Consider the following 72,089-nt stretch of genomic DNA (forward strand, 5'->3'; position numbering starts at 1 on the left):
GTTATATTGATTTTTGGTACCACCAAAATATCCTATTTTGATTTTCGATACCTATTTAAAATTTTATTTTTATTTTTACTACCACCAAAAATTATTAACTACAGATTTTTGTACCAATTAGTTGTATCTTGATTTGCGTGCCTAAAAATAATTCTGTAAGATATTGGGGGTCATTTTAGGTCTAAAGGGCTTAAATTGAGCTTGAATTGATAGAAAAACAAAATAAATGTCTCGTTTTGCGTATTTAAAAACAAGGACGGATCCAAAAAAAATTAAGAGCCCGGACTGAATTTATAAAGCATTTTAAATAATAAAGCTATAAAGAGATATGAGTTTAAGAAACCCACACTAAAAATAAAAAATTGTGCAAACAAGAGGAATTGAACCCTTGACCTTCCAAATCTATGGAACAAGTAACAAACCAACCAAGCCTACTATAAAACTCGAATATTTGTACAAGGTTTTTTATTTATATAATGCCAAAATCTGGGCATTGGGGGGTCCAAGGCCCGGGTAGGCCCCCCCTTGGATCCGTCTATGTTTAAAAATACATTGGTTTGTGTATCGTTAATTGCTTTAGCTATAAAAATTGTCCATTTAAGGTTTTGTGGGTCACTTGATTTCTTAAGGATCAAATTTGAGCTCGAAGTTGGCATGAAAAATCACTTAAATGCCATTTTACATATTGTAGACACCTATTTGTGTCTCCCCAAAACCAAACCCAGTGACGAGTATCTTTCACGTCGAATCATAATCGAATGAAGTGAAAGTGTGGAAAGTCTAGTGTTGCGGATTGTTTGTAATTTCTTTTCTCTTCTCTCTGTTTTTCAAAACTTATTTTAAGAAAACAGTCAATCCAGTTTGGTTGGTCCATGATATGGGTCCAATAGTAGTGTAGTTGGATGGGGTTTGACAAGAGCTTTCCAACGATATATTATAAGCCCAATTCCGATGAATATTGAGGAAGTTATGGCCAATTTACTAAATTGGGCCCGGTTTGAGCCTTATATGCGACCCAATGATCTTGGGGAGGGCCTAATATGATTTATCATTCCTAATTTAATTAGCATTGATAAATTGACTTTTGACTTTTCAGAGTTTTAATTAAAATCAAATAGCATTTTCTAGGAAATTATATGATTTTATCCTCCAGTACGACAAATTTATCTGATTTTCGAAAACGCGTTAAAACCAGGCTTGGCGCCTGACACCAGGCTTTGGCGCCTGGCGCCAGTGTTGGTGTCTAGCGCCAGTTAGCCAGGGTTTGCGCGAGCTCTGTTTTTTGTACGTTAGACTCTGTTTTGTTTATTTTATCTTTTTGGCTAATTTTCTCTATAAATATCGTATTAAAAACTCCGTTTTAATTCACCCAATCTACACCTATTCTCATCATTCACGAGTTCTCATCTACAATCAGTTTTAATTAGCATTCTATTAATCATTCATCTCTTTCTTTCTTTCTTTAAACTTTGTTTTTACATACAAAATTCCGCATTCACAAGATTTAGAAACACCTAACCATATTCGAAGTTGCTTTCGCCCTAGACGTGAAAGGTTTAATTTCTGAGGGTTTGGTCCCAAATCTCTCTTTCAATTATTTGATTTAATTGCTTTGATTATTAATTTCCTTGAAGTTACTAACGTGTGTATTTTGTTATTAGAAAGAGGTACGTGGCATCAAAGTAAGTACTTTAATTGATTAATTGATATTATGATGTAGAAATCATGTTTAGATTGTTATTATGATTCCTAGTATCATGTCTAGGGTAGCTTTAATATTAAATATGATTGTTATGATGCTTCCTATGTTCTTCCTAATATTTGTGATTGTTAGTATCATGTTAGGGTTAAAGATTTGATTTTTATTGCTTAGTGACATGTTAGGGTTTGTTATTAATCTTGTTAGTATCATGCCTAGGATCTTGCTATTATTATTATGCTTTAATATTAACATGAACATGGTTATGATTATAATTGTTATAATTTATGATGATTATGAATATATATTATTATTATTATTATTATTATTATTATTATTTTGATGATTATTATTATTATGATGATTATTGTTATGATTATTATAATTATTTTTCATGATATTTATTATGATTATTATGTTGCTTCCTTTTATGCATGTTTAAAGGGAATTTGTACTTGTAATCACGCTTAATAAGATATTTAATAATCTTGTTAGGGTGAATTATGATTATAATTCAAGTGATCGCCAATAATAGTTTGTTTGTGCATTATATTCAACCAACATAGATTAAATAGGTTTAGGGTTAATCCTATTGATTGCATGTTAATCAAAAAGCGCACGTGAATACGATTAGAATAAAGTAGAGGCCTATTATTAGGGCAGGTTGAATCTCTTTTAGGTTGGATTTGTACCATCATCCCCGAACCCTTATTTGGTTCTAGACCTTATGGAGTTGACGATCTCTTGGATCGTTAAGGGATGTAACCTTCACCTCGTGAACGGTTTACAAGTTCCTAAAAAAACTTGTTGGCGGCTCTTTTGCTCTATCTTCTTCCCTTTTGGACGCCACCGTACTTTAGGGCCTGTTCCGATTGACTGAACTCAGCTGAACTGAATTGAATTGAACTGAACTGAACTGAACTGAACCGAGCTGAACTGAACTGAACTGAACTGAACTGAACTAAACTGAACTGAACTGAACTGAACCGAGCTGAACTGAATTGAACTGAACTGAACTGAACTAAACTTATTAATTAGTGATTTTTAACTACGGATTAGTGATCTTTGATTATTTATTGATATTTATTACTATACATATGTGTATATACAAATGTACATATTAAAATATTTACGAAAAATATACTATATAATTATAATTATAAAATGTATGGAAAATATATTATAAAATGTATGGAAAATATATTAAAAACTTGAAACCGCTAAACATTTTAAACACATATACTATTTAATTTAAAAATAAAATAGTATTAGGACAAAAGAACACAAAACACTTACATGTATCTAACCCATTAAAACAAATTTTAAATAAAATATTATATATATAAAAAAAATAAAAAAAAATAAAAATAAAAAAACAACAAGAAAAGCTGAAATTAGCTAAAATTAGTTTAAGTTGTGTAGTACTCTAATTTTCTCAATGAGATTAACATTAGAAATATGTTTCAAAAAAATAGAACCATTTGAACAATGAATTGTATCAATATTATTATTGTTATTATTATTATTATTATTAATTATTGATAATTATTATTATTATTTATTGATTATTATTATTATTATTATTATTATTATTATTATTATTATTATTATTGTTGTTGTTGTTATTATTATTATTATTTATTGATGATTATTATTATTATTTATTGATTATTATTATTAGTATTATTATTATTTCAATTATTATTTTTATTATTATTATTATTGTTAATATTATTATTATTATTATTATTATTATTATTATTATTATTATTATTATTATTATTATTATTATTTTTGTTGTTGTTGTCGTTGTAATAAGAGCTTAAAAGAATGAAATTTGGCGTTATATCATTAGCAATATCATTAGACATAAATTAAGAGTTGAGCTGAACTGAACTGAACTGAACTGAATTAAAATGAACTGAACTGAACTGAACTGAACTGAACTGAGCTGAACTGAACTGAGCTGAACTGAACTGAATTTCAACGGAACAGAACAGACCCTTAGTGTATGATCACAGTGGAGTTCAAGCTAGTAGGATTAAAGCTTGAAATTATTCCCTACACATATTTACATCAAGTGGTACAAAAATCTATATTTTGGACTTTTGGGGTAGTAAAATAAATAAAATTTTAGATTGGTACCAAAAATCAAAGTAGGGTATTTTTATGGTACTAAAAGTCAAAATTCCTATTCTTTTGCAATGTTTTTGCCCAATACTTTTTATTGTTGTAATTAAGTTTCTTTTGCTATGTTTTTTGCCTAAGACTTTTTATTGTTGTAATTAAGTTTCTTTAGCTATGTTTTTGGGCCAATATACAGGCCTTGTATTAAGAATTCAATACGGATTTTTTTATTTTATTTTATTTTTGACAAGAAAATTTCAATATGGATTTTTTTCCCAAGACTTTTTGATAAAAGCTGTAGGATTTTCATTGTTTTTAAAAAATTTGATAAGGCCAAAATTTATTTTATTCGGATTCTAAAGAAAACAAAGAGATTAAGTCGGATTAATTCAAATTTAACTTTAATTTGATCCATGATATGAGCCCAATTAGTATATACAAAGTACATTTGAATGAATGACTTAGGGTTAACAAAATTAACTTCAAGGCATAGTGGTGATTCTCTAATAGTCATAATTAGAATTTGTAAAACCAATCCAATTCAAATGATAAAGTTGACCTACACTACACTGTGCTGTAGATAAGTATAATTGAGATTGATTAATTTACCAAAACAAGTCAATTAGCATTAGATGACCCATACGTGTTAGAAAAAAAATACTTAACTTGATCTAAACGTGTATCCAAACCAAACTTTCATAATTTTATTAATTAAATCTATTTTCTCATCACTTATTTTATCCCATCTTTATAAATCTACATTTCTCAATGGAAATTTGAACCTACATTTTCTGAAATAAATGGAAATGAAGTGAACTAATTGAAACTAGAACACAAAATAGACTAATTAATGCAATATATATAATGTTAGCATAATACGGAGTAACAATTAAAATTTAGTAACACAAATATCATAACCGACTTCTCCTAAAGCTTAATTAAGTACTTAACCACTTTAAGTTGCAAATATTTATATAGATAAGGATGACAATCTAGTCATATTATACAAAAAAAAAATAAAAAAAAATTACCCATAATTAAAAGTTCAATAAATTAATTAAAGAAAACATCTAAAATAAAAATCAAGAAAAGGGTATTATTCTTGATAACCGACTTTAATAACGGTCAGGCAACTAATTTTTGAATTACTCCTAACACCAATAACTAACCGACCCAAGAATATAAATACGTTTCTTAGATTACAACTAAACCTATAATAATTACCTCTATAAATATCAATCTACTGTTCATATTTCATTTATCAACAATTTCCCAGCTTTGGTTTTTCTCTTCATCTCGAGAGCATTCTACTAAACAATTTCCATCAATACAAACACAAATCTTACAAATTCTCTGTTGTTTTTCTACACAACTAGTTCCATCATCAAAAATAAAACAAAAATCTATTTGTGGTTGTTTCTTTGTTGATCAATAATGGCTTCGAGTTCACAAAAACGACAGTGAGATTGAGGTAATCGCAAACAATCCAGACAAATTGGAGAAAGATTCAATAGGGCAGTTCATAAGGTTCATTAAAGTGGTCGGAATCGAAACCTCGAAGAGAGTATATGAAGGGTTCGACAGTTAGTAAAGCGGGTTTAAAGAAGTTCTGTCAAGAATCTTAAGAGATCTGTCAACTCAAGTCTTCAGCATCCCTTTGATTTTTCCTACAAAACTAGTTTCATCAACAAAAATCGTTGTGGTTCTCTCTGTTTCAATCACAATGCAGGGTGGCGTGGCTGGTCGAGCAAACAAACCGGCAAGTCATGGATCTCGAAAGAACGCAAGCTGGCGTATATTTGGGCGAAACTCACTGTTGTTTTTCACATTGATCATTTTTACGTTACTCATAAGTATTTTGATTGCTATTGCTCTGTTAACGGTGAACCGCAATATGGAGTCGGTGATTATTAGTCCATTTGGTATCTCTATTAGGTGCAGTAATAGCAATTTCATGATGACACCGTCCTAGGCAATAGCAAGGATCGAGAAGTGTTGATGAGATTTTAGTCATACATGGTGCGTATTGGAGGGGTGGGGGTATGTTAATTCAGCTTTCTCGTGTGTTATTTGATTTTGTTAGTTTGATTTGAATAAAAGAACATTTTGTTGAGTTAGTTACCTAAAATATTGGTTGTAGTAGTACATAATTTTTAAACAAGATTATTGCCTTTGGTTAGTTAAATTAATTCAATCTCTATATATTTGAACAAACTGATGACATTGGAAATTCCTATACAATGCGCAACTTTTATAATTGAACAAACATTAAAATAAAGTAATCAGGTGACCAGGAAAAGAAGAGTCTAGGGAAAATCTTGAGGAATTATGTTCAGAAGCTGAACTATTGAAGTCGTTAGACCACGAAAATATAACCAAATGCTACCATTATCGGATTGATGATTGCCATTAAGTCGTGAACATTATTGTTGAGTATTGTTCTTCTGGAAATCTGACAGAGTGTAGCAAGAAACACATAGATGATCTTGTAGGAAATACGGCGATCAAGAATTGGTGTAGACAGATTCTAAGCGCGTTACATTATATTATTACTAGTGATCAGCCTGTTTGTCACCTTGATGTTAAGTGTGCTAACATATTCAGGGATTATTATAGTCTTATAGATGGCATTGATATGGTTAGAAACATAGAAAAATATATTCTGAGTTCTTACTTGGAGTTGATACAATTCCTGATATCGTGGAGAACATTCAAGGAGAATTGGACTCGTCTGCTGAAGTAGTCGCACAAAATAAATCTATTTGGATTACTTATAAACCATTTACAAGTATAAATAGCAATCCTTTATAAGTCATGTTCCAAGACTCTTGTTTATTCTACAAAATCATCCCTTTATACTTAAATTCAATAAATAAGCCATACAAAATTAAGCGAATCAATTATCTCGATTCAAACGCGAATCCAAACCAAACCATATAATTGTTTGAAACTTGTTTTCCAATTTCAACTACTGATGAGGGCGGTGAGCGAAGCCAAGACAACAGGCTAAGTTCAAGCCGGTTGGGGTCCTTAAGGAAGCTGTCATTAACTCGCAAGAGCAGACGACCATAGGCTCGATTCGATTCGATTCCATTCAATTCTTTAGTATGAAGTTAAGACTTTTCTTGGATTTTCTTTAGTACAAATAAGCCTTTAATTCAAGGTGTGTTAGGAAGTAGTGATAGTAGTTAATGTTTGAATAATAAAGTGTATGATTTAGTACATGGTGTGAGTAGGAGGGTGGGGGTTTGATTCAGCTTTCTCGTATGTAATTGGATCTAAGTGTTAGTTTGATTTGAATAAAAGAACATTGTTGGTTAGTTAGTTAACTGTGATATAGATTGTAGTACTACCTAGATTTTTAAACAAGATTATTGCCTTTGATTAATTAATATAATTCATTTCTACTTAGTTGAACTGAACAAACTGATTATATATATTGTACAATGTTTAAATAAGACAAGTCAAATAAAAATAAGACAAGTCAAATTGGAAATTCCTATACAATGCGCTACTTTTAATTGAACAAGCATTGAAATAGTTCGGAGTAATGTGAAGCTAAAACGAGGAAAAGAAGAATATAGGGAAGATCTTGAGGAATTATGTGCAGAAGCTAAACTGTAGAAGTCGTTAGAACACCAAAACCTAACGAAATGCTACCATTATTAAATGGGAAATTCCAAGTTTATCTTCATGATTGACAAACTTTGTCAATCTAGGGGTATATATGGTATTTCACCTTGGCTAGTTGAGGACGAAATTGTCAATTTCATTAGCTGACCGGATATAATTGCCTTGACTAAGCATCCACATGTACAAACCCTTGCCTTGTTGGACTTCAACGGCACATGCCCTATCTTTGTTGGATTTCACGGATGCAATCAATCATATTCTTCCGTTAGTCAAACTTTACATGCAAATTTGTTTCAATGTAATTGCCCCACAAATGGCAGAATACGGAAGAAGGAGGCATATTCCCTTTGTATATTTACTTTCTTTATTTTGTATATATCAACATGCAAATATTGCTTGACTTTCAGTAAAATAGATTTTGAATATTATAGTAGATTAATATTGTAATTCGGTTGATTTTGGAAGAATAAGGCATTTTTCCAAAGTATATTTACTTTCTTTATTTGTATAAATCAACATGTAAATTAATATTGTAATATATAAATCAACATCTATTGTAGTGAAATTTGTAAGGTGCTATGTTTATCTGATATTTTTTTTTGGTATTTTTATTATTTTCTAATATTATAGTTTAATGTAATTGTAGATATGACGAAATTGAAAATGAATTTTTTTTTTATTTTTGTTTTGAGATGGTGGGCATTTGGTAAGAGATAATTTAGCAAAGGAAGAAGCCCAAAGAGATAATCTAGGCCCAGGCTCACTGAAGACACCAATGTACAATAGCTGTGTTGGCATTTAAAGGTCCAATGACACATTGTAGAATAGCCGTGTTGGCATTTAAAGACCCAATCACACATAGTGCATGTTTATTTAAATTATGTTTTGTTAGCGAAATAATTATTGTGTGTCGAATCAAATGTAAGTCAATTGAACTCAACCACTCAACCAAGGTAATTGAATCAATTATTATTATTCAAAATAGGATTTCATTATTATTTTTATTATTATTATTAAAAATTAATAATTAGTATTATATTTCATTATTATTTTAAATAAAATGAAAGTCAAATGCATTTAACAAAGGCTAATTCAGTCAAAAGAAAGTCAAACACATTCTAAACAGGCGTATTTGAATCAAATGAAAGTCAAATGCATTTAATAACAAAATCTAATTGAGGAAAATGGAAGTCAATTGCAGTCAACAAAGCTAATTGAATCAAATTAAAGTCAAACACATTCAAACAATTCTTTTTGAATAAATTGAAAGTCAAATGCATTTAATAAAAGCTAATTAAGTCAAAAGCAAGTCAAACACATTCTAAGCAGACGTATTTGAATCAAATGAAAGTCAAATGCATTTAACAAAAGCTAATTGAGTAAAATGGAAGTCAATTCCACTTAACAAAGCTAATTGAATAAATTAAAGTCAAACACATTCAAACAATGCATTTTGAATAAAGTGAAAGTCAAATGCATTTAACAAAAGCTAATTAAGTCAAAAGAAAGTCAAACACATTCCAAACAAACGTATTTGAATCAAATGAAAGTCAAATGCATTTAACAAAAGCTAATTGAGGAAAAAGGAAGTCAATTGCAACAAAGCTAATTGAATCAAATTACAGTCAAACACATTCAAACAATTTTTTTTGAATAAAGTAAAGGTCAAATGCATTTAACAAAAGCTAATTAAGTCAAAAGAAAGTCAAAGACATTCTAAGCAAACGTATTTGAATCAAATGAAAGTCAAATGCATTTAACAAAAGCTAATTGAGTAAAATGGAAGTCAATTGCACTCAACAAAGCTAATTGAATCAAATAAAAGTCAAACACATGCAAACAATGATTTTAGAATAAAGTAAAAGTCAAATGCATGCATTTAATAAAAGTTAATTAAGTCAAAAGAAAGTCAAACACATTCTAAACAAACGTAATTGAGTCAAATTAAAGTCAAACACATTCTAACAAAGCTAATTGAATCAAATCAAAGTCAAATACATTCAATAAAGCAAATTGAACCAAATGAAAGTCAAACACATTTAAACAAAGGTTTTATAATCAAATGAATGTCAAACATATTCAAACAAAGCTAATTGAATCAAATCAAAGTCAAATACATTCAATAAAGCAAATTGACCATTGTGGGGTTGGGAGGAATCGTACCCTTGACCATTGTGATTAGTAAGTTAGTAGAATGTTGAGAGCTATGAAGTATATGGACCATTGGGACACGTACTCAAATATATTTTTAATAACTACGAGCATTTTTGCAAAAGTAATTACATTTATTTCAGATTTAGTAGTTATACTTCTTACTAAAGAACATATATTTTGGAAATAGGGACACGTACTCAAATATATGTTTAATACGTACAAGTATATTATCAAAAGTTATTACATATATTTTGACAACGGTATCAAATATATTTTTATTTTTGTATTTTTGAAATGGAAAAAAAATAATTTAAAACAAATAACATAATATAATCTACTTTCCTAACGTTTTCGGCTAAGACATCAACGATAAAGAAAAATTAAATCACACTTCTAAATTGATGAATTATATATAGCCAACATATATCAACAAAGACTCAAAATTCATTCATCTCACTTAAGCAAAGTATACCATAAATCAAACTTCATGCATTCCATATATAATTGTTGCAACCATATACAAAACTTAATTTAGCTAATAAGATTGCATAATTTCACTAGTAGAAAAATGCTCATTTGCATCGCCTTATTTGTGTCACTTGTAGATATAAATGACATAAATGAGATATTTTGGCTTCAGTTTAAGTTATTTGCGTCGGACATTAGCGTTGAAGCGAAGCAAAAGTTAGATATATTTTCGCCTACTTGTATTTGCGTCGCTTATATAAGTAGGAACGACGCATATAATTTTGTTATTTGCGTCACTCATTTATTGACAGCTGACGCAAATAACTTTGTGAACTAAATTGTGTCACTTCTTTTTGTAATGAGTGACGCAAATGTCTACTCAGTATACAAAAAAAATACAATATTAACTCACGCTGCCATTCGAAATTCAAAACACCTAGCAAATTCAACCCCCAAATCCCCATATATTCAACAGCAAAACCCTAGTGTAGACACCCATTTGTGTCTCCCCAAAACCAAACCCGGTGATGAGTACCTTTCACGTCGAATCGTAATCGAATGAAGTGAAAATGTGGAAAGTCTAGTGTTGCGGATAGTTTTAATTTTATTTCTCTTCTCTCTGTTTTTGAAAACCTATTTTATAAAAATAGTCAATCCAGTTTGGTTGGTCCATGATATGGGTCCAATAGTAGTGTAGTTGGATAGGGCTTGAAAAGAGCTTTTCAACGATATATTATAAGCCCAATTTCGATGAATATTGGGGAAGTTATGGCCAAATTACTAAAATGGGTCTGGTTTAAGCCTTATATGCGGCCCAATGATCTAGGACAGGGCCTAGTATGGATTTATCATTCCTAATGCAATTAGGAATGGTTTTAGTCTTCTAGATTCTTCTAGAAGGTTCTTTTCATTCCTAATTTAATTAGCATTGATAAATTGATTTTTGTTGACTTTTTAGAGTTTTAATCAGAATAAAAAAGTGTTTTTGAGGAAAATACGATTTTATCGTCATGTACGGTTAAATTCTATCTGATTTTAGAAAACGCGTCAAAAACGGGATTAGCGCCTAACGCCAGACATTAGCGCCTGACGCTAAGCCTGGCGCCTGGCGCTAGCGTTAGCGCCTAGCGCTAATTGGCAGGGTCGGCGCTAATCAAGTTTTATTTGCGTCAGAACTCTGATTTGTTTTTATTTATCTTTTTGGCTGATTTTCTCTATAAATAGTCTCCTAGAAATATTTGTAATTTACAGGTACATCAATTCAATATAATTTACAAGATGTCGCTTAAAGTTGGTCTTATATTGGTTAGATTGATAGTTATTGTATTATATAAAAGTTTATTAACAATAAATGGTCTTTACATTAAAAAAATATAAATGTAGTGTATGGTGGGTGGCAGTAGAGGAATTTGCTACTGCTACCATTTTATTTTATTTATAATGAAAACACAATTTGTAACTGGCGTTAGGCTATGCCAGTTACAAATAATACTTTATTTGTAACCAGCATAACTTAACGCCAGTTACAAATAGTATGCTTTCTATCTTGGAAAATAGCCTATTTGTAAGTGGCGTTAGCTTAAGCCAGTTACAAATAGTACATTATTTGTAACTAATATTAGCTGGTTACGAATAAATTTTACTAGTTGTAACGGTGGCATTCGCAACGAACAATGCCAGTTACAAAAAGTCAATTTCACCAGTTACAAATAGCATTTTTTCTACTAGTGATAATCACCTCCATTGGGTGATCTGTCCTCCTTGATAGCAATCAATATCTCCTTCATGGTCCAGACCTTCAGCCTGGGGAAAACACCCCATTGTACAGCCTCCCTATCAAGCCGATCCAAGTAATAAATCTGTCATAGACCCTAAATAAACCATTTCTTAATCACATTAAAACCAACTGCCAATACCTACAAAGAAAGACATATTACACTGAACGTACCACGACAAATAAAATGCATCCACCACATCCACCAACATGCTTATAAGAATAAAATCTATGAGCGAAGGACCGGACACTAGTAAGCAGTTTGGATAGCACCAGAAAGAACCAATCATATTGAACGGCTTCCATAGCACATGTCAAAGCAGGTACCAGGTGAGAAGACAATCTAGTGGACAACGTAGGACACAACAACATTTCTAAAGCAATCAATAAGAAGAGCGTCTTGAACTCTTCCTCCTCGTTCTCTTCCCAGTAACACTCAAGCCTCTCCATTAACTCAGGGTAGACCGGAATTCCTACTTTATCAAAGACGTCTGGTTGTCCATTATTTCGTGTTGCCCCGTATTTTGCAATTATTTTTTTCACCTTATCCCGTTGTGCACTCTTTAATGTTTTGCATGAGAGGGAAGTATCTTTGGTCCATTAGGGATGCCAATCTAATGAACTTGATTTTTAGACAACCTTAAACACCTTCCATCCGGGGTTAGTAACATCTTACTAGTCGGATCCGAATTCGGGTCACTAACCAGTACCCCAACTGCCTTGGAAGATGCATGTCACCAGATAAATACAACAGCCCTCCAAATCCCATTTCGGCAACCCACCGTCTCCTACGTGAGTCAAAGGATTGACAGATTCTGGCAAAACTCTCCACTCGACAATTCAAGTTTGGTGGCTGTTAAATTGGGGTAAGATACGTTAAATGGAAACAATAACAACAGCATAACATTTACCTGAACTTGGAGAACAACACACATTGTACAATACCTTAGACCTAGCCTTAAAAAACTCCTTTAAAACTTCACCTTTAGCCTTTATTTGTAGATTTCAACCCATCATAAAACGAAAGATAAACAACGAGAGAGTATCTTGGTGTGATTTAGAACTTACCTTGAACATTGCCTGGAAAACGTGTTTGCTATCTTGCATCATTTGGAACTTACCTTGAACATCAACCAATGAATTAATACACATTGCAAAGTTTGAGCACAAATAACCGTAAAAGGAAAAAAATAAAAAAAAATCCGGAAATTATTCTAATGCTGCATACTCAAATTCCAATTCATAACATTTCTTTGACGTTTATTGGACTGGTTTACAACAAAATTAGGCTCCACAACAAGTTCCAGAACACAGATGATGTTCACTAATACCCATGGGAAAAATTCAAAATGGATACACAACAAGTTAACATATTTGACTCGAAAGCTAAGCTATTTAATTCGCAAAATCTAAGCTATCTAATTAACAACAAATTTCCAGAAACATAAAGCCATAGCAAGAGATAAACAAGAATTTCACTTACAATTGATCCTGACGACAGAGTGTATTCCGACAACCGCATAACCCTCAAGAACCTCAATTTCACTTACAATTGATTCCCGACGACAGAGTGTTAGAGTTCTAGACACAGAAGCAACAATCGGTGAGAATGTCGCCCTAGGTTTTCAGAGATTTGGGAAAGTATCCAGAAACGTTACAACAATTTGCTCAGAGACGGACGTTAAAAAAAACCTAGTCAAGCGTTAGTTGGACTATGAAGAACGTCTGCAATGTCATTTAGACGTTTTCCCAATTAATGACCGTGGCGACCAAAATGCCCCCCACCCTTTGTAAGGAAATGACATATTTGCCCCTTAAATTATTGATTTCGCAATCCAGGCTGATGAACTTGAATTTCCCCTAAATTAAATTAATCATAAAACCCTAAATTGTCAGATTGATATTAAAAAATCCAAACCCCAATTAAATTAAATTTAATAAAATTATCGTAAAACCCTAGATTACCAAATTGATATTGAACATAAAGGAACAACATCTTACCTCAAAAGCGGTTTCTTTGGAGGATGGAAATACCAGATGACGTAAATTGCGCTTCGAGAAATTGAAACAGAGAGAAAGGAGGACAAATTTGAGGGTTTATTATTTTGTGAATAATTTAGGTTATGTTTGGATAACAAAAAATGGAAGGAAGGGAAGGGAAGGGAAAGGGAGGGAGACAAAGTTCCTTGTTTGGATAATATGTTGGGGGAGGTAAGGGAATGGGGAGGGAGGGATCCATTTTTCCTCCTCCTTTAATAAAGACCATCCCTTCAAAATTGGAGAGATTTGGAGGGAAAATGGAGCTCATCATTTCCTCCACTTTCCCTTCCTTCCCCTTCCTCCTATTTCCCTCCCTTTCATTTCCCTTCTAATTTGTTATCCAACATAGCCTTACGGAGTATTTGCCTTAGAAAGGAGGCCTCATTAATAAGATAAACAAAAATCTTACATTGATAACTGCCGATTTCCGCCGATATCATTGTGATGGCACCTGTAGTAAGCCAAACTAAAACCCTCACGATTGAAATAACGATAAGATAACCTCTTATCCGGTTTGTGGTTCCTACAGGCGTGGATACCTTGCATCGTACATTTGTTTCATGGAAAAAAAACATACGAAGTATATTCGGGTGATGAGAATCGATCCTAGGATCATCTGGGACCGGGAGGAGAGCTCTAACCACTTGAGCTATCCCTCGCTCTCTCAGCCTAAGCCATTGCAAAACAATGAAATAAGCAATGTATGAAATGTCGTGTGACCCTAAAAGTTGTCATTAATCAAGTTCAAAATCATAAAGTTGCTTAAAAAATGTGTACATAGTATGGCCAAGAACCAAGATAGACCGAAATAGAATATAGAGTGGATCAAATTTGCATACACTACTAGTCTTAAAATTGATTTCAAGTTCAATCAAATATTCATCATCTGCCTCTTATGAAAAGACTGCACATATTTTACTTTTGACAGCTGATTTTTTTTCCTATTTCAACTTTCTTTAAAAAAGTTGCTAATATTTAATTTCTTGGCAGAATGTTCAGCATCCATTATGTATAGCCAAACTGAATTTATGACCTTCAATTATGCCACAAAGTTCATGAAAATAAATTAAACAACAATAACAGGATTATGTTTCCATTATAATGAAAAGGCAAAAGTTAATGAGCGCCTCCGGGGCGTTAGATAAGAGAATTAAAGTGCAAATATTAGAGTAAAATTTACATTAATTACACCGAACGACGCGTGATTTTGTCATGAATTTCTAACTTAATATAATTTCAACCAATATAATTTATCATTAAAGTAACGCCCCATGGCGCTCGTTAACAAGATTGTAATGAAAAATAACAGTCTTAACTTAGAAATAACTAGTAAGCACTCGTAAATAACATCAACAATAATAATAAAATCACACAAATAGAAAGCCAATGAAACTAATAAATTATAAGTGTATGTCCTGCATGATATTTAGAAATTGACTAAAAAGTTATTAAATAATCAAGGCTTGTCAAAAAATAAAAAAAATAAAAAACAAAAAAAAAATCAAGAAAGGATATTTTAGGTTTTTTATGACCGACTTTATTACAGCCACAAACTAACAAGATAAATCTGTTTGGATTCCAAATAACCCCATTATACATATAAATATATAATACTATTATAAATAGCTATCAATCCGTTATAAATCATTTGTTCCAGAATTCTCTGTTTATCCTACAAAATCATCTCTTCATTTCATTATTAAATCATTTGCTCCAAGAATTCTGAAAGAGCAATCATCCTTTCAAGTGTTCTGTTTTTACAAAACTACTTTCATCAACATTTAATCGTAAGAGATCTTTCTTGGGTTCTTCAATTCTTTGTTGCTGTTAATACTAATGGCTTCGAGTTCACGAATAGTAAAAACTAAAGGTCCGATTTTACTGGGAAATAATCCTGATATTATTGAAGTGGGTTCGAGTTCACAAGCCAATTCTCGTAGAGTTCAGGAGAGAAGTCCGTCAAGGCAATTCATAAGGTACAATAATGTCATAGGAAAAGGGAACTCGAAGGTAGTTTTCGAGGGATTGGATACATTGAATGGTGTACTAGTTGCTTGGAACAAGATTATGGTGACAAATGCAGACTTAAAGAAAAAGGGAAGCGTTGAAAATTGTTGTGGAGAACCTGAATTGTTGCAAACGTTAGACCACGAGAATATAATCAAGTGTTATTGTTTTTGGATCAGTAAAGATCGTAATTTCATTAACATGATTACTGATCTTGCTTCTTCTAAGAGTTTGAGTAATTACAGAAGGTCACATGAACTTGTTGGTAGTGTTACTGCAATGAGTGCAATCAAGGGTTGGTGCAGGCAGATTCTAAGCGCGTTAGAGTATCTTCACAGCCGTACTCCCATGATTATACACCGCGATGTTAAGGGTGAAAACATCTTAATTGATGGGGTCTCGGGCAAGATTAAGCTAGCAGATTTTGGTTTCGCGGTACCTTATGAAGACGAAACTCATAATGTTGCTGGTACACTATCGTACATGTCAGCAGAGGATTTGAACGGTGAGCAGAGTGAGAAGAGTGATATATACGCTTTCGGAATGTGCGTGCTACAGATGATGACTGAGGAACCTTTGTACAGCGAATTCAGATCAAAATATGAACTTTTAGGAAAGATTAAGTCGGGTGTTAAGCCGACCGCTCTGTACTTTGTGCAAGACAAAATGGTTAAGAAGTTCATTGAAAAGTGTCTGGCTAAGGCGTCTAAGAGGCCCTCGGCAACTGATCTCTTGAAGTACCCCTTTCTTGCAGAGACGACGAAACCAGCATGGTTGAGGTCCTTACTGTCACGACCCACACATTCCACCCCTCACTAGGGCCATTGGACGGTAGGCAACAATCGTGGCTAAGGGGAATGCCCTTGGTGCGCGCTGGCTAGGCCAGAGACACCCTCCCCCTATAGAGCTTTATATTGCTCAAGTGCTGTCACACTAGTGAACACCCAAGTGACAATAACACAATAATGGGCTATTTGGGGATCCAAATGAAGTCCGATTGAACCCAAATTTGGGGGTCCACCATTTTTCGGCCCAATGAACATCATGGTGGTGTTAGATTTTGAAGGAGAAGTCCGGAAGGTTCCAGAATACTCAAGGAGACTCGAGATGCATCCGGAAGCTTCTAGAACCTCCTAGGACATCCTTAAATCATCTGTAAATTCTAGAGTTGTGTAGATAATTCTAGAGCCTTGTACATAGAGGGAATGTACTAAAGAAATATATAGAATACTCTAGAAAGGATTAGATCTAGAACCCTCCATTTGAGGAGGTTAGTGAAGGTTCTAGGCCATGCTTAGAACACTATAAATAGGGGACTTGACTTTCATTTGAAGGCATCTCAGAAAATACTTGTAAACACTCTTTCTCAAGCAATCAAAGCATTCAAAATTCATACCCTCTTGTGTTCTCAACATTCCTTAACTTTCGTTGCACACTCTTGCCTAAAAAGCATTTCGGGGTTAAGCCTTGACTAGCATCCGAGGGAGGGAAGTTAGTAGGCTAGCGTGCATAAGACTAGGGGGATTAGTCAGCACGTGACAACGTGGTATCAGAGCAGCTACGATCGTGGAGGACTATAGTGCTGTCGAGCTTTGTTAGCAAGTTGTGAGCGAAGGAGGAAGAATGGCAAAGAGCAAGGACGACAAGGACGCTAGTGCTTCACAAACAACCGAGGGCTATGCGCCTGAGGCTCTCATTCAAGGTGTCCAAAAGCTTGAGAAGCGAGTGAATAAAGTTGATGAGAGGTCGGCCAAAGCCGAAGTTGCTGCTTGCGACATGACGGATTCTGTCGGCAAGGTCGAGAATGAAGTTATTACGCTCAAAGGGCAATTAGGGGAACTAGACAATCGTCTAGAGGAGGTATCCCTTGATGCTCAATCATTCGCTGATCAGGCTTTTGAAAAGATGATGGGCGAGATGGCGAAAATGCGTGAGGAGTTCACGGGAGAACTCCTTGCTTTGAAGAAGGAGAATGAGCTCCTCAAGGAAGAACTCACGTTGCTAAAAAGGGCTGCGGTGACAGGGGGCGCCACCATTCAAGCCGGTCCTAAGGTGGAAATCCCCAAGCCTCCAAAGTATCATGGAAAGAGGGATGCTCGGGAAATTGACAACTTCCTATGGAGCATGGAGCGATACTTTGAGGCTGTGCACTTGGAGGAGGATGCTTCCAAGATTAATGCTGCCACCATGTATCTCGGAGATGATGCCATTCTGTGGTGGAGAAGGCGTGAACAAGACATCAAGAGTGGTTCATGTTCCATCCGAACATGGGACCAATTCAAGGAAGATTTCAAGAAGCAATTCCGCCCGCATGACGCAGCCAAGGTCTCCATGATGAAGCTGCGTGAACTCAAGCATAGCAGCACCATCAAGGAGTACATCAAGCAATTTACAACCCTCGTGCTCGAAGTTGATGATTTGCCGGAGGCTACACAACTTATATATTTCATTGGAGGGTTGCAACGATGGGCTCAACAAGAGGTAGAAAGGAGGAACGTTCAAACACTTGCTGAGGCCATCGCAGCTGCAGAGTCCTTGGTTGATTACAAGGACACAAGGAAGGAAGGGCGCAGCAACGGCAGCAAGGGAAAAGGTGGGGGAGCCAAGCCCACCGATTGAAGCAGCACCAGTAGCAACAAAACGGTGAAAAAGGACAAGGCAAAGGGATCATCGTCGTCTTCTTCATCATCTGACAAGCCCAACAACAGGGGTTGTTACTTGTGCGGAGGGCCACACTGGGCAAGGGATTTCCCTAGGAGACAGAAGCTCAGCGCCATCATAGCTTCGGGCGGTGAATCATCGGAGGACGATGCACAAATGGGGTCGTTGCGCCTCTTTAGTAGCGTACGGGCCACACCAAAAGCTAAGGAGAGCACCAAAGTGGTCAAGGTAAGCACGCTACCTCGCCCGAAGGGCTCACTTATGTTTGTTGATACATTAGTAAATGGGAGAGCTTCTAAGGCACTCGTGGACTGTGGTGCCTCACACAACTTCATTACGGAGAAGGAAGCAATGAAGTTGGGAATCAAGTACACCAAGGAACCGGTGAGGATCAAGACAGTCAACACCTCGCCCGTTCCTATCCTTGGTGTGGCGCACAAGGTGCCTATTTGTCTGGGACAATGGTGTGGCACCATAAATCCTTCTCTTTGGTGTTGGGACTTGAGTTCATCGACACAGTAAGGCCCTTTTCTTTTGAAGCGGACGGGTCAATTATGATCAAAAGGGATCAAGGGTCATGGTCCGTTCCTGTCACACGAGAAGAAGTTGAAGCCAAGACAATCTCAGCAATCCAGGTGTCCAGGGGGATCAAAAAGGGACAAGAGACTTTCTTGGCTGCATTAGTGGAGGAAGAAGAGTCCCATGGGAATGAGGTTCCATCAGAAATCTCCGGAGTCCTTGTAGAGTATAAGGATGTGATGCCTCCGGAGCTACCGAAGAGACTACCTCCTAGAAGGGAGGTGGATCACGAGATTGAGCTGGAACCAGGGACCAAGCCTCCAGCCATGGCACCATACCGCATGGCCCCACCAGAGCTCGAGGAATTGAGGAAGCAATTGAAAGAGCTGCTGGAAGCAGGGTTCAATAGGCCCTCAAAGGCACTATTTGGAGCACCAGTGCTATTTCAACGCAAGCATGATGGCAGCTTGCGAATGTGCATTGACTATCGGGCTCTCAACAAGATCACTGTCAAGAACAAGTATCCAATCCCGTTAGTCGCTGATTTGTTCGATCGACTCGGCAAAGCACGGTACTTTTCCAAGTTGGACCTGCGATCGGGGTATTGGCAGGTGCGCATCGCCGAAGGGGACGAGGCGAAGACGGCATGCGTGACCAGGTATGGTTCTTATGAGTTCTTGGTGATGCCTTTTGGACTCACCAACGCCCCTGCTACTTTTTGCACCTTAATGAATAAGATTTTTCGGCCTTTCCTTGATAAATTTGTAGTCGTCTATCTCGACGATATCGTCGTGTATAGAGACAACATACAAGATCATGTGGAGCATTTGAGACATGTGTTCCAGTTCTTACGAGAGAACGAGCTTTATGTGAAGCAAGAGAAGTGCTCGTTCGGACAGGAGGAGGTGTCATTCCTCGGACACCATATTAAAGCCGGAAAGATAATGATGGAGCATGACAAGATGCAAGCCATCAGGGAATGGGAGGAGCCCAAGAACGTGTCGGAGCTACGTTCTTTCCTTGGGCTCGCCAACTATTACAGGCGGTTCATCATGAGCTACTCAGCATGGGCGGCACCATTGACTGACCTGTTAAAGAAGAAGGCACAATGGTGTTGGAGCGACAAATGTCAAGAGGCCTTTGATGACTTGAAGGATGCCGTCACCAAAGAGCCCGTGTTAGCACTGCCCGACTACTCAAAGCCATTTGAGCTACACACTAATGCCTCAGATTTTGCTATCGGAGGAGTTCTCATGCAAGAGGGGCATCCAGTGGCCTATGAATCACGCAAGCTCAATGATACTGAGAGGAGATACCCAGTGCATGATAAGGAGATGACAACTATCATTCATTGCTTGCGTGTCTGGAGACATTATTTGCTTGGGAGTCGGTTCACCATCTATACCGAAAATGTTGCAACAAGTTACTTCCAAAATCAAAAGAAGCTTAGCCCCAAGCAAGCTCGATGGCAAGACTTCCTGGCTGATTTTGACTACGCTATGGAGTACAAGCCAGGAAAGGTGAATGTAGTTGCTGATGCTCTAAGCCGCAAGGCAATCTTTGCTAGCGTGAGCAGCATAGCTAGCACCCTCCTTGATCGAGTAAAGGACGGTTTAAAAGAGGATTCTATGGCCAAGAGTTTAATGGACTTTGCTAACGAGGGAAAGACCCGACGCTTCTAGATAGAGGATGGGATACTCTACACCGTCGGACGTCGCATCTATGTGCCTAAGTGGGACAACCTTAGGCGCGACATCATGAAGGAGTGTCATGATTCATTGTGGGCTGGTCACCCTGGGATACAGCGGACAATGGCACTCTTGGAGGAGGTATACTACTGGCCTCACATGCGGGACGATATAGAGGCCTATGTGAAGACTTGTCTTGTGTGCCAACAAGACAAGGTAGAGCTACGTGTGCCAGCAGGACTCTTGGAGCCCTTGCCTATACCAGAGAGGCCATAGGAAAGCGTCTCAATGGATTTCATATCTGCCTTACCCAAGTCAGAGGGGTTTGGCTCTATCATGGTGGTAGTTGATCGCTTTTCCAAGTATGGGACTTTTATACCGGCATATAAGGATTGCACAGGGGAGCAAGCCGCCAAGTTATTCTTCAAGAATGTGGTCAAGTACTAGGGCTTGCCAAAGAGCATCTTCAGCGACCGTGATCCAAGGTTCACCGCCAAATTCTGGACGGAGCTTTTCAAGTTGCTAGGGTCAGGTCTACATTTCTCCACAAGCTTCCACCCGCAGACGGATGGGCAGACAGAGCGAGTGAACGCTTTGTTGGAGCTCTATTTGAGGCATTTTGTGAGTGCCAATCAGCGAGATTGGGCAAAGCTTATAGACATTGCCCAATTCTCCTTTAATCTGCAGCGGTCCGAGGCAACCCAGCAAAGCCCCTTTGAGATAGTCATGGGCCAACAACCCTTGACTCCACAAGCAGTTGTATCGAGCTACACGGGTAGCAGTCCCGCTGCCTACAGATTAGCTAAGGGATGGCACGAGCAGCTCGACATCACCAAGGCTTACTTGAATAAGGCCGCTAAGAAGATGAAGAAGTGGGCCAACAAAAACCGGCGCCCATTGGAGTTTCAAGAAGGTGACCTAGTCATGGTGAAGCTCTTGCCGCACCAATTCAAAGTCTTCCGCAAGGTGCATAAGGGGCTAGTGCGGAAGTATGAAGGGTCATTCCCGATCATTAGGAAGGTCGGGAAATTTTCCTATAAGCTTGAGCTACCTCCCAAGCTGAAAATACATCCGGTGTTCCATGTTAGCATGTTGAAGCCTTACCATGCCGATCCGGAGGATCAGACCAGGGGAAAATCACAACGGGCACCTACGACCGTGGTGGCATCGGTTGAAAGGGACATCGAGAGCATCGAGGCAAAGAGAGTCATAAGGCGTCGAGGTGTGCCAAGCTACAATGAATACTTTGTTCGTTGGAAGGGTCTCCCGGACAGCGAGGCCTCGTGGGAAAAAGAAGAAGACTTGTGGCAATTTGCGGACAAGATCGAGGCGTTCGAGTCGGAATCTTGACGAGGGCGTCAAGACTTGGGTGGGGGAGCATGTCACGACCCACACATTCCACCCCTCACTAGGGTCATTGGACGGTAGGCAACAATCGTGGCTAGGGGGAATACCCTTGGTGCGCGCTGGCTAGGCCAGAGACACCCTCCCCCTATAGAGCTTTATATTGCTCAAGTGCTGTCACCCTAGTGAACACCCAAGTGACAGTATCACAATAATGGGCTATTTGGGGATCCAAATGAAGTTCGATTGAGCCCAAATTTGGGGGTCCACCATTTTTAGGCCCAATGAACATCATGGTGGTGTTAGATTTTGAAGGAGAAGTCCGGAAGGTTCCAGAATACTCAAGGAGACTCGAGATGCATCCGGAAGCTTCTAGAACCTCCTAGGACATCCTTGAATCATCTGTAAATTCTAGAGTTGTGTAGATAATTCTAGAGCCTTGTACATAGAGGGAATGTACTAAAGAAATGTATAGAATACTCTAGAAAGGATTAGATCTAGAACCCTCCATTTGAGGAGGTTAGTGAAGGTTCTAGGCCATGCTTAGAACACTATAAATAGGGGACTTGGCCTTCATTTGGAGGCATCTCAGAAAATACTTGTAAACACTCTTTCTCAAGCAATCAAAGCATTCAAAATTCATACCCTCTTGTGTTCTCAACATTCCTTAACTTTCGTTGCACACTCTTGCCTAAAAAACATTTCGAGGTTAAGCCTTGACTAGCATCCGAGGGAGGGAAGTTAGTAGGCTAGCGTGCATAAGACTAGGGGGATTAGTCAGCACGTGACATTACGGAGGCTTTCATTGACTCGAAGGAGCAGTTCCTAGGCTCGATTCGAAGGAGCAGTTCATAGGCTTGATGATTCGGTACTTTACATTAGTATGAAATTAAGAATTTACTCTTGATTTTCTTTTGTTTATGTCTAGGTTACAATAAATTGCGTCTTTAATTCAGGGTATGTTAGACTGTTAGTGAAAATTAGTGTGTGTATTAATTTTCAGTACATAGTTTGTTATAAGTGTGTTAGTGATTGTTCTATGAATTTATTGTTGACTTAGTTTGTAATATACTTATATGTGTTTGAATGAAAGAACATTGCTAAGTTTTAGTTGATTTTAAATACAGTACTGAGTAATTGATTTTAATCACTTGTTTCACAATTTTTCCTCGTCACAAATTGATAGCATTGAAACAAATTAAAATTACCGTAAAGAAGGTTTGAAGTTACCATAAGATGTTAAAAAGGTATCCTAAAATAAATTTTAATTTAAGCAATATTGATGGAAATCGTTCTCAAAAAAGAGTATTTACGGAGTATGTTTCTTGATTCGACTTACTTTAACTACAATAACTAACCACATAAATCCGTTAGGATAGAACCACATGCAAGTAGCAACCATATTATTAGTCTACATACATAAAAGCTTCAAGGGGCGCTTAACACGACAAGATCTAAGCTGAAGAGGTCCAATTTAATGAACTTCAGAAATAGGTATAAATTGCCGAAGTCAGATGTTCAATTAACTTTTTTTCCCCTAAACTAAATTACTACTACTAAAACATTACTCCATTATTTTAACACAAGCTCAACATTCAATTGACTATGATTCATATATAGCAATAGCTTATACGACCTCCGGTGCAAAGTACTTGCAACTTTGAAATATTTTATATCTCACAAATAATACTCCAAAGTTGCGAGTAATTTGAACCGGAGGTAGTAATACCGTAGGTATAGGGCATTAGAAGCAAGACAATTGAAAAAACGAAGCTTTTGTTACACGTAAACAAGGTCGATACGATACTACCTATCTCATTAATGTTCTTCAATCCAAAACAAATGAAATTCAATCAAACAAATTAAAAGTGACAATCAATGAAACAAACTAACGAAAGAATAACTTCATCCTAAATTCGAGCAATCATACTGATTGAGTATCAAATTAAAGTGTCTAGAATGCATAGAATTATAATCATAGTTATTACTCTAACATAGATGAATAATGTTAAAACTTGACAAGTCTGCTTAATGGGGTACGGTAATAATTAATAATGGTAGCAGCACCTTTGTCAAGGCATGTCTCCAATTATAGGGTCGAGAATTGTCTTAAGTTCATTCAACTTTTCATTGTATTCAGAAACTCGAGTGAGACTGAAATTCCAGTCGAGCCAGTGGATTGTCCTCTCAATTGCATCCTTCATCTTTTTAGCATCCTCCTCTCCAAACTTGTTCCAGCAAACTTCCACCATGTCCCATTTACTTTCAGCATACCTCTGTAATGCTAGCTTGGCGTTAACAACTTACCACTGTGATTTGTAATACTGATTTGTTTTTTGTTATCAGTTCCTATATGTTGTGCTGACACAGTAAGGATACCATCATTGTTGATTTCAAAGCAGACATCAAATTTTTCGTGACCTGCCGGTGCTGCAGGGATATTGTAAAAAACAAACGTACCTAGCAGGTTGTTCTCTAAGGCGATGGGACTTTCACCTTCGTATACATCACATATCACCTTTGTCTGATTGTGCTTTGCAGTACGCATTATTTTTGACCTTGTTGCTGGAATGGTAGAATTTCTTGGGATGAAAATGCTCATCCCACCACCACTTTCAGTTCTAACTCCAAGAGACAAAGGAATGACATCTACTAGTGTAAAATCTTTATTGTTACGTACACCGCTCAAGATTGCAGCTTGAATTGCAGCACCATATGCAACAGCCTCATCCGGGTTAATGCTTTGGCAGAGCTCCTTCCCATTAAAGAAATCTTTTAACATTTCTTGAACTTTTGGAATCCTAGTTGACCCACCAACTAGAACAACATCATCAACATTAGCCTTTTTCATTTTGGCATCTTCCAAACATTCCTTAACAGGATTCACACAATTTTCAAACAAATCCAAGTTCAACTTTTCGAACTTGGCACGGGAGATGGTTGAATATAAATCAATACCCTCATACAAACAATCTACATCAACACTAGTTTCGGTAGCTGATGACAGCATCCTTTTAGCTCTCTCACAAGCAGATCGCAACCTCCCAATAGCCCTGCGATCTTTACTGATGTCCTTGTTATGTTTCCTTTTAAAATCAGCCACAAAGTAATCAACCATTCTACTGTCAAAATCCTGACCACCTAGATGGGTGTCTCCGTTAACTGCTTTCACTTCACAAGCCTGTTTACCAATTCTAACCAAGGATACATCAAATGTCCCGCCACCAAGATCAAAAACTAACACGTTCTTAGCCGTCTCTTTTCTATCATTGCTCATTTTATCAAGACCATAGGCAATGGCAGCAGCCGTTGGTTCATTGATAATACGCATGACATTGAGTCCAGCAATGGTACCGGCATCTTTTGTTGCCTGACGTTGGGAATCATTGAAATAAGCGGGGACAGTGACAACAGCATTTTTAACTTCCGAGGCAAGGTAGGTCTCTGCAGTCTGTTTCATCTTCATCAAGACCATTGAAGAGATCTCCTCTGCAGCAAATTTCTTTTCTTCACCTTTATAGGTGACTGCGATAACAGGTTTGCTGTCTTCAGACGCGGAAATAACTTTAAAAGGCCGCAGTTTCATGTCATTTTGCACTACTTGATCAGTGAATTTTCTGCCAATAAGCCTCTTTGCATCTGTAGGTTATTTCAATGAATAAAAAGCCAATTATAAAAAGGAAAATTTGTTGAAAACCATCCTATAAAAACCAAATTTTGTTAAAAACCATTTTATATATATATATTTCGTCAAAGCACAGATATTTTAAATTTGTTTTGTTGAATCCCACCACTTTTCGAATTTCGGCTATTGATTGATATTTCCAACGATGATTAGCATATGCACCTCACATGACTTACTTAACTCCACTTTTCTATTCCCCCCCCCCTTTTTCCTTCCTTCATTTCCCCTTTGTCACTCACATTTCCTTGCAATTTTATAAAAGGCTTTAAAAACCAAATTATGATGAAGAGGACTGACGAAGAGGGAGATGAATGAAGGGAAATGGGGAATAAAAGAAAAGTAGAGTAAAGTGGGTCACGTGAGGTGCACATGTTAATCAACGTCGGAAATGTAATTTACTAGTTGGAACCCGGGGAAATGGTGGGACTTAACAAAAAAAAAAAAATTAAAACAGGTGTGCCTTGACAAAAAAATTTTCAAAACAAATGTGTTTTGACAAAAAAGAAATTATAAAATAGTTTTCAACAAAATTTGATATTTATAAGATGGTTTTCACCAAATGTTGCTTATAAAAAATTGACTCAACAAAATATCATAATAGTTACTTTATCAAATTTTGTAATACGGAGGGTAAACATTTACAAAAATACTGTCTCATGTATAGTTAATGTGCTTTAGGAGACAAATTTGTAAGACTAACGGAGTATATCTCATTCGTTACAAAGGGATCGTCTAATTGTTAGCCACCCTTCATTACCTCAATAATGCATATTTATTTTTGCATCAAAAAAAATAAAAAATAATGCATATTTATTCTGTTTCTATTGGTTAAATTAATAGGCACAAGTTCCATTAAATTCAATTTATATTTGACTCCTAATTTTCTCTAATGTTTAGTTGATGTGTCAAATTTCTAATGGTGTTGTATGTAGGGACAACATACAATGGTTGTATGTGTATCGGCTCTCCGTTTATTTACATGTAGTGTGTTTATATTAATCAGTAAAAGTTACGAGCATTTAATTAACTAATAATATACTCCGTACCATCAAATATAATTGTAAAAATACAAGTATCAGTTTTAGTTTTAACAACTGAACAACAACAAAATGTTTCAATTAATCAACATTAATTTTAATTGTAAAAATTACTTTCAACTTATTAATTGGGTATTTGGTTAGTTCAATTTAACATAGACCCTATTGACATATATTGGCACATATTAAGACAATCAACCATTGCAAAATTAAATTGTAACATGATCTATCAAACACAATAAAAAAAATATGTAGATTGAAGGATAGAAAAAACGAACCAAAAATAGTATTAATTGGATTAGAAGTAGCCTGATTTTTAGCGGCGTCGCCAACAAGACGTTGGGTTTTATCGAAAGCAACACAAGACGGTGTCGTTCGTTTCCTTGATCATTGATAATTATTTCAACACGGCCGTGCTGCCATACTCCAACACAAGAGTATGTCGTCCCAAGATCGATTCCTATTGCCGGCCATTCTTTATTCTCTATTTCCACGCTTGGGTTTTTTTTGTGATATTGCTGTTTATAAAGGGAAGAAAAAACGAAAGAATGGACATTTTAAGGAATTTACGTCGGATAATGCAAAGAAAAAATTGTTAGGGTTTTTGTTTGAAGCAATTTTTAAGTTCAATTTGCAATATAATTGTGGGAATTTCGAGTGAAAACTGAAATATGAAGCAATTATAAGGAGGTCTAGAGGCGTAGCCTACTTGGGATATTTTTATAGGAAGTGTAGACTACTTGGGAATTGGGATTGTTTTAGTGTTTACTAAAATCTTTCGATGCACCACAAACAATCGTCAAAATGGTCCATATTTTCACCACTAATCCGTTACCTTAAAGGAATAATTTTAATAAGAAAAAAAATCATATCATATAACTAATATATAAAGCTAAACTTTTAGCCAGGTCACAAAATAGTGACACTTGGCAGATTTAAATAGATTAATAAGATAAAAAAGTTAGTTAAAATTTTTTTTTTTCAATCAAATTATGATAGAATTTAGAATAACATGGTTAGTTCAGAGTTTTATTTTCGATAAAATACCAAATAATAAACTTATAATTTGGCCACAAGACAACATTGTATAGCATTTTAACTTTTCACCAAGAGTCGCACCACGTTGCATAATTATAGATAGACTTTGTAGAAAAAAAAAGTTAATTTAGAATTCTATTTTGAATCAATTAAATTGAATTATAATATAATTTTATCTTAAAATTCCATAAACAACCCGAGCATCGCACGGGCACAAAACCAGTAACTAATATATAAAGCTAAACTTTTCGCCAGGTCACGAGGCTGCGACACTTGGCGTTCCATCTTTTCGCCAATTGTTACGCCACGTTGGATAGATTTAAATAGACTTCATAAGATAAAAAAAAAAGTTAGTTCAGAATTCTATTTAAATAGAATTTTAGGATAAAATTGTTGGTTTAGAGTTTTATTTTCGATAAAATACATATACAAATTGAATTATAATTTTATTCAAAAAAATTATTACATTATAATTCAAAGAACAATTTGATAAAGCTAAACTTTTAGCCAAGCGACAAGACAGCGACACTCGGCGTTTCAACTTTTCGCCAAGTGTCGCGCCACGTTGGATGGATTTAAATAGACGATTAAAAAGTTAATTTAAAATTATATTTGCATATAATTTTAGGATAAAATTGTTAGTTTAGAGTTTTATTTTCAATAAAATACCAATATTTTAGAGGTACAAATTAAATTATAATTTTGTTAAATTTTTTTTGATAAAATATAGCAAATCGTCATAAAAGCACATCAATTCCTAACTAATTTTGTATCAATGATATATTTAAAAATTTGACTTATAGATTAAAAATTTATCTTCAATAAACAACCCGGGCATCACACGGGGCACAAAACTAGTTAATATATTATATAAATAAACTATGCATTTTTTGGAGAATAGACGGTGTGCCACATAAGCAAAATATATTTTTAATTTTGATTCAAAAAAAAAAGTATATTTTTAGTTTGATCAATTAAAAATAAAATTTCTATATTATTTTAAAATTAAAAAATTCATAAATTGACACAACGTACAACACTAATAAAATTTTGTATCGATACAAAACCAAATCAAGCGAGTTTTGTATCACAATTTTGTTTCAGTTTTAAGTCATCAATGGCTACGTAATTCTTAGTTTAACTTTTAAAATCCTATCCTTATTTAATTGTGTATTTGTGATTTTTTTTTTGACGGGATATTTGTGATTATTGCTTACATTGTATTTATTTGGAATGCTTAAGAATTATATGTTTATGTTTTGTGTAACTGAATTTTGTTTTCACATGCAGATCTAATTTGATCAAAGAATTTAATTCGAGCAAAAATAATTGGAAAATCATAGAACAAGGAGGTAATATATCTTTATAAATCGTTTACTTTTATTAAATTTTTTATAAACCTTTTTAGTTTTAATTAATTAATTTTATGATTAAAACAATTTTTTTGTGATTTAGATAGCTTATTCAAGTAATCAAATTAACTTTATTTTTTTTAATTACAAGCTGATTACGTTAATGTCTCAAGTAAAGCCAACTTTAAACAATTTTGTCAAAAATTAATTGAAAGAAAGTTTACTCCATTAAATATTTTTCAATCGTTACAAATATTAAGCGAAAATTGGGGACGACTAAAAAAATTCCAATGCCTAAATTTGATTTTGTACCATTCCAATTTTTAGATGAATTTCACAAAAACTTTTCACTCATGATAAATATATTGATTTATTTTAAAACACTATGAAGATTAGTTTTATATAAATTTTATTTTTGCTAACATGTTTAATTTATCCAATTTTATTAGATAGAAGAGATGTGGGTGTGAACGAAGAAATAGAAGATAAATAGTATACACGTTTTATTTATTTTTTAATATTTTTGTTTTTAAAAAATCAAAGAATAATGATTTAAAATTTAAATATGTAAAAAATATTTTAAAAAATCGTTTCAAATTATAGATTTTATCCTAATATGTAACCTATAAAATATCATATTTACAATTTTTTTTTGAAAAGATATCATATTTATAATTTAATCATATTTATAACAAACAACCACAAATAAAATACAAAACAACAATAAATAAAGTCACATAATAAATTACATTAAAATATATTATACTTTTGTAATAGGCAATAATACTTCAATTAAATAATTATGTGTTTTATTGTCTGAAATTATTGAATGGTAAAATAAATCAAATACGAAAATATCTTTTCTTGATATTTATATATGAAAAAGTGTGCATCACACGGACTTTCATCTAGTTTAACCCTATTTTTTTGACTAGCTTCATATGAGTTGTTTTTATAAATGTGTTTGGTATTTTAATCATCTTAGTATTAGAAGCTAATTTTGAGTTTTATAATTAATTTTAAAAAATTACTATTCTTCATTTTCACTCCATATTTAGTTAAAACCATAAATGTCAAAATATATTTTTTATTAATATAATTTAAATTTATAGTTTATAGTTTTATAAATAATTTTATAAATGTATTACTCTCTCAGTGTAGACACCCAAATGTGTCTCTCCAAAAACCAAACCAAGTGATGGATACTTTTCACATCACTTAATTGTCGAACGAAGTGAAAGTGTGAAAAGTCATATGATGCGGTCGTTTTAATAAAAATCTTACTTTTTGTTTTCGAAAATATTCCTTTTCGTACCCTATTTATGAATATAGACAGTTTACTTAGCTCAGTCCATGACAAGGGTCCAATAATAGTGTAGTTAAGTCGAGTTCATAGAGAGCTTTCGAATGATATATTATAAGCCCAATTCCGATGAGTAATGAGGAAGTTATGGCCAAAATACTAAATTGGGTCTGAAATGATTTATGGCCTGATGATCTAGTGGAGGGCCCATTAATTATTATTCCTAAAATTATTAGGATTAATTCTAATTTTCTAGAATAGTCTAGAAGGTTATCTTGAGTTCTAATAGAGTTAGGATTGATAATTGTCTTTTAGAAAAATAATGAATTTGATTGAAATAAAACAAGTGTTTTATTAATTATGATAAACTCTCTGATTTAAAATTGATAAACAAGGATTTTTGTTGCTTAATTATATTAAGAAGAGGATTCCGTACAAAAGCGCGTTATATCTTTTAGACAGCGCCAAACGACAAGTCTGTCGCCAGATGATAAGCCTGTCGCCATGTGTGATGCTTGTCGTTTTGCGCTGAGCTGGATTGTGTTGCTGGCGATAGGAGCTAGTTTTATTCCGATTCAAATTCTAATTCTTCTCTATCTTTTTCGGACTATTTTCTTTATAAATAGGGTTGTATTCCCGTTTTCGATCATAAACATTCACAATCATCAACAAGGTTGATCAACAATCATCTAATTCTCTCTCTTCTCTCTCAAGCTAATAGCTTTTCTTTCTCCCTCTAGCTTGCTTTCTAGCTAGCTTTTACAAACAAAATACCGCATTTACAAGTTCTAGATACACACCTAGCCAAGCTTGTGCATTCTCCCTAGACGTGAAAGGTTGATAATTTTTTAGGGTTTGGTCCCAAATCCCTATTTCAATTATTTAAATTAATTGTTTGATTTAATATATTCCTTGAAGTTACTAACGTGTGCATTTTGTTATTAGAAAGAGATACGAGGCAACAAAGTAAGTAATTTAATTAATTAATTATTCTTTTGATATAGAAATCATGTTTAGATCATATTGATTCCTAGTATCATGTTAGGAAGCTTTTATTGTTTTCTAATATCATGTTTAAGTTGCTTCCTATGTTATTTTATTATGTTGGTATCATATTAGGGATAAAGCTTTGATCTTATTGCTTAGTGACATGCTAGGATTTGTTATTAATCTTGTTAGTATCATGCCTAGTATCTTGCTAATATTATTATGCTTTATTGAGTTTATTATGATTTTTTATTATTATTGTTGCTTGATATTATATTATTATTGTTATTGTTTGATCACGCCCTCTTTTGCATGATTAAGGGGAATTTGTACTTGTAATCACGCTTAATAAGATAATTAATAATCTTGTTTAGGCTAATGTGATTTTAATTCAAGTGATCGCCAATAATAGATTTGTTAGTGCATTAATATTCAACCAACATAGCTTAAACAAGTTTAGCATTAACATATTGATTGTATGTTAGTCAAAAAGCGCACATGAATATGAGAAGAATAAAGTAGAAGCCTATTTTTAGGACAAGTTCAATCTCTTTTATGTTAGATTTGTAATTTTATCCCCGAATATCTAGTCATGGTTCTAGACCACTATGGAGTTAGCGATCTCATGGATCGTAAAGGGGTGTAACCTTCACCCTGTGAACGGTTAACAACTTCCTAAAACTTGTTGGTGACTCTTTTACTCTAGATTCCTTCCCTTTGGACGCCACCATGCTTAAGTGTATGATCACAGTGGGGCTCAAGTGTGGGATGCTTGAAATATTCCTTACACTCCGTTTCATAATATTATTCTCACATGGAATAAATCACATAAAATAAGACCCCATTCACTTCACCTTATTTTTGTTGATTTGGAATTATTTTTACTGAAACAAAATTATATTTGCTGAACTTAAATTATTTTTTTATTAGAACTTAAATTAATTTTGCTGAACTGGAATTATTTTTACCGACTTTTTATTATAATTCATCTTTAAAAAAAAACTGATTTTTTACTGAATTGAACTTATTTTTGCTAAACTGAAATTATTTTTGTTGAACTGAAATTATTTTTACTAAACTGAAATTAATTATACTGAATTGAACTTATTTTTACTGAACTGAAATTATTTTTACTTTTTTTTTTTTTTGAGGTGAAGTGAACAGGGCCTAAAAAAGAAGATTATTTGGAATCTAACATTAAAGTACAAAATAAATCATAATTAGATTACCTTATTCAAAAATTTTGTTTTGATTTTAGAAAACCGTAAGTCATAATGCATAATTCAAGGAAGCTTTTACCTTACATAGAGCGGCCATGTCATCAATCCAAAACCAATTAATTCCAAAAAAAATTAAGTTAAAAATTGAACATATTTAATATGGGTAGATTTTTTTTAAACGCCTAAAATAGTATATGGGATTAATATTATGAAACAGAGGGAGTACTTTTCTTCATTTTTACCCAACTTGGAAATTAGATAAAATATTAATATTAGAAGAAAATTTTTATTTTAATATGTGATTTAAACCCTAAATTTTTTTTTTAAAAATAGTAATATTTAGTATTTTAAACAACAAATTACTATGTTTCAAATAATAATAATAAATTACTACTTATCATTTTTATTTTAATTTGAATTTATATTCTCAAACCTCATTCGTTTATTTTGCTTGTGTGGTATAGACCTAGCAAATAGGTCGTTCAGATTGGGTGCGAGTCGGATCAGTTTTGGTCGGGTTAATTAATATTCGGGTTAGGATTGGGTTGGGTTGAGTCAGTTCGAATTTCGGGTCAGTTTTGGGTCAATGGTATTTTGGGTCGGGTATTAGGTCAATACTTCGGGTCGAGTTCGGATCGGTTTGAGTTCATGTCGGGTCAATTCGGGTTAGACCAGTCTTCGAGTATCAGGTCAAGTTTGGGTCAACTCCACTTCGGGTCGGGTCAGGTTTGTGTTCGAAACAATTTTGGGTTTACATTCTCAGGTCGGGTCATAATTGTCAGGTCTAGTGTGGTGAATGAATTTTTTTTAATTCTAAAATTAAATATATGGCGTGCTCAAAACTCTTGAAAATTAAAAATATATATTACTCAAAATTTTAATGTATTTGTCTTAGAGCTGTCAGTTTTTGACCCAAACCGCTAAATCCGACTGTTTCGAACCGATCCGAAAAGGAACGGAACTGTTTAAAACCCGTTTTTTGGGAACCGAAAACTGACCCGACCCAATTTTTTCCAACCCGAAACTGAACAAAACCGAATTTGTGCGAACCGTTACTAACTCGACCCGTTATTAAGCCAAACCGTTACAACCCGAAACAGAAAGCAACCCAAACCGATTACGTTTAAACCCGATAGTAACCCGACCCGTTTGAAACCGAAAAGCGTTAAAACCTGATAAAAATCCAATAAACCTAAATCGTTCTAACCCGTAACCCGTTGTGACCGAACCGGTTATAATTCGTAACTCGTTGTGACCGAACCATTTACGACCCGTAACCCGTTGTGACCATAGCGTTTAAAACCCGTAACCTGTTATGACTGAGTCATTTACAACCTTTTACCCAATATGTTAATGATCTAATCTGTTTCAACCCACTACTCGATAAACCCAACTTATTTATGACTTGACTTGATTATAACATGACTCGTTCTTACTCGTTATCTGACTAATTCGACTCGATAATCATCCAACTCAATTTTAACCTGATATGATTTGATTAGAAACACGCTTCAAATTAGGTAAACTCGTTTTCAAACCAACCAAGTTCAATCTAAACCGATTATTATAACCTGAAACGATAATGATTAAACCCGATTTCACCCAATCTATTTTGAACCGAAACCCATTTTCGAACCGACCCAGTTAAACCTAAACTGATTATGACCCGAACCAATTACGACCCGTAATGATTAAGACCCGAACTGTTTTTAACCGAAACCCACATTAAACGGGCTAAACCCGTTTTCAAACCGACCCGGTTCAACCCAAATTGATTATGACCCGAACCGACTAGAAACCGACCCGATAAGGACCTGATCCGAATAGAAACTGCAATTAAAAAAACCAAACCAAACTCACCCGATAATTTTCAAAAGCGACCCAAACCGACCCGCTTATTATTTTAACCCGTTTAAACTGACCCGTTATAACCCGAAGCAGATAAACCCAACCCAAACCCGAACTATTTAAGCGAATTGACACCCCTAGTTTCTCTACGTGGTGTAGCCAACCTTCATACAAGGCCCAACACATATTAAGGTTAAAAATTAAGTAACAGGCCCAAACTTTCCATCCCATAAACTTTTAAATAAAACGGATGTTCAGTAAATTACTGAACATCCGTTATAAAGTGACAATAAAATGTGTAAAAGTTACACTAAAACGCACAAAAGTTACCCTGACATATATAAAAGTTATTTATGCTTCATTGATAAATTTGACAAAAGTGACACTAAATTTGATAAATGTATACCCGATATTCAGTAAATTACTGAAAACCGGGTGTATACAAAAGTTTTCCTTCTTTTTTAATTTGAATCGTTTTATTTTAATTAGGGTAGTGAACACGCCAGCCCTTACTGGATATAATCAGAATTACATTTTCATACAAATTTATATAGGATTATGCATGCACACAATTGATATGATATTAAATTTTTTAGGAAAATTTTCAAAATACCACCAAAAAATGTATTCATTTTTAAAATAACCACCCGTTTAATTTTTTATTTTACTATACCATCACTTAAATTAAAAAACTACTCAGATTACCACTCATTTCGAAATTCCAATGGATTTTTCTTATGTGGGCCCTATCCAACGACTCTTAGTGGTAACCGGAGGAAGATGATCCGTAGTAGTGGCAATTCAGACAGCAAGCTCTTGGTTTTTTTTAGTTGTTTTCTTTTGATTTTAGGTTGTATTATAATTAATAAACTGGTTTAATGGGGAGGTGGAGTGAAGACATGACTTATTGTAATGGTTAGACATAGCCGTTGGGTAGATCCTCATAACAGAAATCCACCGGAATTTTTAAATAGGTGGTAATCTGAGTAGATTTTTAATTTAAGGGGTGGTAAAATAAAATAAAAAGTTAAACGGATGGTTATTTTTAAAATGGATACATTTTTAGGTGGTAATTTTAAAATTTTCCAATTTTTTATTGACATTATATTTTGGGTGATGTGTTTTGCATTTAGTTGATGTTAACCTTCGATCCCAATCAAAAGATAAGAGTAAATTGGGTTTCATACAAAGTACATTTAGCTTAGATGGCCATGAGCTTAGCCAAGAAAGTCTCAAGAAAGTAGAGATGCATACTCACGAAGGAGCCCCTTAAATGGATATATGAAGAAGCAATTTATTATAAGGCATGTACAAATCATAACAGCTGAATAGTTATCAGGTGATTCATAACTACATACTTTCACTGCTAGTTTCTCACAACATATTTGCATGCTTCCCTCATTGGAAGCTGGGAATGAATGAGATCATAAAGAACATATTATCTGACCATTGAATACGTGACATCTTCTCCTTGTGAGAATTTCTAAAATCAAGATTAATGGCCTAAAAGTAGTTCTTGTGAGCACAACAATGAAGTTCTAAAACATTATAGTGAACCGAATGAAGAATATTAGCCTGAATTGAATGAATTTCATAAAATTAGCCAGATGAAGTTGAAGGTAATTTCATAAAATTAGCCAGATAAAGTTGAAGGTTCTAAATTATGAAGTGAAGACGACAAATCAACCCTTCCTCCAAATTTTGTTTTTATAATCACAAAAAATTTAAAAAAAAAAAAAATTTGTGAAGAACGTCCTTTTAAATAGACCTTTTTGTGACAAAGGCCCTTTATAAAAAAGATGGCACAAAAGGTCCTTATATCATGTTTGGGTTGTGAGGAGGGTCCTTCGACCATTTTCCGGTGTTGACTTTTTTATTTTCCGGTCAAAAAAAGCCACGTGTAAAGCACGTGACTTATTGTAGTAGATATCGTTTGAAGTGCGCCTACGTTAAAGCATGTGTAAATATGTCAGGCACTCATAGGAAGTGGCCGGGAATTGACGTATATGATTAGGGACAAGGAAAGTAGGGAGCCGCCAACAAGTTTTTAAGGAACTTGTAAACCGTTCACGGATCATAAAAGGCAACCACGATAAAGGGACAACGAAAGGCAACAACGATGACCCGTGATGATTACACCCCATTCATAATCCATAAGATTACTAACTCCATATGGTTCGGAAACACGAAAGGAGAATCGGGGATGATGGTATGAAGTGAGTCATGGAGTCACATTCGCCCGTATTGGTCTCTACTCAATTTTTAAGTGAAAAGTGATTCCTGCGATCTCAAAGGCATGCAAACTAAGATTCAATTTGCTCCAAACTATAATTATGCTAAATTGGTTGAATATTAATGCAACACATAATTCTAAAATATTGTGATCACATAATTAAATAACAAGATTAAAAAGGAACCTAAATCGGACGTCCAAATTATCTTATTAGGCGTGTTCTCAATTACATATTTCCTTTAAACATGCAATATGGTGATCATAAATATATAATAGTATAAATGTTAATTTGGAAGCAATTTAACAATAATAACGTTAGTAAAATCAAATATAAATAAACCTAATCATGATACTAGCAACAAGAATAAGAGTAATTTAAGTGATAAATCACTCACTTTCCGCGTTACCTTGAATTGCTACATCATGAATAAATTGTTAGTAACTTCAATAAAAATATAAATCAAATTGAAATAATTAAATTTAATTAAAATTAGAGTTGATTTGGTCCAAACCCTCAGTTAATTATACCTTTCACGCCTTTGTTTAAGGACGAAACCTCGGGTTAAGTATGGACTCCTTGGGGTGTTTAGGGAAAGTATTATGGAAGAATAGGGAGGCTAGTGTTTAGACTAAAGAGGGAGAAGAGAATGATTTGATGATCAAGCTTGTTGATGATTCAGAAAGGGGTGATATGACCTCTATTTATAAAGAAAAAAGAAGGGTTGAAGAATCAAGATAAAATCTGAATTTAACCAAAATAAAACCCGATAGACAACAGCTTTTGCGGTTTTGTTTTTATCATATCTTTTGATATAGAAATTGGAGTTATATAAATAATAAAACATTGAAAATCTCTTGAAATCTACTTTCAAACCCGATTGGAATAAGATTCAAATAGTTTGTAGAATAAAAGATAAGGCCGAAATAGTGGGACGGTGTCAGTTTTGGATAGAGTTTGGTATTTCAATTATATCTTTTACATTATAACACGGAATGAATATTATAATATATCATTCACAAGATAATTTCAAGGACTATCCAACTATATAAGATTTGGCTAAAAACTATAAGGCACGAAAATCATATCTTACTATCTTTCAATTCGAATAGAATTAGGACTTTTAAAAAGAGGAGTTTTATTCAATTTAAAAAGAGGAGTTTTATTCAACTTCAAACTCTTTAATCTTATCTTTTCTAAAAGGATAATTAAGATCTTTTAGAAAATTATAGAATCTTCTAATTAATCCTAATTGGTTTAGGAATGATATTAAATCCTTTGGACTCTCCACATGATCATGGGGTCATAGGTAAGGTGCTCTTAGGTTTGGTTTGGCTCAGTTTAGTATTACGGCCATAACTTATTCGTTATAACTCGAATTTGAGCTTATAATATATTGGTGGAAAGCTCTTTTCAAGCCCCATCCAAATATTAGATCATTGGATTTTGGACCAAAATAAACAGGTCTAAATGTTTTTATAGAAATGACTCGAAATGAATGATTTTAAGGGACACGAAATGAATTATTTTGGGTTTAAAGGCACGAAAAAAGGAAAATAATTTATTGATTGGGGAAATGGGCTAGTAATTGGGTTGGTTTATGAAATGGAAATATGGATTTAAGCACTCCAAGATTAAATACTCAACCCGACCAATAATGGCGGTGAAAGGTTGTTCATCATCGGGTTTGGTTTTGGGGAGACATATTTAGGTAACTACACTTATTAAGTTCCCTTTTCCATGTTTTCTCTCATTGTGGGGAGGATTAGCCTTGAATTACTTTGAATATCTTTCAATTTTAATTTATGGGACTACAATTGAAGTTTTAGTGTTAATTATTTTCAGAAATTAGGGTTTAATAAGGGGGAAAAGGGAAAAACGAGGGAAAAGAAGAAGAAGAAAAAAGGGAACTTAGATGTGACTTTTTTTGGCCAAAAAATAAAAAAGTCAACGTCGAAAAATGGTCAAAGGACTCTCCTCAAAACCTAAACATGATATTAGGACCTTTTGCACCACTCTTTTTTTATTTTTATAAAAGTGCCTTTAATGGAAAGAGTATCCATGAGTACATAAGGAGCTACATTTGAGGGAACACAATTCTCCCAAATTTGTTCATAGCCAAAAGGAATGTAACTAGCTAGATTGTGAGCCACTACGTTCCCTTCTCATTTAACATGTTTCCAATGAAGGACTGAGAATGCAACACTCTGAGACATGGCATCACATAGAACCACGTCCAAGTCTGTAAGATAAGTCGCTCCTTTGGTCAACCTATTAACAACAACCTGGCAATCTGACTCGATTATCACCTTCTCACAGCCAAATCTTCGACCAAACTTGATGGCTAACACAATGGCTTTTGCTTCTGCAATATCAACCTACCACCAAGCTTTAATTCTCCTCGTTGCTACAAATATAACATTACCTTTGAAATCACGAGCCACAACTTCCAATCCTGGCCCACCCATCCATCATTTGTAATAGAAGCATCTGTATTGATTTTAATGGTTCTTTCAGGGGGAGGGAACCATCTAGATGGGCTAGACTTCACAGCTAATGTGGGAGCTTTATAAATAGCAGCAACATTATCTGCCAGTTTCTTCCACCCAGCGATTAACACGAGCAATCAGCAAGTTGAGGGCTGGACTTGAGTTTTGGTAGACTCTTTGGTTTTGGTCCTGCAAAATTCCCCACATCAAATACACACCACGCACCACCACATCAGCCTGCAGATCCTTCCAGCTTTCAACCAAATCACAGGCGTTCACAGCTTGCTCTTGATTAAGCATCCCTTTGCAGCCCAATTCTTGCCACAAATCCCTGACCCTCTCACACTCAAAGAAGGCGTGCTTCCAAGATTCTGCTTCGCTATTACACAAGGGGCAGCTGTCATCCTCCGTAAAATGTCAACCCAGGCGCGATGAAAATCATCAAGATTATAGCCTTTCCCGAGCATATAGGCGGATTTCACACTATATAAACCAGTCTTAGAAAATGCCCAAGTTAATTCATCTTTTGGAAATCCTTGAACTTAGGGGAATTGCAAGTATGCAGCGAGTACCTCTCTCATTGAAAAATTCAGTCAATAAATTATAGTTCCACTCCATATTTTCGAAGCAATTCAGGTCACTAACCTTTGTTAACTCATTAGAAGGGGAACTTGTTGCAAATTTGCTATTATCATCTATAAGCCATGGGTCTCAACAAATTCTAATGCTACTACCACTTCCCACTCTCCATAGCACTCCTTCTTTCAACAATGCTTTTGATCCCCAAATGCTTCACCAATAGAAACTACCCCCGTACATTACTAAAAATGAAGGTTTTTGCGACCGTCACAAACGGTTGCTGAAAATAGCAAAAACGGTCGCTGAAAATAACTGCTACCGCCATCGGTCATGACAGGGTAAAGTCGTATCCCCAAATAAAAAATAATTACCTAAATCACTAACTAAGGTAGATAGGGAAGTAGGGTCGATCTCCACAGGGAAACTAGTCTTTTTACTCCTAATTTATTATTATAATCTAAACTATTTAAGTAACCAATATTTATAATTGAATAAGAAACTAAACTAAAAAGAGTAGGAATAGGGAGAAAATAATATATAAAGGATCTAGGGCATAGGTTCACCAATAAATAATATTCCGGGGTAAAACATAGTAATCAATCATTGACATTGCATAAATAACATGACTAACAGGCTCTCGCAATTTATTAATCAACATAGATCTAACAGGCTCTCGCAATTTACTAGATCTAAGTTCTTATTGAAAATGGCCTTTAATATCAAATTAACATCTGCTCGATTCATCAATTTAATATTGCTATACTTTTACAAGCCGCAATTGTAAAACATTAAAACAATCCAATAAGAAATTATTATGCAATACCAATAATCAATAATAGTCAATCATCAATGCATCAATTAACCAGATTGTAAAGGGCTCTCGCTACTTATTACAATCACACAATTAATTTATCGGTATTAAATCTCATCTCTCGAATTTTGACTTAACCATTTATAAATTAACTTGCCTATTGAAACTAGACCTAAATATTAATACTCATCTCTCGATTCTTGAATCAATATTGTCAAACTCATGCATAAAAGATAGGCATAATCTAGTCACAGAGCATTAAATCAATCAATAGGAAATTAATCTAGCATTGATAGTAACAACAATAGATTACCCCTTCATATTATTTATTAGGTCCCCATAAACCCAAGAAATTGAATTACTCACACATATTAAAAACTAAACTAATCAAAGTAATAAAATAAATCATAATCAAAGGAATAAAATAAATAACTAAGATTAAGAGAAGAGAAATTGTTACAGAAATAAATCTGGAATTAATGAAAGAATTAGGAACAAAGGTTTAGAAAGAGTTTAAGAGAGAGAAAAATAAGTAGAGAGAGAAAGTCTAAGAGAAAAAGATTAAGAGAAGATGAAGTAGAAGAGGTTAATTATTTCGTACAAAAACGTATTTAAAACCAAAACTAAAACCACTCCTACTTAGAAACTAATTGCTCGACAAAAGTGCTTCCCCAGAAACACGCGCCCGATCGGGCTAGAGGCTGCCCGATCGGGCGCGCCTTTTTCTCGTACAGGTCTTCACACAGCACCGCCCGATCGTGCTAAGCCTCGCACGATCGGGCGCGCCTTGGGCCACGCACCAGCACGCTGCGCATCTTGCCCGATCGAGCTAAGCTTACCCGATCGGGTCCTTGTGGCTCCTCGAGGCTTTGGACTTCCGATTGGGCTCGACTCCTTGGCCCAATCCGGATCTCCTCTCCGGGTCTTGAATACTCGGTCCAAACCTCGGTATTCCAAATACCGAGCCCTTAATCACCGGCTCGATGGCTCTAACCGGCCTTGGGCTCCAAAAGTGGTCTTGTTCCTCCTATGCTCGTAGTTGCTTTATAAAAATCCCGGGAAAATGCTCCAAAGGTGCTATTCCCTGCAAAACTCAACCAAAACTACGAAAACATTAGAAAACACATATTGGTAATATAAGTGGCCCTAAAGAGCCAAAAACACTACTAATTATGACCAAGGGATGGGGGTAAAACACTATATAAAATAGACACATCAAACTCCCCCAAGCCAAACCTTTGCTTGTCCCTAAGCAAAGAGCTCATTAATGAACATATAAAACATACTTCACCCCAATAAACAAATCAAAAGCCAACGATTCAAGGTAAAATTAAATAAACATGCTTCAACATCAATCAATCTTATTCATCTAATCACCCTTCCTTCCCAACAATTGTCAAGTAGAGCAAACCACAAGAGCATATAGAATTCAAGACTAGTGCTCACACACTCGACTCTCATTTATGTGGCGAGTAAAGAATGTACTCGATCGCTCTCCATCCAACCCCTCTATGTGAACAATGCCCTCCCAACTCACACTCTCGTGTGTATAAAACAATGAACGCTCATCCTACTAGTCGACTCGAAATATGCCAAGTCATAACTTGCATTGAAAAACAACACTTTCATATTTACATAACTTCTATGCACAAGGTCGGAAGGTCTTTTAAGCTTGTAATGTAAGGCTAGGGTAAAGGTAGGATAAATTTGGGAACAAGTGAGAGTAAAGCTATGCTTAAAGGAGCCATATCCTAATAAAACCCATGATCGAAATAAATAGTGATCATACATCTCCAACAACATAACCAACTCTAACATCAACCAAATAAACTCCAATCATAATAAGCAATCCCAACACTTACAATTTCACTCATAAAATATATTAATGAAGATGTAGAGTGAATAAACAAACTTTATTTTCCAAACTTGAATATTTCATTGAGGCACAAAATTATTTTTCATTTGATCACCCTCCAACTAGAACATTTGAACATTTTCTTCTCTTGAAGTTCACTTATTTTTTCACTTTTTTTTTGAACTTCTATTTTTCCATAACATCATGCTTTATTTTTTTTTCAAGAAAATATAACTCTCAAACTCATCAAAAATAAACATGATCAACAACAAGACAACTTCTCAAAATCCCACCCAAGTTGTGCAAATAATAAGCACACTACAAACTCCCTCACCTCACTCACTAATAGCTCCCCCAAGCCAAGCTTGGGACTAGTAACCAATGGGGCAAAATAGGCTTGTAATGTGGCTAATAAACAACAAAAGGCCAAGGAAACAACATGGGTAGCAAGAAGGGAACAAATGTATCTACAATATCTGGAGGCTACCTAAAAGAACAAATGCCTTCGTCCTCCTCAATGTGCATAATAATGAATCATATAAATATTACTTATAGTTGCAAACCAATACTCAAATTCATTGACATACCAGGAATTATGGAACTATCACATTCCTTACCAAATCAACTAGTCACGCACTATATTCACAAGTAGTTGGACAAAATTGACGCATGTTTAGGAATCCAAACAATTAGACTTCAAATCATGACCAATAAATCCACAAAATTCATCATCAAATACCAAGAATCAAAACAAATTTTCTCAAGTATGGGGCACAGGGAAGTATGATTTACAATTCAATGGAACGTATTTTTGAATTTTTTATTTTTTCAATTTTTATTTGTATTTTTCATATAAGGAAAGCAATAAAACTAAATTAGAAAGCAAATAAAAACTACACTAGAAAGCAAATAAATAGAGAGAAAGGAAAGAGAGTTACCAAGCGAAATATTACTCCCCAAGCCAAATCAAGCAATGCCCTCATTGACTTGGGAGTGTAACCTACTCCTCATCCTCATCCATCCTCGAATAGCCGCCACCACCATGGCTAGAACCGGCCCCTCCATGGCTCGAACCACCACCTCCATAACCCGAACCACCTGCAAAATAGTTAGGGTCTACATTCCCCCCAAGCCCACCAAAAGGAGCATCGGTCCCATATCCATGGACCGATGAATAGTCCACATAGGTACCGTAGGCACTTGGGTCTATGTATCCCCCTTGGGGGTATTGGAACCAATCGGGGACAAGTGATTCGGGGGGAATAGCCCCCCGACGGGCATAATCATCATACATGCATGGGGTATAAACCCCGCCCTAGGTTCCTCTCCACAACCCCAACCCTAGCATCTAGGGCTCCTACCCTAGTATCCAAATTCCTAACCATACCCTCCATCCTCCCTTGCCCACTCTCTATCCGATCCAATTGGCTTCTAAAAGCCGAAAAGTCATATGGGGCGTTAGGGTCGATGTTGTAGTTGGTTGAGGAAGTGGGAATGTGATGTGTGTAGTGTTGGGGTGATGGTTGGTGGAAATGTTGTGGTGGTGAGGGAGGTGCTTGGTGGTGAGCTTGGGCCTCCCTTTGGTCTCCTAAATCAAAGGTATAAGAGGGAAGACCCTTCTCAAATTTAGTCAAGGGGTTAGGCAAGGTGAAAGCGTTGTCTCTTCTACCCGACTCCCTATGAATCACCCACCAAGTCTCACCCTCTTTCACATTTATCCAATTAAGGCCTCCTAAGTAGGGTGCGTCCATTAAGGTTGGTCCGGCTACCTTACCATCATCGCTAGGGGTCCAACTAAGGTATTTGACCGCAATGTGGGTTACTAACCCACCAAAGTAAATTGGGACCCTAGACCTACCCGATTTGGCCGCATTGGCCACCCTCTGAAAGTGTTGGGCCATCCTATGAACTATGTTAAGCTTGTCACTCTTAGGGATCATGTATGATCCTAATAGTTCTAGTTCATCTCTCCTCACATTAGCCGGTTCATGCCTCCCAAAGATGGTGAGGCCAACAAACCGTTGCCAAAGTTTTGGCACGGGATGTTGAATCCGAGTGCCCTTGGCATGTTGGAGGTTTAAGTTAGGATTCCCCGTTAGAGTATGGTAGACAAAAGTAATGTTGTCTTGGGGTGGTTCAATTGGTCTATCGGCTTTCAATTCAAACAATTTTCCAAAATCTTTCAAGGACAATCTAATATCTTTATTAAACAATCGAAATTGAACATGAGAGATTAGAGCATTTGATTTTATGACAATAAAACTAGAAATGAATTCTAAAGTCAAATAATCATATGTATCATAATGTAATTGGAACAAACCACTCATGCCAATTCCCTTGAACAATTTCTCAACATATTTATCAATTCCTAGTCTAGAAAGCGTAGGATGATGAATAAAACGGGTAGGAATTACCTGTCGTGTGATGAGGTTGAGCATCCTTTGCCTTTGCTCTTGGGTGGTGATGACCACCCTCTCCCACCCCGGAATTTGCAGCTCCGGGTCAATGCTTGATGCTTGTTGCCTCGATCCTTCACCCCTAACAGTCCTAGACCTCTTGAAAGCCATTTTAATTTGAAAATAGTAGGAATTGAAGCTTTCTCTCTCTTAGAGTTTGAGAAGAAATTGAGAGAAAGTGTTGAAAATTTAGTGTAGATTGTAGAGGAAGATGAGAGGAGTTGGAAAATGTAAGAATTTTTAAGTTTGGATGGAAGAATTGGAAGAGATCTTGGATTGAAGTGTGAGTTGAAGGTTTGAAAATGGAGGTTTTAGAGAGAGAAAGTGAAATGAAGAAGATGAAAAAGGAGAAAATGAGGAGAGAAAGAAGAGAAGAGAAAATAAAAGTGGGTCGTCCCGATGGCGCGCCCGATCGGGCGAAAGGGGTGAATTTCATAATGTAAGGTGCGCGCCCGATCGGGCGCGAACGCGAACAAAATTTTCGCCCTTTACTCGCCCGATCGGGCGAGCTTTGCCCGATATTTCTTTCCTTCTCACTCGATTCCCGCCCGATCGGGCTAAAAGAGAACTTGTTTCCAAGTCTCCTCTCGTGCCCGATCGGGCGAATTTTTGTCCGATTTCTGCCTCACTTGCGCGCCCGATCGGGCCCATACCAAGCCCTGGAGTTTCTCCGATTTCTTTTCTTCTTCAATTTTTTCTAAGTCTTTTTACCTGTCAAATTCATACCTGTATAACAACACTAAAAAAAATGGTAAAATATCACTCTCCCCACCTCTCTAAAATAAAAATAAAATAAGAGAAGGAAAACTAATCTAGAAAGCATGAAATACGGGTTGCCTCCCGCAAAGCGTTGATTTATATAGGTCCCGCAAAACCTTCTTACCAAGTACAATTCCTAGGACCCTTTACCTAACGCTTGATCGGGTGGTTTCTCACCTGGTCTAGCCATGTTTAGGCTGCGATGCGGCTTCCTGACATAACCTGTGGGGCGCCAAGTCGCCTTATCTGGTGGATCCTCCTTGACTTGGAATGGGGGATCTTCAATGCTACGCACTAAAAGCCCTTCTTTGATCGAATGTTTCTTCAAATTTTCATTGCGTTCAACACTTGCAACTCGATCTGGCGGAACACTTACCGTAGGCTCGATTTGCACAACTTGCTCGATCGGTTCCACTTGTTCATCCTCGAAACCAAGACCAACATTGTAGAGTGCTCTTTCTATTGCATCGACTTCCTTCTGCCATTTGTCTATCTCGTCTGAAAAGGATGCAACACAAGATACCGCCTCCAAGGGATCTTTTTTCAAGGGCTTGGGGCTTGTTAGAGTAATTTACAACCACATTAACACTGAAGCATTTCTCCTCAGTCATGGAGCTTTTGGGATCATTATTCAGATTAAAAACCACTTTATCGTCCCCTACTGATAATGTTAGCTTACCATGACTGCTCCTGCAGTGTTAAGGAATGGTCTACCCAAAATAATTGGAGTTTGCATATCCACAACCATATCAAGAACAACAAAATCTACAGGTATATAAAATTTACCTACTCTAACGGGGACATCCTCTAAAACACCTAGGGGGTATTTGAAAGAACGGTCGACCATTTGCAAAGTTATATTGGTAGCTTTTAATTTACCCATATTCAACTTAGAACACACAGATAATGGCATGACGTTAACACTAGCACCCAAATCACATAATGCATTATCAATCAAGAGATTAACAATATGACAAAGGATAGAATAACTACCCGGATCTTTTAATTTAGGTGGAGACTTATTTTGAAGTACCGCACTACACTCTGCAGTAAAAGCTACTGTCTCTACCTCACTAATAAATCTTTTTCTCGTCAAAATTTCTTTCATGAATTTTTCATATGAGGGGATTTGTGTGATCAATTCAGTAAAGGGAACTGTTAACTTCAAATCTTTAACCACCTCCAGGAACTTACCAAACTGCTTATCCAAGTTTGTCTTCAATTGACGATTGGGGAAAGGAAGTTTGATAATTGGATTTTGAGCATTCTTATTCTTATCTGGAGTAGCCACCTTCTCTGGAGTTTTACCCTGCAATGTAGAATTAGATGTGTTAGTATTATCATCTAGCCCTGTAGGGCTAGCAACTACATTGTTTGGTTTAATGCAATCAAGATTAGCATTATTTAATAAAATAGGTTCATCAACTCTGGGCATAGAGGGCCCTTCATAGTTTGAACCACTCCTTAGAGTAATTGCAAATGCTTGATCCGTAGGCCAAGTCGGCTGTGCCGGCAGGGCTCCCTGTTGGCGTGCTTGTAGAGCAGCGGAGAGTTGCGCAATTTGATTATTTATAATTTTATTATGCGCTAAAATTTGATCAATTGTCGCATCCCTGCTCTCCATGTGCTTTTGCATATTGACCAACATTGCTCAAATTTCCCCCAAAGAAGGGTCTGAAGATGAGGGGGGTTGTTGTGGTTGATTCTTCTGGCTAGCGTTGGGATGATAGTATTTATGCTGCTGTTGCTGTGGCACCTGTGGTTCTTGTGGTGGTGGATTTTGAACATTAGTGCTCCGATAGGAAAGGTATGGATGGTTCCGATACCCAGGATTGTAAGTGTTGGAGTATGGGTTATTCTGCCTATAACCTTGGAAGGCATTAACTTGCTCCACGGAACTCCTGCAATCCTACTCCCAATAACCTACAACACCACAATTTTCACAGAAAGCCTCATTAGAATTATTATTAATTGCAGAAACATTAGCTACATTAGCAGTGCTCAGATTATCTAATTTTTGGCAAATAGAGGTCAGTTGAGCTTGCAAAAAGGATACAGAGTCGACACTATGTTTCCCCTTGTTAGCAAATCCTCTGGGATTCCCATATTGGGAATTGTGTATCGACATATCTTCAATAACCTGACCTGCATCATCAACATTAAGATTCATAAATCTCCCACTAGCTGCAGATCTAAAATTATTCTAGAAGAATTTCCAATGCCGTTATAAAAGGCTTGGATTAACTGCCATTGTGCTAAATTATGGTGAGGGCATTCTCTTTGTAGGTCCTTGAACCTCTCCCAAGCCTCATATAAAGACTCATCGGCTTCTTGGGCAAAGTTCTGAATCGCACTCCGTAGTACTGCTGTTCTCTCTGCAGGATAATACTTGTTATAAAAATTCAAAACAAGAGTTTCCCAGTCAGTTATACCAAGTGTAGCTCTATTTAAGCCATTAAACCACAATTTAGCTTTTCCAGTTAAAGAGAAGGGAACACTAGTAGAAAAATTGCATTTGGCACCAGTTCAAACCCGGCCTAAGGCACCGGTTTGAACCGGTGCCAATGTGGGGGTGCCAAAAAGGGGTATAAAAAGGCACCGGTTCAAACCGGTGCCAAAACTTTAAATTGGCACCGGTTAACTGGTGCCAAAAATTGCCTACAAAATTTAATTCACCACTTTTGGCACCGGTTAACCGGTGCCAAAAGTGCCAAAAAAATTTTTTTTTCTTAAAAATTAAATAAACTACAATTAAATGAAAATACACAATATAAATCGAACATCACAACATATAAATCAAATCTGTTCAATATATATATAATCAAAAAAAAATTACAGTATAGATCAATAAAAAAAATTACAACATATAAATCAAAAATTAAAAATTGCAACATATGAATCAAAAAATAAAAATACAATATAAATCAAAATAAAAATTTACATATTTACAATAAAAAAAAAACCCACACAATATCTAAATCAATATACTTGCATCTTGATTCTTCTATTTAAGATCTAAGTACCTGCACCAATTAAAACAACCAAAATAAATTGATTAAAACGATTTAATTAAGCTGTGAAATTTTTTTTTTTAAAAAAAATCCAGAAAATCGAAAAAATAAAAAAGAAAACCAGTTGAAAAGAAAAAAAACACCCAGAACATCAGTTAAAAAGACAATCGAAAAATAAAAATATTAAAAAAAAACCCAGAAAAAGAATCGAATAAAATCAAAATCAAAATCAAAAATCATAAAAAAAAAATGAAAAAAAACCCAGAAAATAAATATAAAAAAAATTAAAATCCAGAAAATAAATTAAAAAACTCCAAAATTCGAAACCCAGAAAACAAAAAATTTAAAATCGAAAAAAAAATTGAAATATGGAAAAAAAAAACCCAGAGATCGAAAAACAAAAATGAAATCAAAAATAAAATAAACCCAGAGATCCAAAATCAAAAATGAAAATTGAAAAAAAAAAACTAACTAGAAGAGAATTAAAATGGGAAAAAACCCAAAAACCGCATGCATTAACCCAAAATAATCAATTATTTTAACAGAAAATTAACCCAGAAATCAAAATTGAAATTGAAAAACAAAATCAAAATCGAATAAAACACAATAAAAAAAATCGAAAAGAAAAACCCAGAAATAGAAAAAAAAAAACAAAATCGAAATAATAATTAAAAAAAACCCAGAAATCGAAATTGAAAAAATCAAAATCGAAAAAAAAAACTATTAAATTCGAATTATAAAAAACCAGAAATCAGAATAAACAATCAAAAATCGAAATAATTGAATTGAAATCGAAAAACCCAGAAATTGATTGAAATGGAAAAAAAAATCAAGAAATCGATTGAAAAACCTCAAAATCGTTGTTGCTTGTTGTTATCTTCGATTTGTTGGTGGTTTTCGAGTGAGTATAGAAAGGAGGAGGTAGGAGATCTAGAAAGATAAAGAGGCGAAAGAGGAGGAGAGGATAGGAGAGAGAAAGAGGAGAGGATAGGAGAGAGAAAGAGGAGAGTAGAGGAGAGAGAAAGAAAACGGCCTAATGAATTAGCTAGGGTTTGGGGGTAGTTTATAAGGGCGGTTTTTTTTTTAATATCTAAATGACCCGGTTCGAAAAGGCACCGGTTCAAACCGGTGCTCTTTTTATTTTTGGCACCAGTTTGGGTTGAACCGGTGCCTTTTCCCTTTTTTTAAAAATCCGCCAATTTTGGGCCGATTTTTGGCATCGGTTTGGGCTGAACCGGTGCCATATGGGGGGTGCCAAATGCAATTTTTCTACTAGTGGAAAGAGAATCTCCCTGATTTGGTCTTAAGTGACCCCGGCTTGCCTGATGGTGTTGCAATATTGACAATAGTCAGCAATGTGAAGATTCGGGTCTTCACCCTTGGCTCCACTTAATTGCTTCCTCTCTATCATCGTTATAAATTGGGGTTTAATTTCAAATTGAACCCCATCAAGAGCCGGAGTAGGGGTGAGATGTGGAAAATCCGTAAGCTTTGGTTGTGAATAATCACTAAGCTTCTTTGGAGCCGCCATCTCTGATTCTGTGTCTGATGATGTCTCTGAATTGCTGGAATCAGTTGGAGGATTGCGGTGATTATTGTTATTATCACCAAAATCCGCCAGGATTTGCTTGTAGAAGTTTTTCTGTCTATGGAAGGAACGTTTGATCTCAGGATCGAAAGGGATGTAACCTGATCTGGAACACCTGGGCTTAAACAAAAACTAGAAGCAAATATGAGATTTGTCTCAGAGAACTAACGCTCTCTGAGACAAAAGAGAAATAATCTAGACTACAAAAACAATCAGAAATAAAAATAAAATCGTTTCCCCGACAACGACGCCAAATTTTGACAGGGTAAAGTCGTATCCCCTAATAAAAAATAATTACCTAAATCACTAACTAAGGTAGATAGGGAAGTAGGGTCGATCTCCACAGGGAAACTAGTCTTTTTACTCCTAATTTATTATTATAATCTAAACTATTTAAGTAACCAATATTTATAATTGAATAAGAAACTAAACTAAAAAGAGTAGGAATAGGGAGAAAATAATATATAAAGGATCTAGGGCATAGGTTCACCAATAAATAATATTCCGTGGTAAAACATAGTAATCAATCATTGACATTGCATAAATAACATGATTAACAGGCTCTCGCAATTTATTAATCAACGTAGATCTAACAGGCTCTCGCAATTTACTAGATCTAAGTTCTTATTGAAAATGGCCTTTAATATCAAATTAACATCTGCTCGATTCATCAATTTAATATTGCTATACTTTTACAAGCCGCAATTGTAAAACATAAAAACAATCCAATAAGAAATTATCATGCAATACCAATAATCAATAATAGTCAATCATCAATGCATCAATTAACCAGATTGTAAAGGGCTCTCGCTACTTATTACAATCACACAATTAATTTATCGGTATTAAATCTCATCTCTCGAATTTTGACTGAACCATTTATAAATTAACTTGCCTATTGAAACTAGACTTAAACATTAATTCTCATCTCTCGATTCTTGAATCAATATTGTCAAACTCATGCATAAAAGATAGGCCTAATCTAGTCACAGAGCATTAAATCAATCAATAGGAAATTAATCTAGCATTGATAGTCAACAACAATAGATTACCCCTTCATATTATTTATTAGATCCCCATAAACCCTAGAAATTGAACTACTCACACATATTAAAAACTAAACTAATCAAAGTAATAAAATAAACCATGATCAAAGGAATAAAATAAATAACTAAGATTAAGGGAAGAGAAATCGTTACCGAAATAAATCTGGAATTAATGAAAGAATTAGGAACAAAGGTTCAGAAAGAGTTTAAGAGAGAGAAACCTAATTAGAGAGAGAAAGTCTAAGAGAAAAAGATTAAGAGAAGAAGAAGTAGAAGAGGTTAATTATTCCGTACAAAAACGTATTTAAAACTAAAACTAAAACCACTCCTAATTAGAAACTAATTGCTCGACAAAAGTGCTTGCTCAGAAACACGCGCCCGATCGGGCGCGCCTTTTTCTCGCACAGGTCTTCACACAGCACCGCCCGATCGTGCTAAGCCTCGCACGATCGGGCGCGCCTTGGGCCACGCACCAGCACGCTGCGCATCTTGACCGATCAAGCTAAGCTTGCCCGATCGGGTCCTTGTGGCTCCTCGAGGCTTTGGACTTCCGATTGGGCTCGTCTCCTCGGCCCAATCCGGATCTCCTCTCCGGGTCTTGAATACTCGGTCCAAACCTCGGTATTCCAAATACCGAGCCCTTAATCACAGGCTCGATGGCTCTAGCCGGCCTTGGGCTCCAAATGTGGTCGTGTTCCTCCAATGCTCGTAGTTGCTTTATAAAAAACCCGGGAAAATGCTCCAAAGGTGCAATTTCCTGCAAAACTCAACCAAAACTACAAAAACACTAGAAAACACATATTAGTAATAAAAGTGGCCCTAAAGAGCCAAAAACACTACTAATTATGACCAAGGGACGGGGGTAAAACACTATATAAAATAGACACATCAGGTCACAACAGGTGGTCGTTATTTACTTAATTAGTTGAGAAATTACATAATTACGACTGGTTGACGGTCGCAAATTTTATTGCGACCGTTTTCTTTATTTTCAACGACCGGATGTAAAATGGCCGCAAAGATTAGTAATTGTGACTGTTTTAGTACCGGTCACAATTTTAATAAATTACGACGGCCAAAGCGGTCCCAAAACTTTTTGAAAAATTAAAAAAATTTGAAAACGAATGCATCCTACTGCCTGCACTACCTACCCTGCCCGACTACCATTTTCCACCCACTACGCAAACATACTTTAAACATCTACCTACCACCACCTCCACCCACCTTAAAAACCTTTAACCACCCCCATCGTCAAACCAAAATAACCAAGAAAAAAAAATTAAATTGGAACAAAGAAATTCAAAACCATCTTAAAAATTAGAACAAAAACAACGACAAATCAAAACCAAGGAATACAAAATCAACGAAAACCCTTAAAAATAAAAATAAGGAAATTCGAAAATAAAATCAACAAAAACACCTTAACCAATCCTAAAAATCGAACAAAACCAACGAAACTCAAAATCAAACCCAGAATAAACAAAATTCGAACGAAAACACAAACAAATTTCGCTCAAAAACGAAATTAAACAACAAAATTTGAAAATAAATACAAACAAACAAAAATTTCAGAAAAAACAACGTACCTTTCCTAATATTCTTCCTCTTTGGGGTTATATGATCAAATTCGACGACCATGAAAACTCCAGATCTGGAATTTTTATGGACGAATTTGACCATTAACACCAAATTCATGTGTTGCTCAAACCCTTATACCAAAATTTGAAACAGTAACAGAGGGAGGTTGAGAGGCCAAGTGTGAGAAAATAGAAGAGAATAGGGTTGCAAATCTGAAATTCCTCCAATTTGTTACAAATCCGAAACCATAAAATTATTTTTCTTGATTTTTTAGGGGTAATTGAAGAGGAAAATGTTAGTTTGATGGTAAATTATATTTAATTTAGAGAAAGGAAACAGAAAAGAGAAAGGAAAGAGAAGTGGAAGGGAGTGAGAAGAGAGAGAAAAGAAAGTTTGTTGATGAGCGGCGTTTTCAGTTTTGGGGTTAGTTAGCTGACCTTTTATACCCTTCTTTTTTAAAAAAAAAATTAATTGTGTTGAGAGGGCTAAAAGCGATCGCAAAACTGCGACCAGTCAGTAATCAGGTCGCAATTTTCAAACTTTGCGACTGCTAAGGCGATTGTAATAGAATAATTTTAATCTAAATAATTTTGACCAAGTATTTTATTTTAAATAAATATTCAAATACATTTGCGACCTTTTTTTTAGCGTTTAAACGGTCACAAATCTACTACCGCTATTAAAACGGTCGCAATTTTGCGACCGCATATAAATCGGTCGCAAATTTCATATTTGCGACCGTTTCCTTGGCAGTCGTAGAAAAACGGTCGTAATATCACCGAATTCTAGTAGTGTATCCTAAGCTTGACTCAAATAAAACAGTGTTAGGGTAGTACTTTGCCTTCATAACACGACTAAGCAAAGAACTAGTGCTACTCGCCAATCTCCAAGCTTGCCTGCCCAGAAGAGCATAATTAAAAACTGAAAAATCTCGGAATCCTATTCCCCTAAGACACTTTAGAGTTAAAAGAGACTCCTAACTACTCCAGTGAATTCGTCTTCTATTCCCATCATGGCCCCACCAAAACTTAGCCATGGTGGAATGCATCTTTTTGATCACCTCGCAAGGATTTTTTTACACACCTATAAGATATGTGGGAATAGCTTGTATCACCGATTTCAACAGAATTTCCTTTCCGGCTTGAGATAAGAGATTTTCCTTCCATCCCTGCAACTTTTTCCAAACCCGGTCAAGAATTGCCTCAAACGTGCTTCTTTTCGATCTTCCTAAAATATTTGGAATGCCAAGGTATTTCTCATGACGGTCAACCTGCTTCATACTCAAGATGCTCAGAATTTCCTCCTTTTGCTCCACCCTCACTCCTCTACTAAAAGACACTTAGAACTTATCATAATTAATTTTTTGCCAGATGCCGCTTCATACAGGTTGAGAATATCAACAATCGTTAGGCATTCATTTCGATTTGCACTAGTAAAGAGGAGGCTATCATCTGCAAAAAGAAGATGACAGATTTCTGGCCCTCTCCGACTTGCCTTGGCTCCGTTAATTTCTCCACAATCTGCCTTATTCTGAATCATCTGCGAAAAAGCGTCAGCTACAATAATAAAAAGGTAAGGAGATAGGGGATCTCCTTGACGTAACCCTCTAGAAGGGGTTATCGAGCTACATACTCCTCCATTAATTATGAAATAGTATTGAACAGAAGAAACGAGCTCCATCACCATATTCACCCATCTACCATCAAAACCCATCTTCAACAACAACTGTCTCAGGAAACCCCACTAAAATCTATCATACGCCTTACTCATGCATGTCAAGTTTCATAGCAATGTAACCCTTCCGGACTTTACTCCTTTTCTTCATCATATGAAATAATTCCAGTGCTATCAATGCATTATATGTAATCAATCACCCCGACACAAACGCACTTTGATTTTCAGAGATAATTTCAGACAAATATTTTTCAGGCGGATAACTAAACATTTTGACACAAGTTTATGCAATAAATTTCAAAGACTAATGGGGCGAAATTCAGCAACATATTTCGGTTCCTTCACTTTTGGTATGAGAGCAATATTTATTTTGTTAATATGCTCCGAAATAGAACCGCTATTCAAGATATTAGTAACAATGGAAGCAACATCATCACCTACAATATGTCAAAAACGCTGATAAAAAATAGCATGCATACCATCGGGTCCAGGGGCCTTGCTTGGATGCATCTGTTTGAGAGCGGAGTAAACATCGTCTTTGGTATAAGGCCTCATGAGCTCGCTGCTCATAGAGTGGGTGACTGACTCCTTTACCTTCTCAAAAACCGAACTGAGACTTTGATTCAAGGGGTTGGAAGAGGTAAATATCTCCTTAAAATAGCCACCAATGACCTCCAAAACCTCCTTCTCCTCTTCCTTTCATACTCCATTCAATTTGAATCCCAAAGCCCCATAATTTGATTACGTCGTTGCCTTTGGGAAGCTTTGTGATGAAAATACTTTGTATTTTTTTTTCCATCACAGACCTCCACAACTCTAGACCTCAAATGCCAGTACGCCTCTTGCTTCTCGAGAAGTTCATCAAGTAAACCCTCTAGGTGAGCACACGTATGTACTCATCACAGCTTGCATTATCAATTGGTTGAGCTTGAGCTTTTTGCAATGCTAACTCTTCATTTTCAATCTGTTTTCCCAAGTTGCCAAAAATTTCTTCACTCCATCTCTTTAATTTCAAACCCACTGCTGCCACCTTTTCAACAACACTCCCTACACCAATACCACCCCACGCATCTTTGACCACCTTCTCACATCCTTCATCAAGCAACCGATAAGTCTCAAACTTAAATTCTCTTTTTTTTTCTTCTTTTTTTTTTTCTTTTTATTCGGCACACAAGAAAGGAATAAAGGAGTGTGATCGGATTTATACCTCAAAATGTGCTTCACACTTGCGGCAGGAAATTTGTCACACCAAGAAATTGACCCCAAAAATCTGTCAAGTCTTTCTCGAACTCTCGTCGCTGGATTTCTTACCCTTTCCCAAGTGTACCAAGCTCCACTAAACCCCAAGTCTTTCAAATTACATTCCTCCAAAACTTCTCTAAAATTTTCCATATCTCTTCGTTCTCCTTGAGCTCCACCCTCTCTCTCGGCATAGGACAAAATTTCATTAAAATAAGGCTCCAAGGCATGTCCTTCTCTTCTGATTTCGGCCAGCCATATACCCCAGCAAACCTCCAAGAAAACCGTCCCTCTCACCAAACATCACCACAAATATGATGATCAGAAAAGGATATGATTCAAAAATCAATACTCTCCCTCCAATATAAGCATAAGCGACCCAATTTTCCCCTGCTTGAGACACTGAAAGCTCCCGAAAAACCAAGACTACCTTTCAGGTCCTCTACCACTCAACCTTCCACCATTGTTTCAGACAAAAAAAGTAACCCCGGGCTATGTTTTTACTGTAGTTATGGAGTCGCCGAACTGATCAGGGATTGCCCATTCCCCGACAGTTCCAAGCTAAGAGATTCATTGGGTTTGGCGGGGTTGGTCATCGCCAACCTTCGCCAATGGTCCCACACCAGTCAGCAAAGTCGTGTATATGATTTCTTGGGGATAAGACCACCATCCTCAGTTTCCATAGCATCCTCTCTACCCCTCTTCCCCATTGAAAAGGCAGCTTCTGGATTAATAGCACCCCCTAACCCACTTCTAGCAAACTTTTTCCACTTCCTTATTCCTCCTTTAACATTCCCTCCACCCTCCACATTGCTATTGACATTTACTGTCATTTTGTGCCCCTTCAAAGTTATTTTCCACTTGGGGTAAAGATGCAACCCCCACTACCTCTCCACCTAAATCAAGACTCCCCTGCACATCAGATACAACATCCTCAGAATGTTGTGTTATCATTACAATTTGTGTGTCCTCATTCCCCGGCTTCATATTTTTATTCAAATCGAGTGAAACATCTTGCAACTTCTCCACAACATCACCAATTTCTTCTTCATTCAGCTTAGGATAACAATATTTTTTTTTTTTTACGAAGAGTCTCTTTGACACCGAACCTGCAGTACTATCCTCTTCTTTTTCCTCAAATTTCGAAGCTTTGCATGGAGTAGACACACGCAGCTTCCCACTAAACTTTCTAGCCACTATGGCTTCATCACAGTCTTTCTCTTCATGCCCCAACAAACCACATACATAGCAAAACACAGGCAGCTTCTCATTCTTTACGGGTACTTCAATACTCCCTTTCCCTGTTCGAATCTCCACCTTATTCATAAGCGGTTTCTCAACATCAACCAAAACCTTCATCCGCAATGACTTATTTATACCAATTGCATCAGATTTGTCCATCAACAAAAGGTCCCATTTTTATCTCCTAATCTTTTTGCATTCTCATCATTGTTCCTACCCTTAAAGGGTAAATCATTCACTCGTACCCAAAAGGGAACTTTATTCAAAGAAATTTCAGGGGGTTTAGTATTACCATCAACATTGTCAAGGATCAAAACGTGATGATCTAAGTGCTAGGGTTGCGATTCCGTAACAAATTGTTAGTCCTTCCAATGGTGGAATTGGAAAAAGAAAGTTTTCTCCCCAATTACGTTTGCTTCACACCCATGCTTAGGGTTCCACACTCTCTTCATCATGTTAATGAGCTCATTGGAATTAACATTGCGTGATGTCCAGAGTTTCCCAACCACCGCAAGTTCGATCTGGTCTTCCTCCTCTCCACCTCCCTCCTCAATCCAATCAATCTCCACGTTTTGTTTTTCTGTCATATTAACCAATTTCTCCATCTGATTTTCACCACTATTATCAAGGGAGGTCATGATTGTATAAGAAAATCGAAGCAAACGAGCCAAAATCTTCGAAAAAGAAGCAAAAACTAGCACAAAGCTAGATCGAGAAACCCTCCCAAGAGAAACCCTCAAGTCGACTCTACAGGGAACTTTTAATTAATCATGGTTATTAAAGCATAAGTTAAGGTTTAATTAATTGATATTTTCAGTTGCACGACATATGGCATGAAACAACTCATTTCTTATTTTACAAAAAAAAAATCTCTTGAAAAAAGATATTTATTATAGAAGGAATATTTTTAAATAAAATATCAAGAAAGGGTTTAACTGATTTGTTACAACCGTTTAAACTGCCAAAACTAGCAAGTTTCATTATACCGTTATAAATATCTACTAACCATCCTAATTTCCAATTCAAGAAGTATTTAATTATAGAACATTTTGAAATAAATCAAAAAATAGATTATCAAGAAAGGGTTTTTTTTTTTTTTTTTTTTTTTTTTTAATTCTTGATAACCACCTTAGCTGCTAACTAACCAGATATTTACCTCAAACCGTTATAAATATCTCTTATATAAATCCTCTGCTTTTACATTCTGCTTTTGATCCAAAATTTCTCTGTTTCTTCAAGAAAAATTATAAGCAAAATTTCTCTGTTTTTCTTAAAAAATCAGAAAACAACCTTCCTTTTTCCTTAGTCATCTCTGTTTTATTCAAGCATGTCAACTCCGGCTATAAACCAGCAGCGTCACAGGAACACCTGTCTTGTCAACATAATATTTGGTTCGGATTTCTACGATTTCGTTACGAAGATCATTGGGTATTTTTTTGTATATGCTTTTTCTTGGGGTGTTTTAATGGGAATATGGGTGATTATCATGAGAAATCATCTTGAAAGTGGACAAATTCAACTGTTTGCTTTTAATTACACGACGCGTGCTAATGTCGCGCTGAATAGCTCTACAGATTTAGCACTAATTGATCAATACACAGAACTAGCCTATTCATTCTTTATGAGAGGTCCTAAGTCTGAGAAAGACACGGAGAAGGAAAAGAAACCTGAAGACCAGTATCGAAATCAGCGGCAGCTCGTAAGGAAATCTGCCAGAGCACGCAATGAAGAAAAGAAAGAGGCCGAAAGATGTATGTCACGTAAAAATGTATCGTCGGACGATGGTAATAAGCCGACAGGCGTTGTTAATGGGAATTCGCTAGCAGATTTTGGTGTCGCGGTACCTTATGAAGGCGAAGTCGATAATGTTGCTGGTACACTATCGTACATGTCAGCAGAGGATTTGGAGGGTGATCAGAATGAGAAGAGTGATATATACTCATTCGGGATGTGCGTGCTACATATGATGACTGAGGAAGCTGTGTACAGCGAATACAGATCAGAATATGAACTTTTGGGAAAGATTAAGTCGGGTGTTAAGCCGGCTGCTCTGTACTTTGTGCAAGACAAAATAGTAAAGAAGTTCATTGAAAAGTGTCTGGCTAAGGCGTCTAAGAGGCCCTCGGTAACTGATCTCTTGAAGCACCCGTGTCTTGCAACTAATGATGAGGGGGGCGAGGGAAGCCAAGACAATAGGGAAGCCAAGTCAGTTGTTTAGTATGAAATTAAGACTTTTCTTGGATTTTCTGTAGTACAAATATGTCTTTGATTCAAGGTATGGTACCAAGTAGTAATAGTAGTTAGTGTTTGCATAATAAAGTGTATAGGTGGGGTGCTTGATTCAGCTTTCTTATTTGTAATTTGATTTTTTTAGTTTGATTTGAATAAAATTTAAACATTGTTGCTTAGTTAGTTAACTGTGATACTCTTTTCAGTACTGTATAAATTTTTAAAAGAGTATTGCCTTTGATTAGTTAATATAATTCAATTGTTAGTCAATTGAACAAACTGATGACACTGTACGTACAATGCCTAAATAGGGTAGTTGAATTGGAAATTCTCAAATTCCTATACAATACACAACTTTTATAATTGAACTATCATTGAAATATCTTGGAATTACCACCCGGAAAAGAAGCTGAACTATTGTCTATTGAAGTAATTAGACCACGAAAACATAATGGTTAGCAAGACAGAATGGTTAGGAAGTTCATCGAAAAGTGTGGCTAAGGTGTCTAAGAGACCAACGGCAAGTGCTCTCTTGAAGCACCCTTTTCTTGCAGAGACGAAACCAACATGGTTGGGATCCTTACGGAGGCTTTGATTGACTCGAAGGAGCAGTTCCTAGGCTCGATGATTCAATACTTTACATTAGTATGAAATTAAGAATTTAGTCTTGATTTTCTTTTGCTTATGTCTAGACTTCAAATTGTGTCTTTAATTTAGGGTATGTTAGACGGTTAGTGAAGATACTTATGTTAAGTGCTTGATGTGCGTGTGTATTCATTTTAAATACGGAGTAATTAGTTTTCATTACTTGTTTTACAATGCATTTTTTTTCTTGTGTTATAATTGCATTTTAAACAAGATCCCCCTCCCCCCCCCCCCCAGATTAATACAATTGAAACAAATTGTTGGAGACATAAGGATATTAGATAATTAGGCTACACAAACTTGTACAACTGATGAGAAAATTTAATGAATAAGGACCTAAATCTCTAAATAGTAAACGCCAAAAATTCTTTATTAAATGCAACTGCTAGTTTTTTTTTTAAAAAAAAAAAAAACAAAACAAAACAAAAAAAAGCAAATGATATTAGTATAGCTGCCACCTTCACATTACTTAAAATGTATTAATGTTAGAGGACCACTAAGGTTATATACTTATTGTGTGATTGTGTCATCTAGATTAAGGTGCAGTTATATATATTTTTTACATTTTAATATAGTCCCAATGTGATATGCATTAATATTAAGGTAAAATTTGAGGTGAGGTCTGCTTTTATTTTAAGATAAAATGATTTTTGACATTAATTCGCAAGAGTAGACATTAGGCTCGATTTGATTTAATTATCCCTAGAGTATACCTTCCAATTCATAATTGAAATTCAGTAAATAATTAAAGTAACCGTAAGGTAGGTTAGAAGTTACCATAAGCAGTTTAAAAGGTATCTTACAGTATATATATACATCCAATGTGGCAATGTAAAGTTAAATACATGTAAAGTTATGTACTTAAAAGTTTTATACCTTTATTATTATTCCTTTTTATTATTATTATTATTATTATTATTATTATTATTATTATTAATATTAATCGTTTAATTAAAATTTTAAGGAAATAATCAAGAAAGTGGTTTTCAAAAAAAAAAAAGGAAAAAAAGGAAAAAGAAAAAAATCAAGAAAGCTTATTTCTGTTTCTTGATAACCGTCATAACCAACTAAAACTAACGGGCCCAGTAAGCAGGATAAATCTGTAACAACGAACTAACTACTTATAATCACTAAATATGAATGTAGTCGTTACATAAATCATTTTAAACTCCAAAACTACTTTCACAAGTATTCTGTTTTTTCATAATCTTAGGAGCATTATATTCAATTCTACAAATACTAGTTCCTCAACACTAATCATAAGAATTACCAATGGCGGCTTCTTCGAGTTCACAGGAAGGTAACAACAATGATCATAGGATTGTCGAGAGTGATTCGAGTGAGCGATACGTTAGGTACAATGAGATGATTGGAGAAGGTACAACCATTCTTGATTTTGGTGGGCGATACTCAAGGGTCAATAAGATCATTGCCGTAGAAGGTAGTTCGAGTTTTGACTCTATTGACACGGGTGGCACACACGTATGGTTCAATGGAAAATCAAAATGTAGTACGCAAAAAGTATACAAGGGATAGATGTTATGTGCAGAAGCTGGTCTAATGAAGTTTTTAGATCATGAAAATATAGTTAAATGTTAAATTTTTTGAAACAATGTGAAATGGGTCTGGGCAACCCGAACAAGGAGGAGGAGAGTTTGGTCCACAAACTAGGCTTTGGAGGTTCCATACTAAAACCAATTGGCAATAGTAGGAGGTACTCCTCTACCTTATAAAGTGAAACCATCTCTCCTCTTTCTCCAATGTGGGACACTTATAAGTGGGTTATAACGGGTTTCAACTAGCACTGTGAAAACGGTTTGACAGTTCGGGTTCGGTTCGGTATTAAATCGGGTCGGTTTGAAATTGGTTTAAGTGTCTCTCGAGTCGGTTTCAGTTCAGCGTAAATAGTTATCGGTTCGATTCGATTTCAATTTATTCTTGAGCGGTTTTAATTTGAATCGGGTTGTAAACGGTTCGGGAAGTAAACGGTTCGGTGCAGCCGGGTTGCGGTTTGTTAACAGTTTGGTGTAAATGGTTTTTATACCGGTTCAAACAGTTCGGGTTGGAAACGGTTTCAAGTTAGAAACGGTTCGGTTCTTTTTCGGTTCAGTTTTATTTTGGTTCGGTTTGTTAACGGGTTCGTCTTTTATACTCTTTAACGTTATTCGGATCAGTTCCATTTCATGTTTGCTAAATTATGGTTCAAAACGGTTTTTTATTTCAAAAAGTCGGTTTTTAATCGGGTCGTTTGGATTCGGGGAGTTAAACAATTTTGATTTGAAATTTCATTGTACTTGCTAACCTTTTGCTAGTTAACAAGTTTTATATCAAGCCGAGACTTCATCACTTCATATTTAGGCATTAGGTATTATATTATATACAAATTCTCATCGATTTCCAAAATACATATCATGTTATTTCAAGTTTTGTCGTACTGATCTTACTAGTTTACTACGAAGTAACGTAGATTATAAAAGTTTAGTGTATTAATGAATTATTATTGTTTTACCATCACATTATTAGTTGCTTCTTATTCAATTCAATCATCTAATTGATGTGTCATAATCATGATTTGATGAGTTATTGTGACATCGAAATTACAGTTTGATTTATAGACAGTTCGGTTTGTAAGTGGTTCGGTTTATAAAAGGTTCGGTGCAAACGAGTTGCAGTTTGTTAACGGTTCGGTGTAAAAGGTTTTTACCTCTGTTCAAACGGTTTCGGGTTGGAAACAATTTCGGCTTAGAAACAGTTCGTTTCTTTTTCGGTTCGGTTTAATTTCAGTTCGGTTTAGAACTGGTTCGATTTGTTAACAGGTTCGGTTCTTATACGGTTTGACATTATTCGGATCGGTTCGGTTTCGTGTTTACTTAAGTACGGTTCGGGTCGGTTTTCGGTTTTACAACATCAGTTTTTTTATCGGTTCAGTTCTCATTTGAGTCGGTTGGTTTCGGACAGTTAAACGGTTTCGGTTTGAAATTTTACAGCACTAGTTTCAACCTTAAATGCTACGATTCTTGGATTGATTACGAGGTAAAAACTATAAACATGAGTAATGAGTATTTTCCTTCAGGAAACTTGTTACAGTATCTCAGAAATCATAAGATATCAGGTCATAATGCAATCAAGAAATGGTCAAGACAGATTCTGAGTGGAATTGCTTATCTTCATAGTGAAACAACAGATTCGGCATTTGCGAGGAAATTCAAGTCTGCGACTGTTTTCGCACCTCGATTTCTCCAGACTTGTAATTGGGGTGGTTCACCAGCAGCAATAATGGGTTTGTTACTCCTCCTTTTGTTACTCCAACAGTCACCAAGATTCTTTCGTGGAAACTAAATTATTAGCTTTTTCCCTGGAAAGCCCGAGACTAATTAAATAATTAACCAAGAACGGCCTCGTCATTGTGCTCGTGCTCAAGGTTGAAGTCGAATAGGGTGGAAGATGGCGGATTTGGAGGAGACTTTTGATGCAATTGCTTGTGTTGTTGCCTATTTTCAGCATCTTCAATTCTCTGTTGTTTTGATTTGGTTCCAATTAAGAGAATTCAACATGGTATATGAATATGGCTATCAAAATTATATTTAGGATGCGGCTAATGTATTATACATGATCAGAATATATATAGGAAATAGGATTACAAGCATAATTAGGGTTACATGATAATTTTAGAAGATTTTACTCTTTTATTATTATTATTATTATTATTATTATTATTATTATTATTATTATTATTATTATTATTATTATTATTTATATATAAATAACATGTTGGAAAGGGCATACGATATTGAATAATTCAATCAAATAAAAATATGTTTGAGAGTGAAGCTGCTAGACCAATGTACTATATTGTTGGAATTCCCAAAGAACGAAATCAAAGCATAGATTTCTATAGTTGTGTATAGTGTTGGACTGTTGGAAATCTAAATCATATCATGAAGTACGCTCATGTCACTGATGTCAGTCTTCTTGTAATTGTGATCCAAACATTTCATCATTTTCATTTGGATTTTTTTATAATTACAACTAGGGGTGTTCGCGGTGCAATTTGGATCTCAAACCACAAAAGTGCGGTTTGTAATTTTTTTCAAACCGCACCACAAAATGTGGTTTGGTGCGGTGCGGTATGCATAACTTTTATTTTATAAGTATAGGTTTATAATTCAAATATTAAACTCTTTTTTTTTTTAAACCATTAATAAACTAATAGTCAAAGATTAGCTCATATAATTTAATTTTTTTATATATTTTTAATAAAAGTATAGTATGAAAACCGCAAATCGCATTAAAGTGCGGTATGCGGTGCGGTTTGGTTTAAATATTTTTGGAAACCACACCGAACCGCAAACCACAGTTTGGTGTATTTAAAAAACCGCACCGTATTTTTCAAATCGCAAAGCCCTAATTACAATGTATAATTATCGTTGTTTTAGCAATTATCACCGCCAGTTTTTTTTTTTTTTTTTTTATTATTTTTTTTTTAATAAATAAAATAAAATTTTACCACCTACTAATTTTTAAAACATTAAAACCTCCCACCTATGAACTGAAGTGTGATGTCATATAGGACCTACTAAAATAACAACAATTGTAGGCGATAATTGTCAAGTTGTACTCAAAATGTTTGGAAATGAAGCTACAAAATAAGAAGGGTGTTTGTTATGGGTAATTTCCAGGCTCGTCTCGACGCATGTCAAGTCGCACGACCAAAGGGACGACAAGCAGTGAGCGTAGTAAATTCTCCTTAAAAGACGGATTGACCAAGTCTTCAAAGGATAATTATTCAGCAGATTTATCTTCTTGGTTCAAAGATATTCACCCTTAGATGTTTATCACCAGCAAAGAGATAAGCTCGAGACCAAGTCAAGGAACGACTTCCGATTTTCAAGGAAGACGTTGGACGGCTCCAACGACTCTAAATCCAGCTTAGTTAACCTAATTAGCTCTGGTATAAATACCTTAATAATTGTATCAATTAGACGCATCTTACTCACTGTTCTCTAGTATATCTAAGCTATAAAGCTCTCACAATCATTGTAATCATCAATTTTTCATAGTGAATCGGTGGTCTTGCACCCACCCGCACTTTTTCCCGCATTTGGGTTTTCTGTGTCATCAAATATCTTGTCTTTTATAGCTTTCTTTTACGCTTTCCATAGTTTAATACTCTAGTCGTCGTACGTCCCAGCCTTAGGTCGCCCTTCGGCGAAATTTGGCATAAACAGTGTTCAAGGCCAGGGGAAAAATATACAAACGCGTTTCTTGGTTTTTGTCTCGCCCGAGAAGTCTAATCTTCCCGTCAATTTAACTTATCTTCCAAAAAAAGTATGTATTTTGAGGAATCTGTCAGTTGTGAAAATGATAAAGTTTTTAGTGTATTTAGAGCACTCACTTTAACCCCCATAACAGGACCAATTAAGGAACCACCATATAACCTATCTAAAGCTTAAGTGGCTAAAAAGTGAACTTATTTTAAGGCAATAGTAAAGTTAATTTATTTTAATAGACCGCGTAAAAGTTAGCTGACTTCTGATAATTTTTACTATCTTATTTTTTTTCACTATATCACTCGGTTCACCGTTTGAGCGAATTTAGATTCGAGACTCAATTTTGAGTGGTTAGGTTTCAGTCCCCTCCCAATTATTGTTGCGGGGGATCACTCATGTCTCGGTCAAATACACAAGCATATTCACCATTTTCGTAACTAACCCAGCCACAAACGGAAGGACTTTCATTAGCTTTGCTATCGATAAATATTGTCAGCACTTCAACTAAATTTTCTCCACGAATTGGACGCAGCATACTCTTAGTTGAATGTGTGCTCCTAGCATAAAGTCCAACAAAAAAATGAAGTCATATATATAGTACATGCATCGTATCATGCATGCACACCAAGAAGCAAAAGAAATAAACCAATGTACCTCAAGGCATTTTCGGGTAATCGAAGTGGTTGATCAGAAAGCACCTGAAAATGAAAATTTCACTTTTAATTTGTCAAAAACAAACTTACGTACTTAATAAAACATAGATTTTGGGAGTCAAACTACCTAATACCACTTACCAGGGAGTTCATCTGTGCATTAACTTGGTCTCATGATCAATCTCCTCATCCGTAGGTAGCGCGTAATCGCTTAAACATCTCGCATCATAAACACGCTTAAAAGCATTGTCCCATGTGACCGCCACAACAACAGAACCACCTTGTCCAACAATCAACTTGTTAGAGGCACTGTGAGGAGCTGCTAAAAATTCTACAAAGCCGCTAGCAAACGGACCATCTTGCAAATCCCACAAGTGTGCTTGAATCTTAAGAGAGGAATGCACCGGCACTGCCACGACATATCTCGAGAGGCTAAGTGGTGTAGAAATGGGGGTTCGCACAAATTCATCAGGTGACTTATTAAACAGTGTACTCTCCATATCATCATCTTCGCAGCAGTTGTAGCTTTTGCTGTTAGCATACCCGGCAACAATGCTTCCATAAATATCACAAAACGGGCGACTCTCATCATACTTGGCGAAGATTGCAACCTCAACAAAAGCAAAAGCTGCAAACCGAAATGTAGCATAGTAGACGGAAGCAAAGCCATGTTGACCTCGGACTACAGCTTTTTGAAGTTTATCGTATGCCTCTTCAGTGTTAGTGTTAGAATCCAAATCAAGCCGTGCTTTGATGAATTCAATGTTTCGAGTCTTATCTTTTAGATACAGATCCAATTTTGTGCATGGGAAATCATTGTTGAATTGTGGCCCAATTAGGGACAAGTAGCCATGTTTCAATATTGTTTCCGGGCTGTCATGGTCTCGATCATAGAGACTAAAGCTAGCAGTACCTTCTCCTTCAGTGGCTCGAATCGAACCATAGAGTTTACATGGTCTCTCATCATCAAAATTTGTGTCGATGGAGACAGAAAAAACTTGAACTAGGGGTGATGTTAAAATATGATAATACTCACTTCTATCGGCTTCCCGTATCTCTTTAAAGTCGTCTATGTCATACGACTTGGGTCTGGGCTCATCAGCCTGCAATAGACATCATATCGAAACAAAAATTAATGCCTAAATGGTTTCTAGTATAGGAATGTTAAAGTTTTATATAGTTGTATACGTACATTATTAACCAAGTTAATAGCAACATATAATGAGAAAATAATACGTAGTACACCTACCACGCTTGAATATTAGCAAGAAATGTTGACAGAAAAGGGGGCTTTTAATCAGGAACAAATTAAAGTAGCCATTGCATATTCAACGTAGCAATCATCACAAAAAAATAAGTTATTACACCAAGCCGATTAATCATTCATCATCACAGAAAAACAAGCACCGAGCACGGGGATATGTGGGCATCATCACCCGTATAAACATGGCCACACTTAGCACTCACAGTATACATAATTGATGCCATAAAGATAAACACATAAGATAATTTGAATCATAGAATCATGGTTCTTTGAAAGAAAGATCCGAGAAACCGTAATCACACATATTTACATATGATGATACAATTCCGATTTCACGAGGCCTTGTAATTCAAGCTTAGAAACAGATCAAAGAAGGAAACTATTATGATATTATCAGACCAAAACAATAAAAGTAAATCATCAATAATCATCTCCCCAGAAAACCTTACAAAACCACATGGGAACACAAGTTGGAGGAAAAAACGCACAAATCATTCAAACTTTAAATTCGAATTCAACATATAACCATAATTAATGCAGAACCTCGACAATTATTCTAATTTATGATTGGTAATACATCAATCAAACACAACAATCGCAAAAACCCTAACAACAAACCGGAAACACATAAATAATGCAAGATAAAACGAATTGAAAAGAAAGCTTTAAACTTGCCTTAGTCGAAAAGGGGCAACGGGCACTGCCATAGCCAGAAGTAAAGGATGTGCGTCCTATGAGACGCCGATACGGTTGGTTATCATGAAAACAATTTCTGCGCCTCAGACAAACCAATCGAGGAGGATAAATTAGAAAAGCGAATTTTGTAATTTTTGAGACTACTATTGCCATTGTGTTATCAGTCTAATATTGAGGCTTTGTGCTACTATTCAACCTTAAACCTCTTACTATTTTTTAGGGAATTTCTTATTTGAAATATGATAGATTTTTATCTTTTATATAGAGTAATAATTAATTAGGAATAGAAGAACACCGTTTTTTTTTTTTTTTTTTTTTTTGTGAATTTGATCCACTTCCCTGACTACTTGTTAAAAGAAAATTTAAAGAATAACATGTATACTAAACCCTAATACCATAATTAAAAGGAAATTAAAGAATAACCTGTATACTAACCCCTAATACCAGGGAATTTAAATAATGAATTTATTCAATGTACATACCTTCCATAGAAGGGACTGTTAGCCTTAGTAGGGTTTTGCTTCAATTGATCCAAAGCACCGGCTCGAAAAGTATCAGAACAAATAAGAGCCGGTTTCCAACCATTTTTCTTTTGACCAACAAACCTAACAATAGTTGGTTTGCCTTTCCTCAGAGTAAAAGTTGGCTTCTCCGAATTCAACAAATTACATAGCCCATTGAATACTGCCTTTAGAATACAGAGATCAATTAAAGAATCGAAGAATAATTTAACCAGCAATAATAAATTCAATAAACAATCAAGGTTTATAAAAAGATACAGCATGATGTAAAGTATACTTGTAGTACCTTCTTATCGATCACACTTGAATTATCTAGTTTCCGAAGAGCATTAGATATGCACCCCAAAATTCCGCTAACACCATTATTTCACTTTTTTTTTGTTTTAATTTATGATGCCCAAAAACCACTACTGCTTTAATTTTATGTAAAACTCCTCAAACTAATTATATTTTTTTTTTACCAAAAAAAATATATTATTCCACTGACCAAATATATAGACCTAGGAAACTTAAACTCCTAATTGTACGTGAAACGACTGTTCATATTTACTGAACTGAGTTGAATTGAACTAAACTGAACTGATTGGAGCCGAACTGAACTTAACTGATTGGAACTGAACTGAACTGAACTAAGCTGAAATGAATATTTTATGAGAGAGGGAAATTAAGTGCTGAACTGAACTGAACTGATTGGAACTGAACTGAACTGAACTGATTGGAGCTGAACTGAACTGAAAATAAGTAAATATGAACAGGCACTAAGGCCCCAAATTGTTGTAAACCCGTTATTTTGTTGGCTAAGTTTGGAAAATCAGTTTTCTTTTTATCATATTCTAAAATCAACGTTTATTAATAGAAATAATTGAATGGATGGATGAATTAGCTACAAAGTTATAAACTTATAATGGATGGATGAATCAGCTAGAAAGTTATCTTTATACTTTGTACTAGTTTGGTGCCCGTGCGATACCCGGAGTATTTATTGAATTTTAAGAAATCTAAAATATATATGTTTTTGAATATAATACTCATGAAATACGCTCGTAAAGATGTGGGTGGTTTTAAGAAAGAACTTGAGTTGTAGTTTTTGAAAGTGACGCTAGCTAGTAGTATAGTCAGAGTAATTAGAAAAAATCAGTTTGGAGTTGCACCTATTTTCTGATTTTCATATAACACTAAATAATTCATGTAACTCTTATAATTAATCCATGTAACACTAATCGAGTAACCCTTGCAATACTGACGAAATAACCTCTATAGTGCTAACCAAGGTAATCATAACATTGACCAATTAAACCCTAAAACACTGATAGAGTAACCCCTATAACACTAAATAACGTATGTAACACTAATTAAGTAACCGTCACTATGGCTACCCACATATAAGAATTTGTGATTAATTTAACATTTTTTTATATTTGAATAAAGTTATACCCCCTCCCTCCCCTTTTGATAGTCCCTTACGGACATTTTTCACAGGAATTAATAAACACAAATAAGAATAGTTAAATTACATTGAAAAAGTAAATTGACATTGGGTATGCAAAAAAGTAGAGAGAGAAAGTAATAAAAGTACATAGAAAAATAAAATTTACATGGGAAATTTAAATTTGCACAAGTATTGTTGCAAATTGGAGGGAATTTTGGTAAAAAATTAATATAAATGGTTGTTGAAAAAGGCAAATGGGGTGAACATTTTGGGACTAAAATTTTCCCATAAGGGACTATCAAAAGGGGACGGAGGGAGTAAGTAGTAATTTTAAAAAAGAAAATATTATAGTAGAAAGTTGGGATTGACAGAAGTATAATGTAGGGATGGTTGCATGTTAAGAGTTAATAGAACAGTTATATATAGGTCTCTTTGTTTTTTTTTTTTTTTTACTTTTACTTTTGTACCTGTATGGATCCACCATTTGTATAGAAATATTGGTACATTATTATAGAAAATAAAATTCTAAACCAAAAGTTTAATTGAAATTAAAACTTTTAAATAACCTTTTTATCCTACTAAATCTATCCTAATTTTATTGAAAGTAAAACTCTAAATTAACTTTTTTATCTTATTAATTAAATCTATCTATGTCAAGTGTCAAGTAAATATTGGAATGTCAAGTGTCGCTGTCCCATGGTCTGGCTAAAAGTTTAGCTTTATACATTAGTTATATGATAAGATTGTATATTCAAGGTTTATTGTACTGCATTCTTTTTATAATTATATAAACGTATATAAGTAATTTATTTGTTTATTACCTAAATTATAATCTGTCCCTACCAGTCAAAAAAAAAAAATCCGTCACTAAATGTAGTTCCGGTTTGGAAAATAAATAACACGGGAATTAAGAAAGGGAAGGAGAAAATAATAAAAATAAATTGAAAAACCAAATTGATAATCATTTTTTTTGGGCAAACAAAAGATTATTGCATTAACCATTAATAGCAAGAACATCCATGAGTAATTGAGTACATAGTGAGCAACATTTACACACACACACAAAAAAAAAAAAAAAAAAAAAAAAAAAAAAAAAAAAAAAGTGAGAGAGAAAATGTACTTTTTTTTATTTTTTCCAATGAGAAAAAATATTGAAGTGAACAAGTGCAGTAATGAATTGATGCACAAAGAATAAGAACATTTTGAGGGTATTTTTGGTACTTCGCCCAATAAAGATAAAAATAAATTGGTGGTAAATGAGTGATTTTCAAAAAACTTTAAATGGTAAAAAAGAAAATAGAAACTATATTTAGGACCATCAAAACTTGAATTGAGAATTACGTAGTATATTTAAGAACGGAGGGAGTATTTCGTATTTTAATTTTACTTAGAAAAATTTGTCAAAAATAAGCCAAGCTTTGCGCAATTAGCTCAAAATAAGCCAACTTTTTTTATTAACTACAAAAAAGTCAAGCTTTATAGGATATCTTCCTAAAATGAGTCATTACCTATTGATTATGAGGGCAACCAATTACTTAGGTAAAGTATGTCATGTTTCATATAATATCATTGGTTCATTTTAAATTTTAATTAAATTATTTTTTGAAATAATTTTTTTATATGAAAAAATCTTCCTCCCACAAACGAAGAACAACCCTCCCACCCACCCCCCGTGCCGGCCACCGTCGATCCATCCCCCACTCACCACTGATTCTTTCTCTCTCCCCCATTCCTACTGTTGCCTCTGCTCCTCTCCTTTTTTTTTTTTTTTTTTTTTTTTTTTTTTTTTTTTTTTTTTTTTTTTAACTTTTTTGGTGAGGGCTTTGTTCGGTGGATGGGGTGGGTTTCAAATTTTCAATGGTGTATGGTTGGTTTTTGGGGTAGATAGGGTGATATATATATTTAGGTGGTTAGGGTGGGGATTCGAGATGGGTTGGTGATTTTGAGGCGGGTTACGGTGTTGGAGAGTGAAAACTCTCTCGATGGCTGGCAGGGCAGTCTTAGCCCAATCTTCTTTGAGCTCCATCCAATGTATGCAATGCAATCTACTCGTATCCCGAAAGAAGTGTGCGATGATATTGACAGAAAAACAAGAGGTTTCATATGGGGAAGCACTGATGAGAAAATAAAACCACACTTGGTGGCTTGGTTGACAATTACAAAGCCTAAGAGTGATGGTGGGCTTGGCTTTATATCGATGAGACAAGCAAATTAAACGCTGCTTTTATGTTAAAGTTGGG

General features: G+C 35.3%; 1 protein-coding gene and 1 pseudogene across 1 annotated transcript; one reads left to right on the forward strand and one right to left on the reverse strand.

The window, feature by feature from the left end:
* Nucleotides 1-15,731: 15,731 nt before the first annotated feature.
* Nucleotides 15,732-16,721, forward strand: LOC110704096 (probable serine/threonine-protein kinase WNK9). The gene has a single exon (XM_021881875.1). The coding sequence runs from the start codon at nucleotides 15,732-15,734 to the stop codon at nucleotides 16,719-16,721; it is 990 nt and encodes a 329-aa protein (XP_021737567.1).
* A 7,677-nt stretch (nucleotides 16,722-24,398) lies between these two features.
* LOC110704097 lies at nucleotides 24,399-54,700 on the reverse strand (annotated as a pseudogene).
* Between the last annotated feature and the right edge of the window lie 17,389 nt (nucleotides 54,701-72,089).

The sequence above is a fragment of the Chenopodium quinoa genome, unplaced genomic scaffold (assembly GCF_001683475.1).
Source record: "Chenopodium quinoa cultivar QQ74 unplaced genomic scaffold, ASM168347v1, whole genome shotgun sequence".
NCBI lineage: Eukaryota > Viridiplantae > Streptophyta > Magnoliopsida > Caryophyllales > Amaranthaceae > Chenopodium > Chenopodium quinoa.

Excerpts from the sequence above, each read along its gene's own strand:
- LOC110704096 (XM_021881875.1), top strand. The coding sequence starts at position 15,732 with ATGGCTTCGAGTTCACGAATAGTAAAAACTAAAGGTCCGATTTTACTG.